Consider the following 72,089-nt stretch of genomic DNA (forward strand, 5'->3'; position numbering starts at 1 on the left):
ATAAAATCTTTAAAATATATGAATCTTAAAATATTTTATAATTTATAGGTTCCTTTATATTTTTTCCTAAAATTTTGTATGAAGAAATCAGATTATTTGTCCTCCAGGATTTTCTGAAGCCTAGACTTTACTGATTACCTAATCATGCAGGCTTTTGATACATTCTTCCGTCCTCGCATTTTCTGTAAATCTGTCAACACATCTAAAGGGAACTGCTTTGGAAAAGTGTTTCAAATGTAATATATAATACACAAAACAGGTACAGTTCACACATTTACACACTGCCTGAAGAATAAAATGCCCTTGTAACAGCCACACAAAATCTTAGACCCCCTTCGTAGCATCTCTTGACACCTTCACTGGACACAATCTCTATTTTGACCTTTTTTTTTTTTTTTTTAGATGTACTTATTTATTTGAAAGGCAAAACAATAGAGAGAGGAAGGGAAGGAGAAAGAAAAAGAGAGAAATCTTCCATTGTCCATTCGCTCCCTAAATGCCCACAATAGCCAAGGCTGGACCGGACTGAAGCCAGAAGCCGGGAACTCCATCCAGGTCTCCCATGTGGGTGGTAGGGACCCAAATCCTTGGGCCATCACCCGCTTGGAAACATGGGGTAATCGAGACTCCAACCAGGCACTCCAATATGGGATGCAGACATCCCAAGCAGCGGCTTAACCTGTTGCGCCACAATGCCTGCCCCGTCATTGCGCTACAATGTCTTCCCCCATCTTGATGTTTTGTAACCATCTTTTTTTCCATCTTCTTTATGCCTCTATCATACACATGTGCATTATACATATTATTTGGTTTTCAGCAACTTTTTAAGTTGTAAGTAACCATACCGTAGATATTCTTCTGTGACTCGTTTAGTTTGCTCAGTATTTTATATCTTTGAGACTCATTCATGTTTGTATGTGCAAATGTATAGGCAATCCATTTTCACTGATGTAAATCACAAACGTACTACAGTTTGCCTATCCATTCTGTTCCTGATGGGCATTTAGACTTCCCCCCAGTTTCTGGGTACCACACACAATACTCCAATCAACAATCTTGGACATGTCTTGTTGTGTCTTGTGCAAGAGTTTCTTTAGGTTTCAGATACAGAACTGAAAGTGCTGGAGCATAGACTATGGATAAGTCAGCCTTCCAAGAAAATGTCAAGCTGTTTTCTACAAGTTTCCTTTCAGTCCTTGTGTCCTGTTATTCCTCTCTTCTGTCCTCATTGCACCACTAAGGCTTTTAAAAACAATATAATACAAATGGTAAAAGTAATTATCCTTGTCTCCTGCTGGAGTCAAAGGGAGAGCTCTCCACATTACACAAGTAGGTAGCGCGTTCGGTGAAGGGATTCGTTTTTTGCTGTTTTACTTTTTGTCGGATTAAGAGAATTCCTCTCTCTGTCTCTTTTGCTCAGAGATTGTTGTTCCGTTGGTCATGAATCATTTTGAACTTTAGAAATACTCCTTCTGTGTCTTTTGAGACACAAAAGTGATTTTTTTATACTTTACTCTTTTGGTGTAGTAAATCCTATTGATTAATTTTTGAATTTTTACCTAACTCCTACATTTCTAGAATAATCCCAATCTAACCATGAGGATATAGTATCCTGTCTATACAGGATACTATTGGATTTGTTAGCTTATATTTTTAAATAATATCTCTACTTCTGTGTTGGCTTACATGTCATTCACAGTCTCACATCTGTGGTCATGACAGAAGCACTTCTGTAATTTTCCTTTACCATGATGTCCTTATCTCATTTTGGTAGCAAGGTTATACTATGCTCTTAAAATGAGCTGGGAAGTATTTGTTTATACTTGCCTTGAAAGATTGGTGTTGTTTCTTGGATGTTAAGTAGAATTCAGTGGTGAAGCCATATAGGGTCTTAAAGTTTTCTTTGTGGAAAACTTTTTAATTATGGATTTAATCTCTTTAAGAGATGTAGGTTCAAGGTTTTCTCTTTGATTTGTGTGTGTGAGTTTTTATAAGTTTTTTCTAGTCATTTACTCATTATATCTAAATTCTCAAATTTGCTTAAAGTTCCTCATAGTATTTTTTTTATTTTTAATGTATTTACCTTTGTAGTGATGTGCCTTTATCCTAATTTTTTTTCTTGGTCAGTTTAATGAGGAATTTATCAAATTCCCAGGAACTATCAAATTAGCTAGGAATTTATCAAATGCTTAGCTTTGTTTATCCTCTTTATTATATATTTGCTTTCTAGTTTATCAGTTTATGCACTTTATCATGTCCTTCCTTCTAGTTCCTTTGAGTCTAAATTGCTATTCTCTTCTAATGCTTTTTGATCCAGGTGCTTACATCATTGACTCTTGTAGCTTTTAGTCTTCTCTAATGCATGTAATTAAAGCTACAAATTTCTTTTTAAGCATGGTTTAGCTGTATTCCTTAGTTTTGATGAGTAATATTTTTAATATCATTCATTTCCAAATATTTTACAGTTTTCATTAGAAAAAGGTTGCTTAAGATGTATTCCTTAACTCCTAAGTATATGGAGGTCAGTTCTAGTTTTCTTATTAATTCCTATTTTAATTTGACTATGGTCAGAGAGCAAACTCTGTATGCTTTCATCCCTTGACATTTGGTGGGATTTTCTTAACCAGCACGTTGCTTAAAAAGAATGTGTATTATACATCTGTTGGATGTAGAGTTTTATATATGCAAGGCCAAATTTATTAATCATATTGTACAAGTTCTCTACTTTGAAACAATAGTCTTGATTCTTGTGTTGCTGTTCTCTTATTCTCTCCATAATAGAAATGTGCTAAAATCCTTAAGTAGTAGGAGGTTTATCTATTAGTCCCCTGAGCATCTTCATTTAGGAGTTCTTCAATATTTTTGTGCTACAGATCCTGTAAGTAGTCTCCTTAAATCTATGTTTTCTTTCATAGTATAAACTATATGTGTAGAAATATGAAAGAGTACTTAACATTATAAAGGAAACAGCTTTTACTGAAATACATTCACCAACAAATTTTTAAAAACAAATCATATGTACACTAATACATGTGCTTGTTATTCATGTATTAAAAATCTAGTAGTAGGTCGAGTATTACAGTAGTTTTTGAAGTGCTATAGGTATAGATGATATTTTTAAATACCTGTGACAGGTGTGATGTGATATAAAAATATCTGTGATTTCTATTGGTGATAAATTCACAGTACTGCTGAAATTACTATGGTTTATTGTCTACTTTCATAATTTAAAGTAATGATAATTTTATTAGCGTGTATACAGCTAAACTTATCGTTTTTCTTCCCATCTGAGGTTCACGGGCCGCTGTGTCATATCCAAGAGCGTAGGTTAAAAAACATCACCTGGGGCTGGCATTATGGCACAGCAGGTTATGCTGCTGCTTGCAATGTTGGCATCCCATACAGGTGCCAGTTCAAGTCCTGGTGGCTCTACTTCTGATCCAGGCCCCTGCTAATGTGCCTGAATAGGCAGCAGAAGATGGCCTAGTAGTTGAGGCCCTGCCACTCATGTGGGAGACCTGGATGGAGCTCCAGGCTCCTGACTTCAGCCTGGCCCAATTCCAGCATTTGCGGCCATTTAGGGAGTGAACCAGCAGATAGAAGATCTCTCTAGTTCTTGCTCTCTCTCTTTCTCTCTCTCTCTATCTCAACCTGTTATCCTGTTTATCAAGAAAACAAATACATCTTTTAAAAAAGAAAGAAAGAAAAGAAACACCACTTTAATCCGGTGAGAGAGCATGGGTTTCTGATCCTGTGAGAGATGTCTTGTCTCTCACTCTTCGACCTCATCTACAGGCGTTTAGGGACTAACTGAAAGACCAAGAACTGAATGGCCCTGAATCCCGAATGCTGTTCCAGTCTTGCGAATCTGCTCAAAGCTTTGCTCCCGGCCTTTCTACCACAGCCTTCATCTGGAAGAGAAAAACTCCAGCAGGTGCCTTCCTTTCTGCCCCCGACCTGAGCTCGCCAGATCACTGCCGCCTTCGTACACGTGTGTGGGCCTGTTGAGCTTTTCTATTGCTTCTCAACTGAAAGTCTATCTGCAAGAATTTAGACTGTGCATTACCTTTAAAAATCTTTCTTCAAATAGGGCACATGTACAGAAAAGTACAAAAATATACTCGTGACGCAGACACCTAGGTAGATGGGTTTCCAATCTTGTGTAGGTGAGATTGTCCTTCCATGCCTTCCCACTGCGGGTTTTGTTTGCTTGTTTGTTTGACAAATAGAGTTAGACAGTGAGAGAGAGAGACAGAGAGAAAGATCTTCCTTCCGTTGGCTCACCCCCCAAATGGCCGCTACAGCCGGAACTACGCCAATCTGGAGCCAGGAGCCAGGTGCTTCCTCCTGGTCTCCCATGCGGGCACCGGGGCCCAAGCACTTGGGCCATCCTCCACTGCCTTCCCAGGCCACAGCAGAGAGCTGGACTAGCGCAAGGACAAGAACCTGGCACCCACATGGGATGCTGGCGCCGCAGGTGGAGGATTAGCCAAGTGAGCCACAGTGCCGGCCCCCTGTGTTTTGAAGTAATATTTTAGACAGTTTTAGGAGCTGGGAGGCATAAGGGGAGTGCTACACAGCAGTAAAAAGTGCATCTCCCAGATGTACTGTTGAATAAAAGAAGCCAGATGTGAAAGAATATATAGTGCATTCTGTCTGAGTCTACTTATGTGAAATTCTAGAATAGGAAAAACAAATCTCTCATAATCGAATTCGGAATAGTGGGCCTGTGGGAGCGGGTGCTGACTTTGAGGGCCAAGAAGGAGGATTTTAGGCTGCTGATGGTATTATACATCCTCCCACGATGTGGTCGCACTGCTAACAGTTGAGTGAAGGCTTCAGATATGTGCAGGTGCTCATGTACATTAAACATCAATGACACGATTAAGAAAAGCACCAGAAGGCACTAGGAGATTTATTGCCATTCTCTCTTCTTCATCTGGAAAAGGGCTGGATTTGGAGAAAGGCAGAGATGCACAAGAGCGACTCAGCTATGGAGCCTGGAAGGCTGCTGGAGTGGATCGGGAGGCAGTTCTCAGCCACAGAGGCTTTGAAACTAGGCTGTGTCATGGCTTCCGGAAGCCCAGCAGTGTGGCCTGGCACTCACCAACATCACCATTAGAGGGAGAACAATCGTATCTCTAGAACCCATCTACCTGTGCCGGCTCCTCAGCTCACACTCTGTTAGAAACACATATAAGCGCACACAAACACGTGAATGGAGGTTTGGGGAGAATGGAATTTGAACAAGGGAAGTGACGATGATTTAAGCGTGTTAATGGCTGGTGTAATGGAGAAATCCGCCTCTTGGATTAATTTTATCATACATGTAAAGCAAGCCTATGCAACACTTACTGTCATGTATCAGGCCTGTGATAACTAAAAGCTCAGGTACTCTAACAGCCCTCAAAGGCAAGCATCGCACAGATGAGGCAGAGAGAGGAGGAACCCCTGGCGCAGTCAGTGGTAGAGTCAGTGTGCGGACTGTGGGTGTCTGGCTCGGGGGGTCTGTTCCATCACGCCTATTCTGCAGATAAACCTGCTGAGAAGGTGAAACGACCCGATCCGTGTCCCTGGAAGAGGAAGGCTTTGTGCTCCCCGGACAGTTCCGGAGATGTGCTGAAGGCATTAGATGTGGTCTCTGCTTTGGCCAGGCTCTGCCCGAGCTGCTCTGTGAGGAGTAATCCCAGAAAACCCTCATGAACACAGTGCATGTGCCTGCCGCTGAGCGAGCTGTCTCATCCTCGCGTGCCTGCCATTTCCTAGGAGAGCACCCTGGACATACCCCAGACTAGTTAGCAGCCCACTAATACTTATTTGCTAAGCAAATGTTGGATGACTCTAATCCCCACCACGTGGTGGGGCAGATATAATGATGGTTTCCCATTTTACTGGCGAGCAAACTGAGGCTCCAAGGAGTCAGTGGAGGGATCTGCCGACAGCAGCAATGTGAGAACATCCCAGCAGGTTCATGAGATCTGAGGGAGGAGAGACAGTAATGGGGCTTGTACTCATTCCTTACATCTTTCTTCTGCATCCCCATTTCATGGGGATTTTGTAATACACTCAGGGTTGCCGCAGTACTACACACGTACAGGCTGTGAACAGATGCGCACAGTGGCAGAGGCATGGGCTCAACATGTGTACTGCCAAAGTGAGTTTTCAAAAGAATTTAGAGATCATGGCTCTAAATCACTACTTGGTATTTTCTTTTCCAAGGGAATAGAACTGCTTCATTTATAGCTTTCTTAATTACCATCAGACCCGAAGACACATAACTGCCATCATCATAGGTATTTTCTGAGTATCCACGAGCAATATCCCTACTGTCTCCCAGAGTTAGAATTTAGAAACTATCTATTATCCTGGATTTCACGCTCAGAGAGCAAATCGGAAAGGGTGAAATAGAAAACACATTCTCTTTGTCCCATGAAGTTCACTAGCTGCTATTACAGACGCCGTAAGAATTAATTCTGTCCTATCACTGCCTGAGAATATTGTAGGATAAGGGCCGCCTATGCACTAAGGCCTCAGTTGATAAGTGGAGTGGACTAATGATAGACGAGGGAGCAATCGGACCCCGTGCTGGAGTTACGTTCTGTCATTTTGTAATTCTTAATAACTTAGCTGTCACTCTAGACGTTTCTGCATTTTTGTCTAGAGAATGGAAAGAAAGAAAATTCAGGCCGATATTACAGACAAAGTAAAAATCCCAGAATGTGGGTGGAAGGGAAGACTTCGTGCATGAAGATTCTTGAATTGGGCGATGAAGGGGGAGTTGACGTCCTCGGGGACGATAAGGAGAGAGACAGCAGAGAACTTCCCAGACAGAGGGAGCAAACTGGGCACAGGCACAGACCTGGAAGGGTCAGTTCACTGGGGAAGAGCAGTTTCTGTGACTTGGCTGGGACATTCAGAGATTGTGCATGAGAGAGAGCCCAGGAAGGGGAAGTCGAAGAGACAAGGTAGGAAGCCCACTTAACACAGACAGCAGGAATTAGGTAAGTCCACACCCGCCCCGCACCCCTGCTCCTCCTCTCGCTAGATCTGTGCCCTGATCAAGCAATTCTGCAAGCCTCATGTTCTCCTACAAATCTGCCATAATAACCATAGTAGCTACCTCCCTAGGATTATTTTAAGTTTGAAAGAGAATCCATTCGAAATGCTTAGGATGATAACGGATCGCGTGGTTAGGGCTCCGTAAACATTGTTACAGCTGTAAAGGAGTAGCTTAGGGAATGGCTGATAGGGCTATGTCCTGCTGAAGAGTTCCAGCTTTTTCCTTTAGGTCAGTGTTTCTAAAATGTGAACAGTTTGTTGGTAACACAGTCCTCACATAGTTCAACAGGCTCTGTAGCATAAACAATGGAAAAAATCAATTTGAAATGGAAGAAAACAGTTACCCAGTATTGTTACAGCCTTAATCATGGTTCAAGGGTGCAGGTGGCACAAATAGGTCCAACTCTAACCAGGGAGAGGTTAAAATTCTGCTACCGGGATGTGGTTTCTCTTAGAGGTTCATTTGCATATTATTGTTTATGTGGGTAAAATTTGCATTTCTTCTGTTACTATTCTGTTGTGCTATGGCTCTAATGAACAAAAATAGATAAATGACTAAAATGTGGTGGTTCACTGAAGTGTAAAAGCAGTGATATAAATAGTAGTACAAACACTGCCATTCAGAAGCATAATTAGCCAATAGGACTCGGGGACTGTCTGTAAGTGTGGTGATGTCACCCAAGCAGCTGAAACAGAGAAGTGCGAGTGGGAAGCGTGGCTGTGCATACCTGAATTATTGAACGAGAGGCTTCTCCTCTTGTCTCCCATGCGTATTCTCTGAGACAACTTTGTCAGGTAGCCTCCTGGGGCTGCCAGAGACTGTACGTCATTTTCCGTGTCCTCTGGTCAACCGGTAGTTTTTCCTGAACCAAGAACAAAATAATATTTCCTAGCATGAAAGTGATCCATTTTATTTACTAAATGCAGAGAGGCCAAAGCAACAAAGTGGATGCAAGTCATGATAAATTTTTTTAAAGAACTTTTGTTGACTTTTTTGGAAGGTTTATTTTTATTTTTTTTATTTGAAATGGAGCATTACCTAGAGAGAAGGGGGAGAAACAGAGAGAGAAAGAGAAAGCGAGAGAGAGAGAACTTCCATCTGCTGATTTGCTTCCAAAGTGGCCTCAACAGGCAGAAGCCAGGAGCCAGGAGCTTCATCCGGGTCTCCCACATGGATGCAAGGGCCCAAGGACTTGGGCCATCTTCCATTTGCTTTTCCAGGTGCGTTGGCAGGGAGCTGGATTGGAAGTGGAACAGCCACTCTAATCAGTGCCCATATGGGATGCTGGCATTACAGATGGTGGCTTAACCTGCTGAGCCACAATGGCAGCCCCAAGATTCATGGTATTTTTTTTTTTTTAGAGATTTATTTATTTATTTGCAAGTCAGAGTTACACAGAGAGAGGAGAAGCAGAGAGAGAGAGAGAGGTCTTCCATCCAATGGTTCACTCCCTAGTTGGCCACAATGGCCGGAGCTGTGCCGATCCGAAGCCAGGAGCCAGGAGCCAGGAGCTTCTTCCGGGTCTCCCACGTGAGTGCAGGGGCCCAAGGACTTGGGCCATCTTCCACTGCTTTCCCAGGCCACACCAGAGATCTGGTTCAGAAGTGGAGCAGCCGGGTCTTGAACCAGCGCCCATATGGGATGCCATCAGTTCAGGCCAGGGCATTAACCAACTGCGCCACAGCACCAGTCCTAAGTATAGTATTGTCAACATGCTTGTAATACTCGCCCCACATTTAGGACTAACAAAATGCTGGGAGAGAAGCAAAGCTAATCTTGAGCAAACCTAGTGGCAGGGTTGTGTGCTGCATAGTGCAAACAGGATGCAAGTATGAATGGAGTACTATTATTCTCACAATGCCAGCCAATGTTTTGTTTTACCATTGAGCAAAACCACTGGGGGAAAGAGTACGGCCCAATTCTTTGCATCTGCGTAACACATATATGAACGAGAAAATTGTAACGGTGACGTGGTCATGAAGCTAGCCCTGGTTGTGGGTCAAGTATGTAGCCCTTGGTTGGCTTTTCTCGAATGTCTGGGCATCATTTGGCTGTTGGCTAGTCTGGAATGGAGGTAGCGGTCACTCCGTGTGTAGCCCGTGGGTCACATCCTCCGGGCTAGCCACAACATGTGATGGTTCAAAGGAGCAAGAACACAGATGTGCAAACTCTCGGCCGTGTCACATTTCCTAGCGTTGCACCAGGCCACAGCGAGTCCCACAGCCAACTCAGATGAGTGGGAGGGTGCTGCCAGCTTATATGGCAGAGGGCATAGATGCAAGGAAGGGGGTGGAAAACCAGGGCCAGTTTTGCCATCTACCTCACTTAACTCCCCAGAAGTGGTTGTACCCGAGGGCTCCCTTGCTAAGGACCAAGGGTGTTCGACAGTACGCATCCTGATCTCCCGAGAAAGTCATGAAAACCGTGAGCACAATCAGGACCCAGCCGCTGAGCACACGTCTTGTCCCTGTGTTTTGTCAAGGGAGTGGGACGTACTGAAAACGTTTCTCCATGCTGAAGCGCACTAGCTGTCCGGGGGCAGAGGTGCTGAAGGAACTGATCAGAGGTCTTTAGAGCATGAATGATGCCACAGAAGACGAGAGCGTGAAGACGCGGTCCTTGTCGTTCTCAGTGCTGTGAAGACACGCTGTCTCTGGGATGTCGAGTGGTGTAGCAACACACCTCGGGCAGTAGCTTGCAAAGCTTGGACCTTTCTTTCCGGCCCAGTGCAATAAGGCAGCCCTGAGGATAAGGCATCAGGAAATTGAACTCTAAGGCAGGAAGCTCCATTGGCAGGCATTGACTCTCTCGGAACACCCCGTTTTCCTCGTTCTTTGGAGAAATAAATCAAGATGACATTATTGGGTATATTTAAAAACCGTACCTAATGCCAGGACACTTGAAGACATTCTTTTCAGAGCTAAACCCAATTAAAAAAAGGCATTAGAAATTCTCTTTCAGCCACTTACCAAGTTCAAACATTTAACCTACCAGCCTTTGAATGAGATTTTTTTTTTTTTTACTTACCAGACTGCTGAAAACAAGTCATTAATGAGAAATTCCATCATTGTTTCTAGGTATTTCAAAAAGTTCACGGGAAAATGACATTAAAAGTGTGAGTTTATTTTGATGCCAAAAAAGTTTGGTGCAAAAACAGCGAATTTTTTATAATATATAAGAAATATAGATTATGAAAAACAGGTTTTGCACCTAAATAAACTCAGATTTTTAATTCCATTTTCCTCCATGAATTCACTGAAGCACCCTTGTACCTGTTCCATCAAAACATACAAAACCAACTGTAAGAGCCACCAAGCATTTGCCTCCTTACCCAATAGCCCAGAATTCTTACTTAGTGCTTTCTAGTGTAGCAGGACAAAAACAACAAGACTCTGTCACTAATCCAGGGGCACACACATGCACACTTTCATGGTTGACTGCAGATAACCGTATCCCTCTTGCTGATCAGCTGTTTCTCACTTGCCTCCTTTGGCTATTTCCACTCTCTCCCCAAATCCAGGATGAGGACATTTTCCAAATATTTCTTGTTATAGATTTATTTATTTATTTGTTTGTTTACTTGAAAAAAGTGACAGAGACAGAGAGCACACAAGACCACCATCTTCCATCCGCTGGTTCAGTCCCCAGGTGGCCACAAGATGTTATGTCTTAGTTTTATATTTTAAAAATCTGTGAATAGGCCGGCGCCGTGGCTCAATAGGCTAATCCTCCACCTGCACCCCAGGTTCTAGTCCTGGTCAGGGTGCCGGATTCTGTCCCGGTTGCCCCTCTTCCAAGCCAGCTCTCTGCTATGGCCTGGGAAGGCAGTGGAGGATGGCCCAAGTCCTTGGGCCCTGCACCTGCATGGGAGACCAGGAGAAGCACCTGGCTCCTGCCTTCGGATCGTCGCGGTGCACCGGCCGCAGCGGCCGTTGGAGGGTGAACCAACGGCAAAAAGGAAGACCTTTCTCTCTGTCTCTCTCTCTCTCACTGTCCACTCTGCCTGTCCAAAAATAAAAAAATCTGTGAATAGAGTCTACTTAAGATTGGAGGTTGGTTTGTGCTCCAAACAACCTGAGAGTGATGACTGGAGACTGCTTGGCTTGTGGTGAGGGGGAGCCGGTGTTTTTCAAACCCTCCCCAGCTTGTGCAAAAGCCGCAGCAAGGCTTAAGAATCACAAATCTAGTGTTCAGTCTTGATTTTTATTTGTTTTTAAAAATGTTTCATTACAGAATACCATAAGTACAGAAATACAACCCAGGGGCAAAAGAACATAAAGTAAGCAAAGCTTAATAGTTTTAGATTGACAAACGGAATATTGCCAGCAACCCAAAAGCTGTCCAAATGACTTATCCCGATTTATATTAAATTTCCTAACACATATCTTCCTAGCAGTATCTAGACCTATCCTGCGTCTCCAGCCTCGCTTGGCACAGTTCAGACCACAGCACCCTGCCAAGACTTCCAAGCCTTCCCCTGCTCTAACTATGGTGTTGAAATCGGATGAAATTCCAGTTCCAGATTTAAAATTTTTTTCAAAATCTACACATTCGCATCTACATACAGCATGTATGTCTTACCAGTTTTTTTACACACTGTGCTTCTTTAAGATTTATTCATTGATTTATGGATATTTATTTATTTGAAAGGGAGAGCGACAGAGAGGGGAAGACAAGACGGAGAGCTTGCATCTGTTGGTTCACTTACCAAATGCGCACCACAGCCAGGCCTGGACCAGGCTGGAACTGCATCTGGGGCTCTCACGTGAGTGGCAGAAACCCAAGCACTTGGGCCATCATCCTCTGCCTCCTGGGTGCATTAGTAGGGAACTGGACCAGAAGTGCCAAGGTTTAACCTGCTGCACCACAGCGCTCTCCCCCAGACCTTATGCTTTGGTTATCCTGCAGAACTGGCCATGTTAGAAGCTGAAGTGTCTGTCCGAGGGAGAACCCCTGTTCTTGCTTCAGGAGCCAGTTCCTAGGATTGTCGGGGATGGAGGTAAATGCAAGGCCAGGCCAGGTAGCTGATGCTCTGGAGCGGGGGCTCCGCACCCCTCTTGGTAGCTACACATTATCCGGGACACAGTGGGTCTCCTGCAGCCCACTGTGGCCATTCCGAAGTTCCATCCTCAGAGAGCTACACGTGTGGCTGTGACCCCAGGCAAGAACCAATGACATCATTCCCCTTCTCCTTCCCACCTCAGCCCCCAGAGTTATGGAGGCCCTCCTAACAAGGCCAGCAGCCAAGTCCCTACGTAGGCCAGCAGCCAAGTCCTGAGGCTCCCCTGAGTATATTACATATCCCTTCGTTCAAAAAGTAGTTCTGGGGTCCTTATCTTGGATGCTGTCCCCTCCTGGAGGCAGCAGAGAGAAGGGCAGTGCCTGACCCAGGCAGGCCAAGTGGTCCCGTCATTAATGAGCTCGACCACTGTCCTGGGCGACCTCTCCTCTTCACACCCGGTTACGCCCATTTGGGGTTTCCTAGGGGTTTGCTCCGGAAGAACTGTCCTCCATCCAGCATCTTTAAAGTTTTTCTACCTCCTACTCCCCACCACCTTTTTTTTTTTTTTTTAAGATTTATGTATTTATTTGAAAGGCAGAGTCAGAGAGAGAGAGAGAGATGGAGAGCTCTTCCATCCTCTGGTTCACTCCCCAAATGGCTGCAATGGCCAGGGAAGATCTCCCACATAGGTGCAGGGACCCAGGCACTTGGGCCATCCTCTGCTGCTTTCCCAGGTGCATTAGCAGGGAGCTGGATTGAAAGTGGGGCAGCCAGGACTTGAACCAGACCTCGTATGGGATGCTAGTGTTGCAGGCAGCAGCTCGATTGGCTGCACCACAACACCAGCCCTCTACTCTGGTTTTGCCATTGATTACAACACTTACATCTTCTGTCTTACAGAAATCCTCATGATTTTTGATCTGGAGATAGTTCTGTTTGAAAAACAAAGTTTTTCAGCCATTATGGCTTTACACATATATAAGTCTAAGATACAGGTCTATTTTATGTCATTTTAGTGGGATTTTAGAGAACCATAGGAGGTAGACACACTCAGAAAATAAAATGGTACACCTGGTGTAAGAAGGCATTCACAGGGAACAGCTACACTTTTAGCACCTGAAGTTGGGCCTTAGTGCATAGAAAAGAATGTAGTTGATTCCGGCATTGTAGCGTAGCCAATTAAGCCTCCACATGCAATGTCAGCATCCCATATGGGCACTGGTTCAAGTCCCAGCCGCTCTGCTTATGATCCAGCTCCCTGCTAATGCTCCTGGAAAAGCAGCAGGAGATGACCCACATGCTTGGACCCCTGCCACCCATATGGGAGAGACTAGGATAGAGTTCCTGGCTCCTGGCTTCAGTTGGCCCATACCTGGCTGTTGTGACCATTTGGAGAGTGAACCAGCAGATAGAAAATACCTCTCTCTCTCTCTCTCTCTCTCGCCTCTGTCTTCCCCTGTAACCCATAATTCTGCCTTTCAAAAAATAAATAAACCTTAAAAAAGAAAAGAGTGCTGTTTCCCCTGCTCTCAGAGGGAGCTTGCTTCTGGAAACCCCAAGCATTCTAGAATGCATGGATACTCAGTTCACTGACATAACATGGTGTGGAATTTGCATCCAACGTGCTCACCAGCTCCTGTGTACTTTAAATCACCTCTACGTGACTGAAACACCAAACACAGTATAATGCTATGTAGCTAGTTGTTATACTCTATTGCTTAGGAAATTATAACAAGAACATGTTCAGTATAGATTAAAGATATTAAATAAAATTAAAGACATTTTGGGAGTACAGGGTCTAAGATGCCACTTGCCACGTCCTGTTTCTGCTCCCGATCCAGCTTCCTGTTAACGCACACCCCGGGGGGCAACTGGTGACGGCTCAAGTGCTTGAATGTCTTCCACCCTTGTGGGAGACCCAGATGGAGTTCGGGCTCCTGGCTCAGCCTGGCCCAGATCTGATGGTTGCAGCTAGATCCCGTAGATGGAAGATCTTTATGTCTCTTGCTCTCTCTCTCTCTCCCTTCCAAATAAATATAAAATAAGTTGAATTTTCAAATAAATAACTGTTTAATCCATGATTGGTTGAATTCATTGATGCAGAACCCGTAGATACAGAGGGTCAACTGCGTTCTTGGAGCTACCTGTGTTTAACTAACGCTCAGTTCACTGAAGTCGCGGTTCCGGAGCCTGTGTGCAGGGCAGCAGGTTAAGCCACCGCCTGTGACTCCAGCATCCCGTATCGGAGCACCTGCAGGTACACCTAGGAAAGCAGAAGATGGTTCTAATACCTGGGCCCCTGCTACCCACATGGGAGACCTGGATGGGATTCCTGGCTCCTGGCTTTGGTCTGGCCCAGCCCTATCTGTTGCGACCATTTGGGGAGTAAAACAATGGGTGGAAAGTCTCTCTCTCTCTCTCTCCCTGCCCCCCCCAAATAAACAAAATAAATCTTAAAAATAAAAAATACATAAATTTGTAAATCTAAAAATTTAGTTTTTCTTAGGCCTTCAATATAACTCACAATTTTATTTATAAATATTTATAATTTTATTATAATACTTATAAATATTTTATTTATAAATCTAGTCTATCTTGCCTAAATGGTTAATTTTTATTTGTTCCTGTATCAATGTTAAATTGGCTTATAAATTTGACATAGTAAATTCTCCTAAATATTTAATGTTATTTAAAAACTTCATAAATGTTTCCTTAGCTCTAGGAATATTTTAAATTACAATTAAAGTTTGAATCTCTTAAGTGCTTCAAATATCTGACAAGGTCAACTTATAAATTCACCAAATATGGGGCCGGCACCATGGCATAGTGAGTAAGGCTGATGCCTGCAATACCAGCATCCCATGTGGGCACCGGTTCGAATTTTGGCTGCTCCACTTCCAATCCAGCTTTCTGCTATGGCCTGGGAAAGCAGTAGAAGATGGTCCAAGTCCTTGGGCCCTTGCACCCGCATGGGAGACCTGGAAGAAGTTCCTGGCTCCTGGTTTCAGATTGGGCAGCTCTGGCACTGCAGCCGTCTGGGGAGTGAACCAGTGGATGGAAGACCTCTCTCTCTCTCTCTCTCTCTCTCTCTGCCTCTACCTCTCTGTAACTCTGCCTTTCAAATAAATAAATCTTAAAAAAAAATAAATAAATTCACCAAACAGAATTGCTAAGTGCTTAAACAGAATTTACAAACCTAATAAGTCTGAAGTTATTTACTAATCCAGAAGTTTCAAAACATTCAGTTTCAGTCTATATCAATCAAATTATTCTTGAATATTTTTAACTAAAGTCATAAATCTTCTTACGTCAATCAAACCCTCTTAACCCAACAGTCTGCCTGCTTCACCTGTCTGTACTCAGGCAACTGCAAGTAGCACCAGGCCAAGCGTGCACAACTGTACTTGTTGGCTTTGCTTTCAATTTGCACCCACAAATTGCCAGCAAGCCCCTAGGGCTGCCCTCCAATATTCTACTCCCCTAATAGAGTCACCTTCCCAGTACCCACCTGTTACTTTCCCAGATTACCTTCTACTTAGAGAGCAAGAAGAGGAAGACAATGATCCATTGGCCTTTTTGAAAACTTAGGATTACTTTTTTTTTTTTTTTGACAGGCAGAGTGGATAGTGAGAGAGAGAGAGAGAGAGAGAGAGAGAAAGGTCTTCCTTTTTGCCGTTGGTTCACCCTCCAATGGCCGCTGTGGCCAGTGCATCGCACTGATCTGAAGCTAGGAGCCAGGTACTTCTCCTGGTCTCCCATACGGGTGCAGGGCCCAAGCACTTAGGCCATCCTCCACTGCCTTCCCGGGCCATAGCAGAGAGCTGGCCTGGAAGAGGGGCAACCGGGATAGAATCTGGCGCCCCAACCGGGACTAGAACCCAGTGTTCCGGCGCCACAAGGCGGAGGATTAGCCTGTTAAGCCACGGCACCGGCCAGATTACTTTTTTTTTTTATAACCAATACCAAGATGACCACAAGGACCCTGCAGGGTATTTTAAAGTTGGCTTTCTTTTTTTATTTTTATTTTTTATTTAACAGGTAGAGATATAGATAGTGAGAGAGAGAGAGACAGAGAGAAAGGTCTTCCTTCCGTTGGTTCACCCCACAAATGGCCGCTACGGTGGTGCTGTGCTGATCCGAAGCCAGGAGCCAGGTGCTTCTTCCTGGTCTCCCATGCAGGTGCACTTGGGCCATCCTCCACTGCCCTCCTGGGCCACAGCAGAGAGCTGGACTGGAAGAGGAGCAACCGGGATTAAAACTCGGCGCCCATATGGGATGCCGGCACTGCAGGCAGAGGTTTAACCTAGTGAGCCACGGTGCCAGCCCCAAGGATTACTTTTTAAAGATTTATTTTATCTATTTGAAAAGCAGAGTGACCGAGAGCAAGGGGTAGAGAGAGATCTTCTGTCTGCTGGCTTAACCCCCCAAATGGGCACAATGGTGGAGACTGGGCCAGGCAGAAGCCAGGAGCTTGGAATTCCATCCAGGTCTTCTGTGTGGATGGCAGGGGCCCAAGCATTTGGACCATCTTCCAATGCCTTCCCAAGCACAGGGAGCTGGATCAGAAGCGTAGAAGCCAGGACTCAAACTGGTGCCCAAATTGGCTGCTGGTATTGCAGGCTGCGGCTTACCCAGCTGTACCTCAACCGGCTGTACCTCGACACTGGTCGCCCAAAATCATCTTTTAAATTACAGCAAAATGCACATGCCATAAAATTCATCATCGTAACCATTTTAAGTGGCTCAGTTACCTTTTCGTAAGTTTCCTCTCCCTACTTCTCATATTTAACTGTGAATATTACAGACATTGGGAAAACAATGATGGATTTTTCTTCCCGTCAGATCCATCAACCTACTGACTTCTGTGCCCCATCCATCCGCTTTCCCTCCCCTCACAGTGGAAGAACGGTCCATGACCTCACAGGCCAATCCCTACAGTCAAGTCTTGGGTCAGGCCCCACCCAACCTGCTCCAGAATTCTGCTCCTCATCAACTCTCCCATCTCCTGGATCATTTCCTTCAACACCCAGAGTGCTATCTTTAAAATCACAAGGCGGAGCCAGGCGCTTGGCACAGCAGTAAAGACAGCTGCTCCGGACGCCCGCCCGCATCCCATATTGGAATGCCTGCATCAGGTCCTGGCTCCTCTGCGTCTGATCCGGTCTCCCGCTAATGCGCACCGCGGGAGGCAGCGTGTGATGGCTCCAGTCGTTGGGTTCACGCCACCCACGTGGGAGACCCAGGCGAAGTTTCAGGATCCTGGCTTCTCCCTGGCCCAGCCAGTGCAGTTACAGGCAACTGACAAGTGAGCCACTGGGTGGAGAACTCTCTGTCTCTGTATTTCAAATAAGAAAGAAAGAGAGGAAAAGAAATAAAAATAAAACAAGAAAAATATGTATGTAAGTAACACAGAGCAAGGCTTTCTGTGTCTCTCGTTGCTCCAGGCACTACCCTGTGACAGGAACAATTCCTTTGAAGAGCTGTCTACATTGGTTTCTCCACCCCCTTCCCTTCAACATCTTTTTTTTTTTTTTTAAGATTTATTTATTTATTTGAAAGGCAGAGTTTCAGAGAGGCAGAGAGAGAGAAAGAGAGCGAGAGAGAGAGAGAGAGAGAGATCTTCCATCTGCTGGTTCACTCCCCCAGATGGCCGCAACGGCCAGAGCTGCGCCGATCCGAAGCCACAGCACTCACCCCAGGAAAGCATGAATACCACAGGTCTGACTTCTTTGTCCATCTCCTCTACACTGTGTTCGTACTTCCCCATATTTATCACATCACTTCCCTACTAAGAACAGAACAGAATCCTAACCTCAGGTGTGCGGCAGTTTACAAATACAGGAACCCCAGCTGGAAGGTGCAGACTGCGTGCAACAAAGGAGCCGCAGCGCTTTCCGGGGTGGGCTGTGTCGGCCCCCATTCTGACGACCTTGACCCTGGGTCGTGATCACGCAGCACCTGTCCATGGAAAATATCAAGCCCATATCTTTTGCTAGGACTTCATGCAAATTTTGAAAGAAAAAAAAACAACCTTTATTCTCTATATAGCTTTTTCTTTCCTAATTTATAATGCTGGGATTTTGTCAATGACACTAGATTGCTTTTCTTCTTCTTTGAGGATTTTTATGCCTTCTTAATATTTCACTTTCTCAATTGCCTTATTACCCATCACTCCATAAACATTGCACTAGCTAGCATTTGGGGAAATCTATTGCTCTTTGTGTATTTATTTCCTAAGCCTTCAAGCTCTCATATTATTTCTGATCATTTCAGGATGATTCTCTTAGGTTTCATGCAAGAAAAGATCATTTTGTCGTCTTGTTGCCAAACGCTAGATCTTTATATTTTGTCTCCATGGGTTTTTGTTTTGGTTTGGTTTGGTTTGCCTGAGCTTCCAGAAGAACCATCAGCTGGCAGTGGTAGTCCACATCCTGGTTTTATTTCTGATTTTAAAGAAACAATGCTGAGGTTTTATTGTTAGGGATGATATTGACTATTGATCTGAGATTCTTTCCTCATCCGTTCCTGAATTCATTACGTATTTATTGGTACCCGTCCAAGTGCGTTGGATTTGGCGATATGTAGGACACCAATGGCCTTGGGGGAAAGCAGTTGCGATGGCATGGTGCCAGCAAAAGGCAGCTTGCAGAGGTTTGTGGAGCCGTGTGTGACAGCAGCCTCCTTCGCTGCCTGCCAATGATTTCCATCAGGAATAGGCGCTGGATTCCTCTTCAGTGCCTTTTCACCATGCATTAGTAAAATGATGTCCGAGGTTTCTGTTTTTTTTTTTCTTATTTGGCCAATTGGGATGATTTAGATAGTCAGAAATTTTCATTCATTTCCCCCAAGAAATAAACAAGTGCCTAGTGTGAGCCATGCACTCTTCCACTATTGTAATGTTAAATTTGTGATTTTTTACAAAATGTGATGGGGCTTTGGGATCGTTTCAGTATTGATTTGTAAATATTGACCCGTTTCCCGCATACTAGGATACATTTTACTCCACTGTAACATGTTATCCTTTGTTTTTAATTAATCGATGGATGCCTATTGTTAAAAGCCCAAAAGATGTAAAAGCAGAGAAAGCCAGAAACCTCACGTCTGCTTTCCTGTCATCCTAGTAAGGATATTCCCTTTGAACAGACATGTTTAGACCTTTTCCTATTTTTAATTTTCATAAACTTTAAAAATTTTCGCAACGTTTTCTGTGGGATTTTCCCGTCAACATTTCTGTCTGTGGCATAGCTGTCACAGCAGCAGAGTGGCATCTGGTGTCACATTAGGCTGGCATCCCGTGCTAAGTGACAGTTTGTGGCAGTTCCTGACCCTCTGCTCTGTCTGAGCAACATCGCATTCCCGCCAGCCGTGGGCTCGCTGGGTGCCACGCAGAAGTGGCTCAGGTCCACGTGTTCAAAGAGCGTTTATTGAGCAGGTGTTGGATTCCATGGAAATTAGATTCTAGGCGAGGGACAAATAATAAACAAAGCAAACAAGATAAATGTTTAGCACACTAGGCAGACTGTCCTGCAAGCTAGGGTAAAAAGCAACGAACGTTCCTGGGAAGGAGTCCTGATTACTCTTAGGCGAGGCCGGTATTGTGGCACAGAGAGTTAAGTTGCCTCCTTTGATGTCGGCATCCCATACCAGAGCGCTGGTTTGAGTCTCAGCTGCTCTACTTCCGATCCAGCTCCCCACTGATGCGCCTGGGAAGACAGTAGAATATTGCCCAAGTCCTTGGGCCCCTGCATCCACTGTGAGAATCCAGATGAAGCTCCTGGCTCCAGGTGTTGGCCTGGTCCAGTCCTGACCGTTGCAGTCATCTGGAGAGTGAACCAGCAGATGGAAGATCCCTCTCTCTCTCTGTAACTCTGACTTTCAAATAAATAAAATAATAAAATCTTTAAAAAAAAAAATTCCTGTCGGTGGGGGAAGTCCCATGTGGGCAGAAGCCATTTCTTTTTTTTTCTTTTAAGATTTATTTATTTTTACTTGAAAGTCAGAGCTCCACAGAGAGAGAAAGAGAGGCAGAGAGAGAGGTCTTTCATGCAATGGTTCACTCTCCAATTGGCCGCAACAGCCAGAGCTGAGCCGATTCAAAGTCAGGAGCCAGGAGCTTCTTCCAGGTTTCCCACATAGGTGCAGGGGCCCAACAACTTGGGCCATCCTCTACTGCTTTCCCAGGCCATAGCAGAGAGCTGGATCGGAAGAGGAGCAGCCGGGACTAGAACCAGCGCCTATATGGGATGCCAACGCTGCAAGCGGTGGCTTTACCTGCTACACCACAGCAGCTCCTGCTCCTGCAGCTGGCGGAACGCACCTGACTGCGTGCGCTTTCTAGACGAATGCCACGTGTCGACAGTGGGTTTTTTATAAATTCATTATCAGCTGTCTTACTGATGGATGGGCTACACCTGAAACCTGCTATGGTGTCTTACTTACCTGTGCATCCTGGGCACCTGGCTCAGTGCCTGGCATACAGCAGAGGTGCACTGTGTGTGTCAGTGAAAAAGGAATGCTTGAGCAAGTGAATCTCTGTAGTCACCCTTATACTGATGTGTATATATATATATACACACAATATATCCCATATATTGTGTCCCCATATGTAGTCTATATACACAATATATATACACAATATATATCCCACATATTATGTCCCCATATATAGTCTATATACACTATATATACACACACTATATCCCATATATTGTGTCCCCATATACAGTCTATATATACAATATATATATACACAATATATATCCCACATATTGTGTCCCCATATATAGTCTATATACACTATATATACACACAATATAGCCCATATATTGTGTCCCCATATATAGTCTATATACACAATATATATACACAATATATATCCCACATATTATGTCCCCATATATAGTCTATATACACTATATATACACACACTATATCCCATATATTGTGTCCCCATATACAGTCTATATATACAATATATATACACAATATATATCCCACATATTGTGTCCCCATATATAGTCTATATACACTATATATACACACAATATATCCCATATATTGTGTCCCCATATATAGTCAATAGTCTCCTTTGTGCTTTGTCTCCTTTATACTGATCATTCTGGAAAAATGGAAGCAAAGGCTTTTATTTTTTACAATAAAAGATAACTTTATTTTGGTGCAAAAAATCTGGAAACCCATGCATAGTTTTCCATGAACTTTTCTTATTAATATAAACAGAACATTTTCATGTTTTTTTATAGGTACAATTCTTCTTTTGAGAAAGATTTATTGATTTTATTTGAAAGGCAGAGTTACAGAGAGAAAGGTCTTCCATCTGTTGGTTTACTCCCCAAATGGCTGCAATAGCCAGAGCTAGGCTGATGTGAAGCCAGGAGCTTCATCCATGTTTCCCACGTGGGTGGCAGGGGCCTAAGCCACCTTCTACTGGTTTCCCAGGTGCATTAGAGGGAGCTGGATCAGAAGTGGAGCAGCCAGGGATTGAATGGGCACCCATATGGGATGCCAATGCTACAGGCAGTGGGTTTACCTACTATGCCACAGCACCGGGCAATCATAGGTACAATTCTGAGACGGTAACAGTACTTCCCTCCCTCCCTTTCTCCTTCCTTCAATCTCTCTCCTTCTTGTTTTTTTCTTCAATTTTTGCAGCAATGGTTGTTTTTACTGTCACCTTTCTGTTTTAAACATTTATTTCTGTCCCCCCTCTGCTTGTGTAAGAATAAAAAATTCATTCAAGAGCATCCACATGCTTTGGAAGTCAGGAGATCAAGTAAAACAAAGATAGAGCCTTCGCCCCGTGAATTTGACAAACGTGCCGGGTCTCGATGTGCCGACAGAAGCCGCCTCGCTGGTTTGGAGGCAGCAGGCGCCAGATTGCAGAGATGTGAGAAGAAATGGAAATACTGAGTGCTGACAGGTTTCTCAAGGATCTTGATCCTGCTAGTTAAGAGAGGATGGACATAAAAGATGAGAAAGGGGGCAGTCATTTGGTACAAGGACACAAGGGAGGAAGCGCACACCCCTCATCACAGTCCTGGCTCTGCATCTGATTTCCCGCTAATGCACACCCTGGGAGGCAGCAGGTGTTGGCCACGCAGTTGGATCCCTGCCACCCACATGGGAGATCTGGATTTAGTTCTTGGTTCCCAGGCATTGGGGGAGTGAGCTGGTAAATAGAAACTCTATTTGTCTCTCTGCCTTTCAAATTAGTAGATTTAATTTTTTTTTTATTTGACAGGCAGAGTTAGACAGTGAGAGAGAGAGACAGAGCGAAAGGTCTTCCTTCCCTTGGTTCACCCCCCAAATGGCCGCCATGGCCGGCGCTGTACCGATCCAAAGCCCGGAGCCAGGTGCTTCTCCTGGTCTCCCATGAGGGTGCAGGGCCCAAGCACTTGGGCCCTCCTCCACTGCCTTTCCTGGCTACAGCAGAGAGCTGGACTGGAAGAGAAGCAACCGGGACAAAACCGGCGTCCCGACTTGGACTAGAACCTGGGTGCCGGCACCGCAGGTGGAGAATTAGCCTAGTGAGCCGCGGCGCTGGCCACTTTTATTAACTTATCTATTCAAGAAGCAGAGAGACACACAGAGAGAGGTCTCTTATCCACTAGTTCACTCCCCAAAATGCTTGCAACAGCTAGGGCTGGTCAAAGCCAGGAATCAGGATCTCTATCCAGGTCTCCCCCACGGAGCCATCACCCGCTGCCTCCCAGGGTGCCCGTAGGCTTCCTAGCTAGAACCGAGGGCAGAGCCAGGACCGCGCCCAGGCACTCCCATGTGGGAGGAGGGCATCCCAACCAGCCCCTTAACCACCAGGCCAAGGTCCAGCCCAGCCACGATTTTTGGCAGTGACAACAGAGCAGTGAACAAACCAGAGCTGGTCTCTGACCTCCTGCACCCTCAGTGGATCAGAGCAGAGGCATCGGACGCAGGTGACAAAAAGAGGGGCAGCTGAGTGGCAAGTGTTGCATCACAGTGCAAGAGGAGCGTGAGGGTGTGGGCATGGTCAAGCGGATTCTTTTTTACAGCGAAGGCAGTTCTTACAAAGGGATAGCAATGGAAAGTTCAGCATAGATGTTGTCGGGAGAAGCCGGGGTACAGCACAGAGGAACACCCCTCTTAAACAGGAGTGAGCAAACACAGCACGAGGTAGGGTGAAGCCAGGCAGGTGAGAGCAGGCTCAAGCCAGGTGGCTTCGCGGCAGTTCGATGCCCGGCAAGACCTCCGAGGTAGCCTAATTTCACAGCTATCAACCTTGCTTCGCAAAACAAGAAGCTGTGCAGGGTGACTTGTGGAAGCTGTAAATAAGACCACGCAGAGCTGGCGTGGAGGGCAAATCAGCCAGGAGTCAGTCACCCATGGAAACCACTCCGGACTCCGGACGCTGGAGGAAGCATGCTTCCCGCCAAGTTTTCCTCCAGCAGACCTGTGCGTTTGCTTCTTTAGCTGAATGCGAGGTGACAGGATTGGTTTGTAGTCAGGGGCTTTGTATAAAATGTGTCTTGGACTATGAGAATAGCTCTAAGCTTGGTGAGACCTCACAGGAAGAGACATTTTCAAGGACTAAAAGCAGCGGAGAATGAGCAGATCCACATTCCCCATCTCATGTTCATGCTCCATTAAAAGTATAGGTCTTTCTCTCTCTCTCTCTCTCTTTCTCTCCCTCTCTTGATTTTCTGAAGGTGGAAAAGTAGATGCTCGACAAGTATAACTGTATTGCAGTCAAAATACCAAATTTGAAGATTTTTTTAAAAAAAAGACTTTATGTATTTGAGAGGTAGAGTTACAGACAGAGAGGGAGAGACAGAGAGAGAGGTCTTCCATCTGCTGGTTCACTCCCCAGATGGCCGCAATGGCCAGAGCCAGGCTGATTCAAAGTCAGGAGCCAGGAGCTTCCTCCAGTTCTCCCATATCTCCCATATGGGTGCAGGGACCCAAGCGCTTAGGCCACCTTCCTGCTTTTCCTGGCCATTAGCAGGAAGTTGGATCGGAAGAGGAACAGCTGGGACATTCACCGGTGCCCATATGGGATGCCAGCACCACAGGTGGAAACCAAGCCTACTACACCACAGCACCAGCCCCAGATATTTTTTTTAAATAAATAAATAAAAATACACTTGAACTTTATCATGCCCTTTCATTCGGATAGACTTTCCCGAGTGGGAAACAAAGGGATGGAATTCAAGCGTGCACCCAAGGGTTGCCTATGAGCGTACGTAGGTCAGGATGAGCATGTATCACTGGTCATCCCTGGGAGGGGGAAAAAAAAGTGCAGAGTGGAGAATCACTAACCTGATGCAACCCATTCATTTCTCAGGTGTGAAAACTGAGCCCCACACAGAGGGGATGTGAATTGCCTAAAGTCATGCAACTAGTAGCAGAGCCAGGCCTAGAAGCCAGGTGCCCTGGCTCCCAAGACATTCCGCTGCCCGAGGAATGGAACAGGTAGTATCGCTCACGCCCGGGGGCTGTGGCTCAATCCTTTCAGCCCAGAGCTGCCAGAGTTTCCAACTAAGGAGACCAGAGGAAGCGTACTTTGAAAAGTTGAAGGGGTGGAAATCAAAGCTGGGCCGGAGAAAGAGGGTAAGATTTGGACCGCACGGTCCAAGACAGACTCAATGCGCCAGGACCCCATGGCGCGATCACCTTCTGCAGGTGGCCGTATCATGGCCACCTCCAGACCGTGTGGTGGTGATTCATCATCCGGGCATTCTGCTGCCCGTGCTCTCTCGGGGGTAATGTGCAGCGCTAGAGACAGCGACGGCCACTTGCAGAGGATGCGCCGGGAAGGCAGGGGTCTGAGGAACTAAGGAAGAGTTCAGAGGCTTGTGTCAATCCAGACGGAAGAGAGGCGAGCGATTAGTCTGGGTCAGTGATATCTCTGGGGTTCGTGGCTGCCAGCAAAGGTGTCAGCAGTGATGGTGGCAAAGGTAGACCAGGAATCCCCATCAGAATGGGGAAGGAGAGTTTCTCTGCTTCCATGTATGTTCACTTAGTATCTATAGTAAGGCTGTCCTTAAATCCAGTGTTGGTATGAAACAGTATTACCTGTGCTGCCATATTAAAGATATATTGATATGTTGCATGCAGGATGTAGGTAGGACTTTTTTCTCTTTTTAAATATTTTACTTATTTATTTATTTGGATGTCAGAATTACAGAAAGAGAGAGAGAGAGATCGAGCTTCCATCTGCTAGTTCACTCCCCCACATGACCACAATGACTAGGGCTGAGCCAAACTGAAGCCAGGAGCCAGGAGCTTCATCCAGGTCTCCCACGTGGGTGGCAGGGGCCCAAACACCTGGGCCGTCTTCTGCTGCTTTTCCTAGGCCGTTAACAGGGAGCTGGATCAGAGGTGGAACAGCTGGGGCTCAAACCAATGCCCATGTAGGATGCTGGCATCCCAAGCAGCGGTTTTACCCGCTGTGCCGCAACGCCAGGCCCAGAGTCTAGGTGTTGGTAATGACCTTTCTGAAGGGTCTCAGGTATTGTTTCCTTTTCAGTCGTTCAGTGGTTGAGGATCAATTGCTTCCTGTGTGCCAGGCACTGTTCGGGGCATTTGGAATGCATCAAGGTGAACTAAACTCACACTCTTGTCCTCCGGTAGGCTCAACCAGAGAAGAGTAAGCCAGAAAAGATGGCCTCTTGGGAAACACAATGGGAGAGAAAGCCGGGGAGAAATTTACTATATCTCAATGGTACTTTTTTTAAGATTTATTTTATTTATTTGAAAGACAGAGTTACAGAGAGAGGTAGTGACAGAGAGAGAGGTCTTCCAATCGCTGGTTCACTCCCCAGATGGCCACAACAGCCAGAGCTGTGCCGATCCAAAGCTGGGAACCAGGAGTTTCTTCCAGGTCTCCCACATGCATGCAGAGGCTCAAGGACTTGGGCAACCTTCCACTGCTTTCCCAGGCCATAGCAGGGAGCTGGATTGGAAGAAGAGCAGCCAGGACTGTAACTGGCACTCACATGGGATGCCAGCGCTTCAGGCCAGGGCGTTAACCCTCTGCACCACAGCGCCAACCCCTCTAAATGGTATTAATCGAAATAAAAGTTTGGAAAGAAATATATAGTGTTTAAATCTTTGTTTTTTTGAAAGGCAGAGATATAAAGAGAGACATGTAGATGGACAGGTAGTGAGCTCCCACCTGCTAGTCCCAAAATACCCACAACAACGAGGCCAGACCAGGCTAAAGCCAGGAGCCGGGAACTCCATGCGCATAGCTGGCGAGGACCCAAGTACTCAAGCCATCACTGCTGCCTCCCAGGGCAGACATTAGCAGGGAGCTGGTGTTGATGGTTCCAGAGTTCCAGAGAGTCCTTTCTCTTTAATGAATCCAGGCATCCACTCCAGAATGCAAAGCAAGGTTTTCTTAGGATTGAGGATTAGAGCAGGCACTGAGTCCTAACTTTTTGCATCTTAATCTTCTGCTTCATCTGGCTCCATTCAGCTCCCACCCCCATCCACCATTCACTCTTAGTTCAACTCTCTTATTACAGCTTGTTCTTCCCGCTATGCTCCGTTTGGTTTCTATCTCCCTGGTTCCCAACCTTGTTGCTTATCCTTGTGTTGGGAGACTCAGCATTATCTTCCTTGCACAGCCCCACCTCTGAAAGGAACATTCTGTTTGCTTCTCCTCTATCCATCCCACACAGCCCCATTAGCACAATTTGGGGGTTAAAACTAAAAGGTCTGGTCCACACACAGACACAGTGTTGAATTTGACTTCCAAATATTCTTTCTGTCTCTGCACTACTCATTCCAGAATCAAAGTCTCAGATCTCGGCCAGGCTGAAGCCAAGAGCCAGGAACTCCATCCTGGTCCCCCAGGAACATGACAGAGCCCAAATACTTGGGCCATCTTTGGCTTCTTTCCCAGGCAGATGAACAGGAAGCTGGATCCAAAGCAGAGCAGCCAGGACTTGAACCAGCACTCTAATAAGGGATGCCAGGGTTGCAAGCAATGGCTTAACCTGTTGCACCACAACACCGGCCCAAAGTCTCAAAACTAGTCGCTCAGGTTCCCAGCTAGCTCCCTGGATTTGACTCCTTCAATTTACATATTGGGAGTTGACAGAGGAGGCAAGTGCCTTTAATGACTTGCTTCTTCTCTCCCAACCTCAGTGGATATGGCTCCTCGAGGGAGAACTGTTGCAAATAAGGAAAGTGATTCTCGGCCAGGACTGCTGAGTGCAACCATAACACAAGCCACATACATAATTGTATTTGAAAATTTTTAATTGATATTATAATGGTATACACTCACGGGTACAGTGTGATATTTTGACTCATACGTAAAATATACAATGATCAAATCAAAGTGATTAGCATAGCTATCACTCAAACATTCATCATGGCTTTGTGTGGAAAACATTCAATATCTTCTCCATAGCCCCAACATATTATTGTTAACTAATACCATCCTACTGTGTTATAGAACACTAGAGCTGAATGCTCCTAACTGTGTATACACACGTAAGTTTAAACGCTCTAGCAGCCACACACACACACACACACACACAGGTAGGAAGAAACAGATGAGGGACGGTTGTTGTGGCACAGTGGATTAAACTGATGCTTGGGACATTTGCATCCCATACCGGAGTGCTGGGTCAAGTCTTGGCTCCCCTGCTTACAATCCAGATTCCTGCTAATGCTTCCTAGGAGGTAGCCCATGATGGCCCAAGTAAATGGGTCCCAGCCACCTATAGGGGAGACCCAGATAGAATGACTGGCTCCTGGCTTCAGCCTGGCATAGGCTTGGCCATTGCAGCCATTTGGAGGTAAACCAGCAGATGAGAGATCGCTCTCTCTCTGTGTCCTTCTCTCTCTCTCTTTCTGTGTGTGTGTGTGTGTCCTTCTCTCTCTCTCTCTCTCTCTCTCTCTTACTCTGCCTTTCAAATAATTTTTAAAAAGAGAAACTTATGAAATCTATTTTAATATTATATTTTACCTAACCCAACATTTCTAAATATCACCACACCAACATGTAATCAATATAAAAAATTCCTAATGAGATATGTTACTTATCCAGGGTGTATTTTGTAACTTACAGCACGGCTCAATTCAAATGTTAAATTTGTGGTAGAAACATTTGATCTGTGCTGTTCAGCCTCCCCTATCCAGAGGTCTAAATCTGTGGTTTCAACCAAGCATAGATTTAAAAGATTTGGGTAAGGAACCGCATTCGACACAGCACTTAAGTCCCAGCTCGGGACACCAGGCTTCTCTGATTCCAATCCACCTTTGTATAATGTGCGCCCTGAGAGGCAATGGGTGATGACCCAAGCAGTTATATCCCTGGCACCCATATGGGAGACCCAAATGGAGTTCTAGGCTCCTGGCTTCCACCTGGGTACAGTGTTCTAGAACCAATCCCCCGTGGATACTGAGGAATCCATTGTATTTGTATTTGTAGTTGAATAAATAGAATTCCATATTGAATTTGCTCTGAACATTCACAAACATCTTCAAGTTACTGAAGCTAGTACAGGTTGACTATCCCTTATCTGAAATACTTGAAACCAGATTTAGAATATTTTTGGATTTTGGAAAATTTGCATATTACATAATGAGATATTACTTAAGGATAAGACTGAAGTCTGCACATAAAATGTATTTATGTTTCATAAACACTTTATACAGATAGTCTGAACATAATTGTATACAATATTTTTAGTGTGCCTGTATTTTGGTGGCAACCTGTCACACGAGGTCAGGTGTGGGATTTGCCACTTGTGGCACTGTGTTGGCTCTCGAAAAGTTTCAGATTTCAGGGCAATTCAGATCTTGGGTTCTTGGATTAGGAAAACTCAGCCTGTTAGAAAAAATCATTTTCCTTTACTATGTACTTCACAGGGACTAAACTAGTTCATTTTTATTGGAAGAACTGCTTGACTTGAAGCAAAATCATACCAGTTTCTAAAGTAATCTGTTCAATTTATGTCAATTCACTGATTCTCCTTTCAAATCTGCATTATTAACACAGATCGTGAAAAGGTGTTAATTTCATAAATTGAAAAGTAACTCCAAGTTTCTCAATATCAACAATATGTTCTTGAAGTTTTTCTTGTAGATTATGCAGAAGCTTATATAATGCTGGCAACAATTTAAAATATTTTACATGTTGATTTGTGTTAGAACATATCTGAAATTATTTTTGTATATAACAATGTTGGATTTCAATGTAAGTACTGATACCTTTCTAGCTAGGTCACAAGTGAGTTATTCTTCCCGTGGAGCTTCGAATGTATCTCATTCATGTACAATTTGACACTGGTGAGAAAACATAGATCACACTGCCATTTCGTCTATTTTTTCTTTATTTACTTGTCCTGTTTGAAAGGCAAAGAGACAGATAACAGATACCTTCCACCTACTAGTTCACTGTTCAATTTCCCCTAACAGCCAGAGTTGGGCCAGGCCAAAGCCAGGAGCTGGGAACTTAATACAGGTCTCCCGTGTGGCTGTCAGGAACCCAGCCAGCTCAGCCATCATCTACTGGTCTCAGGATGAGCATCAACAGGAAGCTAGAATCAGGAGCAGGGCCAAGATTTGAACCCAGGCCTGCTGATACAGAAGGTGGGTCTCCCGACCAGCACCTTAACCCCTGTGACGATTGCCCTGCTTGTGCCCCTCAGCTAAATACTTGGCGAACATTCCTTTGGTTTCTAGAAAATCTTGAGTTGGAATTGATAGCATGGTAAATTTTCATGAAACTCTTCCACAACTCAACCAGTGAGCGCTGGCGAAGACTCAAGACCATCACGTTAATTGCCTTCTATTCCTTTCAAAACTCCCATGTGCTGGTGATGAGTCACACTGTTTGCACATATACACGGAACAAACTTAACAACTGTATCCTTGACACTTTCCGCGGAGTCTGCTTCTAAACGAGGCCCAAATATTTTCAATATAGAACGTATGGTGGAAGGAAGCTTGGAAACATCAGTCTCTTGTTTTGAAATTCCAATAGATCCAGACTTTTTACCAAACATAGCTGGAGCACCATCTGGCATGATAGAAACTAATTTTTTCATATTAAACTGAAACTCTTTGTCAGATGTAAAAAAATTCAAAAAAAAGCTATTCCACAGTTGGTTTTTTTAAGCCATGAATTGACAATGTTTCCTCATAAATTTGGAAGTTCTTGGAGGCTGACTGGACCCAAACTATTCATTGGGCAATATCCCGTGGCATGCATGACTCAGCTAAAATTTGTACTTTTCCAAAATTGAATTAATTTCTCTTTGAAATGTTCCTTTGTTCTGTGGGCAATTGTTCAGTGGCTTACTTGAAGACTGTGCTCTTGCTTCATAATCTGGAACAAAATATTCACAACTAAATTGATCTCATTTACCATATTTTCATTAAAAGTTGTGTATGTTTACATGGAAGACTCCAAGTCACTTTATAGCTGACCAAAATTGCACTCTATAATCCTGATAAAAATCTACTTAAAGTATTGGGTTCAACATTTCATTCAGATTTTTTTTAAATGATTTATTTCTTATTTTATTTGAAAGGCAGAGTTACAGAGAGGCAGAGGCAGAGAGAGAGGTCTTCCCTCCACTTGATCACTCTCCAAATGGCCACAATGGCCGGAGCTGTGCCAATCCAAAGCCAGGATCCAGGAGCTTCTCCCAGCTCTCCCATGCAGGTGCAAGGGCCCAAGCACTTGGGCCATCTTCCACTTTCCAAGGCCATCAGCAGAGAGCTGGATCAGAAGTGGAGCAGTCAGGACTCGAATGGCTGCTCATATGGGATGCCGGCACTGCAGGAGGCAGCCTTACCTGCTACACCACGGGGTTCGCCCACCTCATTCAGATTTTTTAACTTCATTAGTTCTTTATTTTAATGGTAGCAACATATACAAAGGATTATTATTTTTAAAGGTTTTCTGATTTAAATTTTTTAATTTATTTTTATTTGAAAGACAGACAAATAGAGATCTGCCATCCACTGGGTCACTCTCCAAATACCAGTTAACAGCTAGGGCTGGGCCAAGCTGAAGCCAGGAGCCCAGAACTCCATCTGGGTTTCCCAGGTGGATGGCAGAGACTCAACTACTTGAGCCATCACCTGCTGACACACGTTAGCGGGAAGCTGGAATTGAGAGCAGAGCTGGGATTCAAACCCAGGCGCTCTGACATGGTATCTAGGTATCCTGATTGGCATCATAACTGCTGTGCCAAACACGTGCCTGTCACATTTACCACTTGGACTTTATTTATTTATTTATTTAGACAGGTAGAGTTATAGACAGTGAAAGAGAGAGACAGAGAGAAAAGTCTTCCTTCGTTGGTTCACTCCCCACATGGCCGCTATGGCCTGCGCTGCGCCAATCTGAAGCCAGGAGCCAGGTGTTTCTTCCTGGTCTCCCATGCGGGTGCAGGGGCCCAAGCATTTGGGCCATCCTCCACTGCCTTCCCGGGCCACAGCAGAGAGCTGGAGTGGAAGAGGAGCAACCGGACTAGAACCCGGCGCCCATATGGAATGCCGGCGCTGCAGGCGGAGGATTAACCAAGTGAGCCACGGCGCCGGTCCCACTTGGACCATTTTTAAGTGTACAGTTCTGAGGCATTAAGTACATCACATTGTTGTACAACCATCACCAGCATCTGTATCCGGAACTTTTTATCTTCCTCAACCAAAACTCTGAGCCCCTTATTCCACACGCTCACAGCCACTGGAACAACCACTCTGTTTTCTGAGTTTGAATTGAACTACACTAGGAACTTCATGAACATGAAACCATAAAATATTCTTTTTTAAGATGTATTGATTGATTGGAAAGACACACAGAGAGAGGGGAGAGCCAGACAGAGAGAGAGAGAGATTCATCTCCATCTGCCGATCCCTCCCCAAATGGAGGCAACAACAAGGACTGGGCTAGGGCTAGGCCAAGGCCATGAGCCAAGAACTGCATCTGGGTCTCCCACACGGGTGACAGGGGCCCAAGTACTTGGGCCATCCTCTGCTGCCTTCCCAGGCACATTAGCAGGGTGCTAGGTGAGAAGCACAGTAACTGGGGCCCGAACCAGCACTCTGATATGGGATGCTAGGTCCAAGTGGCGGCTTAACCTAGGGTGCCAAAATGCCAGTCCCACAACATTCTTTTATGATGAGCATATTTCACTCGGCATAATGTCTTCAAGTTTCATCTGTGTTGTAGCCTGTGTCAGTTTCCTTCCCGGGGAACCGGTCTTTGATGTACTGGTTAAGACTCCCGCATGCTGTACCACAGTGTCTGGTGGTTCAAGACCAGCTCTTCTGCTTCCAATCCAGCATCCTGCACATGTGCACCCTGGGAGATGGCAGTGTCGGCTCAAATACCTAGGTCCCTGCCACCAATGTGCAAGTCTCAGGTTGAGTTCCCTGCTCCTGGCTCCTGGCTCCAGGCTGGCCCAGTCCTGGCTGTTGTGGGTATTTGGGAAGTGAACGAGGGATGGGAGGTCATTGCCCATCTATCTGTCTCTGTCTCTCTACCTTTCAAATAAATAAAATAAAAACTTTTACAAAAGAATTCCCTTCCTTGTGAAGGCTGCAGACAGTTCCTTGTAAGGGCAGACATCTTGTTGATTCACCATCTCTAGATGGACATTAGGTTATTTCCATTTTTGGCTATTGCGATAATGCTCCTGTGAACAGTATACAAACACCTGTTCACATCTCTGCCTTTGCTTCTTTTCGGTGTAGGCTGAGAAGTGGAATTGCTGTGTCATAGGTTATTTTTGTTTAGTTTTTTTTTTTTTTAAGGAATCCACATACCTTTATCCTTAACAATTGTACAATTTTACATTCCTGCTAGCAGTACATAGGGGTCAAGTGCTCTAGTTTGTCTACATCCTCAACAACATTTGTTTTATTATTTTGCCTTAATTTTTGGTAATAGCTTTCCTGATGGTTGTAAAGTGATAATTTATGGTTTTGATTTGCATTTTCCTAATGACCAGTGATGTTCAGAATGTTTTCATATGCTTCAATAGTTTTTTTTAATTTAATTTTTTATTTGAAAGGCAGAGAAACAGAAACACAGAGAGATCTTCTATCTGCTGGTTAACTCCCCAAATGCCCAAACACAGGACTAGGCTATAGGTGAATCCAGGAGCTAGGAGCTTTATCTGGGCCTCCCACATTGGTAGCAGGGAACCAACTACTCGGGACTTCACCCACTGCTTCCTAGGGTGCACGTTAGCAAAAAGCTGAATTAGAGGGCCGGCGCCGCAGCTCACTAGGCTAATCCTCCGCCTGCAGTGCCGGCACCCCGGGTTCTAGTCCCGGTCGGGGTGCCGGTTCTGTCCCGGTTGCTCCTCTTGCAGGCCAGCTCTCTGCTGTGGCCTGGGAGGGCAGTGGAGGATGGCCCAAGTGCTTGAGCCCTGCACCCCATGGGAGACCAGGAGGAAGCACCTGGCTCCTGGCTTCTGATTGGCACAGCACCAGCCACAAATGGCCATTTGTGGGGTGAACCAACGGAAGGAAGACCTTTCTCTCTGTCTCTCTCTCTCACTGTCTAACTCTGCCTGTCAAAAAAAAAAAAAAAAGCTGAATTAGAAATGGAAAGAATTGAATTCAAGCATTGAAATAATGAGATGCTGGCATCTAAAGCAGCATCTTACCTGCTGTGCCAAATGCCTTTTCAAATCAAATCTGTCTTTTTTTAAAAGATTTTATTTATTTGAAAGTCAGAGCTACACAGAGAGAGAGGGAGAGGCAGAGAGAGACAGAGAGAGAGGTCTTCCATCCACTGATTCACTCCCCAGTTGGCTGCAATGGCTGGAGCAGGCCAATCCAAAGCCAGGAACCAGAAGCTTCTTCCAGGTCTCCCATGAGGGTTCAGGGGCCCAAGGACTTGGGCCATCTTCTACTGCTTTCCCAGGCCACAGCAGAGAGCTGGATCAGAAGTGGAACAGGCGGGTCTAGAACCACCGCCCATATGGGATACCGGCACTGCAGGCAGCGGCTTTACCAGCTATGCCACAGCAGCCAGCCCCGCCAAATGCCTTTTCCATTAGTTATTTTTTAAATGTTGAGAGGAAACTTTTTCAAAAACAATGTATATTTATTTGAAAAGCGTAGAGACAGAGACAGAGGCAGAGAGAGAATTTTTCCATCCATTACTCCCCAGATGCCCACAACAGTCAGGGCTGGGCCAGGCAAGAGCCAGGAGCCTGGAACTCTATCTGAGTCTCCCTATGGGAGGCAGGGGCACACATCCTTCAGCCCAGGTTGCACATTAGCAGGAAGTTGGATTGGAAGCAGAGTAAGTAGCTGGGCCCCGGGCACTCTGATACGGGATGTAGGCGTCCCACCTGCTGTGTCACAGTGCCTGCCCTGAGAGACTTCTCAAAATCACTGTGCACTTACTAACTGATCTGTCTCCATATTTTTCACCTTACCATCTTCGGGTTTCTCTCACAACAAACACACAGCGCGTCCCATTGGCTCTGCCACAGCAAACTGCGTTTGGAACCCACTGTAAAATCTGTACTGTAGCTTCTCCCAGTCTGTTGGGATTTTTTCTTCCCTTTCTTCAATTGACAAGTAAAACGTGTGTATATTTTTGATGAACAACATGTTTTGGCATACATATATGATGTGGAATAGCTAAATCAAGCTATTTAATAGATGCATTCCCTCACATCCTTTACACAGCTTTGTGGCAAGAACACTTACAATAAACTGTCTCTCTTGGAACTGCACATCTACAATATATTGTGATTAACTATAGTCGCTGTGTTCTACAAGAGATTTTTGGAACTTCTTTCTCCTGCCCCACTGGAATGTTATGCCCTAATAACATCTCCCCGATCCCCACACCCCTCTCTCCAGCCTCTTTCTACATGTACTGTTCTTGTCATCATGCTAGCTTGTGCCTCCCCATTGGATTCTGCATCCATTGTATGCCTTCACTTAAAATTTAAATTTTTGCTCATACATAGAAAAATAATTGAGTCATGATTAACATAACATGCATTTGTTTACTTACCTATTGTAACAAAGGGTATCATGCAACTCACACTGTGTAAAATATCCAAGTAAACCCATTACAGTGTTCTATCAGTGCACAGAAAAAAGCAATTAATTTGTTGAGGTCAGTTGTGATATGTTCACCCTAGCAAACACACATGCCCAACATGTCTACTAACATGTAATACAACATGATACCCAGAATGACACTGAATCCTACCAAACAAAATTGAATTTCACATAAAAATATCTTATATTGATTCAGTTTGGGAAATTTAAAAGTTCAGCAGGGGTAGGAATTTGGCACAGTGGTTAAGATACAATGTGGGACACCCATATCCCATGTCAGAGTGCATGGGTTCAAGTCCGAGCTCCACTTCTAATCCAACTTCCTGCTGATATGCATACTGGAGGGCAGCAGGTGTTGGCCCAAGTACTTTTGTTCCTATCACCTACATAGCAGACCTGAACGGAATTCCAAAGTCCTCGCTTTGGCCTGGTCCACCCCTGGCTGTTGTGAGCATCTGGGGAGTGAGCCAGCAAGTGGAAGACTGATCGCTCTCTCCTCCTCCCTCCTCCAATAAATAAAAATAATTAAACAAAATTTCAGAAAATAATCAAAAATAAGCCAAATGAAACATTAATTCCCCCACCAACCACCAACACTAGCCAGCTTTCAAGTGCTTGGTAGCTATATATGACTGGGGGCCATCGTATTGGGCAATTCTGGTAATAGAAAACACAACGATAAGTTATCCAAGCAATTCTACCGCCGTATCTGCTCTAAAGAAACTCAGCACACGTGCACAAGAAGGTCCAAGTGCGTAGGAGGGTGCTTCCTGCAACACTCTTTACAAGAGCCGGTAATCACAGCCCACATAGCCATCAGCTAGGTACGGAGGGAGAGTGCAGTGCATCTATTCTAGGGAATTTTATGCTGCAGTTTAAAACAGACATATGGTTAGATCTCTTAAGACATATTACTATGTGGGAAGGAAAAAGCAAGCTGTACAATGTGATATCATTTTAAAATATTTTTTAAAAGTCCATCGTGGGACTGTTGTGGTTGTAGGTTAAGCAGGTGCCTGCAATGTCAGCATCCCATATGACCATCAGTTCGAGTCCTGGCTGCTCCACTTAAAATCCAGCTGCCTGCTAATGTGCCTGGGAAAGCAGCAGAAGATGTCCCCAGTGCTTGGGCCCCTGCACCCATGCGAGAGATCCTGATGAAGCTCCTGGCTCCTGGCTCCTGGCTCCTGGCTCCTGGCTTTGGCCTGACCTAGCTCCAGCCATTGTGGCCATTTAGGGAGCCATTCAAAACACACACACACACACACACATTTATTTATCTATTTGAAAGGCAGTTACAGAGAGGTAGAGGCAGAGAGAGAGAGAGAGAAGTCTTCCATTCACTGGTTCACTCCCCAAATGGCTGCAATGGCTGGAGCTGGGCCGATCTGAAGCCAGGAGCCAGGAGCCAGGAGCTTCTTCTAGGTTTCCCACACAGGTGTAGGGGCCCAAGGACTTGGGCCATCTTCTTCTTTTTTTTTTAAATTTATTTACTTATTTGAAAGAGAGTTACAGAGAGGCAGAGCCAGAGAGAGAGGGATCTTCTATCAGCTGGTTCATTCCCCAAATGGCCACAATGGCCAGACCTGGGCTGATCTGAAGCCAGGAGCTTCTTCCAGGTCTCCCACATGGGTGCAAGGGCCCAAGGATTTGGGCCATTTCTACTGCTTTCCCAGGCCATAGTGGAGAGTGAGATCAGAAGTGGAGCAGCTGAGACTCGAACTGGCACCTATATGGGATGCTGGCACTGCAGGCAGTGGCTTTACCTGCTATGCCACAGCACTGGTGCTGAAACAAATATTTTTTTAAAAAAGTTGATGATAGGTAGATCAAAAGAAAGACACCAGAGAGTGGCTACCCCTGGGCCACTGTGGAGCAAGAGAGGGAACTTAGATTAAGTTATTTTAATAAGAAAAACCCATTTACGTATTACTCATTAATTAAAATTAATTTAGAAAAAGAGAACTTAAGAGAAAGAAGTCTTGAGACAAGTAGAAAGAGGAGCAAAGAAACCAATTAAATAGAATTAATTGCAGTACAGAGTATACAGTGGTTAAATAAACAGTATTGCCTGGCATACTATTCAATACATATGTCAGACGTAATTCTTCAGAAAGAAAATGAACAAATTATGGGATGGCCTGTCTGTAAACTGAAAACAAGAAATGTCAAATGGTGGTCAAAGCTAAGTCACAAGAGTTTACTACATGAGTAGTAAATGCCCAGGGGACGTGTCCCTAGCTGCTGTGGCATTAAAAGTACCAACTGGCTTCTACACACTGACCTCAGCATTTTCCAGTGCACCAAGTATTCTTACTTTCATACCCACTGCCCTTTATCTTTGGCCTTCTTTGCCATAGGTAGATAGATAAATAGATGATAGATACATAAGTAGATGAGTAGATGAATAGATAAATAATGAATAGATAAATAAGTAGGTAAATAAATAGATGATGGATAGACACATAAATAGATACCTAGATAGAGCGATAATTTGATAACTGGATGCAAACAACAGAGCCCTTCTCAGGAAAGCAGGAATACAGTAAAAAAAATGTGTTAGAGATCCTCAAATTGCCTTTCCTGGCATTAGAGAAACCCAGCTACGAGTTCATAGACACTGCTAGCTCTCTACCTCCCTGTAGATCACCTTGACTCCAGGGCCTGCAAGTACACAGGTTGATACATTTCATCTTTCTCCCACACTCAAAATTACCCTTGTCCTACCTGACATCTACAGAGTAAATAGATTCGTCAAGGAAGACAATTAAGTCAGAGGACAGGCCTGAGCCTCTCCTTGAACTTGGGTTGCGAGCATCCTGAAACGGGAGCTCCCTGGGAGCATTTGTTTCAGACAATTTCCTAAATTGAATTCGCATTCCATCTCCCAGGGAGCGCAGCCTCGTACTGAGACAGGACTGTAGGAACTCTGAACCATCTAAGCCAAAGGTGTGTGTCTGCAAACAAAGCAGAAATGAACAAATGTATAGCAAATAGAATAACGCCGACAAAGACAGCATGATTCATGTTGCAAATGATGGGCAGAAAAATAAGCAAGGGAGCATGAACGTCAGAAAGTACAAAGCACGATGACAATGATGAGACCTAATAACAGCAGGAACGGAAAGACTTGGCCAACCCCACTGAAAACAAAGCCCTCCAGAGCAGATATTTTAAATGTAGCTGTACCCTGTTTCCAAAAGGCAAGCCCAGTGCAAAACAAGAGTGTTCAGGAGAGGGGCCAGTGCTGTGGTGTAGCAGGTAAACCCGCTGCCTGCAGTGCCGGCATCCCATATGGACACCAGTTCTAGTCCCGGCTGCTCCACTTCCGATCCAGCTCTCTGCTACGGCCTGGGAAAGCAGAAGATGGCTCAAGTCCTTTGGCCCCTGCACCCACATGGGAGACCTGGAAGAAGCTCCTGGCTGCTGGCTTTGGAACAGCTCCAGCCGTTGTGGCCAACTGGGGAGTGAACCATCGGATGGAAGACCTCTCTCTCTCCTCTCCTTCTCTTTTTTTTTTTTTTTTAAAGATTTATTCATTTTTTTACTTGAGAGTCAGAGTTACACAGAGAGAGAAGAGGCAGAGAGAGAGAGAGAGAGAGGTCTTCCATCCGATGGTTTACTCCCCAGTTGGCCGCAACGGCCGGAACTTCTGGGTCTCCCACGCGGGTGCAGGGGCCCAAGAACTTGGGCCATCTTCCACTGCTATCCCAGGCCACAGCAGAGAGCTGGGTCAGAAGTGGAGCAGCTGGGACTCGAACTGGCGCCCATATGGGATGCCAGGGTTTCAGGCCAGGGCGTTAGCCTGCTGAGCCACAGAGCCGGCCCCTCCTCTCCTCTCTCTCTGTGTAACTCTTTCAAATAAATAAATAAATCTTAAAAAAAAGAAAAAAAGAGTATTCAGGAAAAAGGGGAAGGTGATGTAGAATATGTCACAAATATAAGCACAGAGGGAAAAAAAACAGTAATTTTCATTTTTATTTATTTATTTGAAAGGCAGAGAAATAGACAGAGATGGCTCAGCTGCGTCTCCCTCTCCAAATGCCTACAACAGCCAAGGCCAAGGTTGAAGCCTCCCACATGGGGGGTGGGGACCCAAGTACGTGGACTATCACCTCCTGTCTCCCACAGGTGCATTATCAGCAGGAAGCTGGAGTCAGAAGCCAGAGCTGGAGCTGGGCATCAAACCCAGGCTCTCCAATAATATTAATTTTAGAAGAAAGAAACATACAACTAAGAGAATTTGGGGCAGAATGTATTTCATGGTAGGAGATACACTTCCCCCAAATGATAACATTTGTGAAAATCCATGAGCTGAAAAGCAAATCAGTAAAAGAAAAAAGTTATACTATTAGGGGGCCGGTGCCATGGCTCACTTGGTTAATCCTCCACCTGCGGTGCCGGCATCCCATATGGGCACCTGGTTCTAGTCCCAGCTGCTCCTCTTGCAGTCCATCTCTCTGCTATGGCGCGGGAGTGCAGTGGAGGATGGCCCAAGTGCTTGGGCCCTGCACCTGCATGGGAGACCAGGAGAAGCACCTGGCTCCTGGTTTCGTATCGGCACAGCTCCGGCCAAAGCAGCCGTTTAGGGGGTGAACCAACGGAAAAAGGAAAACTTTTCTCTCTGTCTCTCTCTCTCACTGTCCAACTCTGTCAAAAACATTTTAAAAAAAAAGAAAAGAAAAGAAAAGAAGCATCTTCCATGACGAAACGTAGCTTACAGCATCAAAGAAACAAGCAAAATTCTCTGAACAAAAACTCACAAATGTCATTTGCTGTATCAAACACTTAGAGTTTGAAGCTTGGTACGATTAAACCAGTCTGAGTTTAAGAAAAAGTTCCTCGCCTTTCTTAGTTGTCAGACTTAGACCAGAAATCTAATTTTCTGATGACAGGAATGCATAAAAGTGTGTATTTCACTTATTTTTATAACAGCTATTATGTAAATATTTTAAATATTTTTTAAAAAGAAATATGTTTAAAACCCATATTTTGCATTCTTGAAAGACATGTCAGGACCAACAATGCTTTTCTTTTCAACAGTTATTTAATTATATTTTATTATTTATTTTATTTAATTGAAAGGCAGAGTTACAGAAAGAGAGAGAGAAATCTGGTTTACTCCCACAAAAAGTCACAATGGCCAGGGCTGGGCCAGGCGGAAGTCAGGAGCCAGGAGCTTCATCTGGGTTGCCCACATGGGTGCAGGGACCCCAAGCACTTGGGCCGTCCTCTGCTGCTTTCCCAGGTGCATTAGCAGGGAGCTGGATCAGAAGCGGAGCAGCCAGGACTTGAACTGACGCCCCTATAGGATACCAACATCGTTGTTGGTGGCTTAACCTGTAATGTCACAATGCTGGCCCCAGAAATCACCTACATCATTGAGTTTTAAATTCAATTGCATAAACTTTTGCAAGGTATTAAGTCTTTTCATTCCCTCTGTGTATAGCTGTAATTTTGCCTCCATATTTCTAATGTGTTTTTTAAGCTGCCTCCCTCTGTTCCTGATTAGTCACTTCCATAGTTTATCTGTCTTAAAACTCTAACCAACCTCACTCCAAAGTCAGTGTTAATTAAATCTACCTTTGGATTTGTATTATTTTCTAATTCACTAATGCATTATGTTCTTCCTCCTTGTTTCTTAGGATACTTTATTGTTTTTCTGAATTCTTTGGTTCAGTACAAAATTATTTTTCAGACTCATGCCTTTTTGAGAGCTATGTATTTCCCTTTTAGAACCCAGCTTATGGCCGGCGCCGTGGCTCAATAGGCTAATCCTCCGCCTGCGGCGCCGGCACACCGGGTTCTAGTCCCGGTCGGGGCGCCGGATTCTGTCCTGGTTGCCCCTCTTCCAGGCCAGCTCTCTGCTGTGGCCCGGGAGTGCAGTGGAGGATGGCCCAAGTCCTTGGGCCCTGCACCCACATGGGAGACCAGGAGAAGCACTTGGCTCCTGGCTTCGGATCAGTGCGATGCACCGGCTGAACCAACAGCAAAAAGGAAGACCTTTCTCTCTGTCTCTCTCTCTCACTGTCCACTATGCCTGTCAAAAATAAAAAAAATATATATATAAAAAAAGAACCCAGCTTAGCCATATGACAGGGGTTCTGATGCGTACTCAGTTCGCTTCATTTTTCAAGATATTGAAGGTTTTGGTTTAAATTTTTTCCTTGGTGTCTTTTTTTTTTTTTTTAAAACAGGTAGAGTGGATAGTGAGAGAGAGAGACAGAGAGAAAGGTCTTCCTTTTAGCCGTTGGTTCACCCTCCAATGGCCACTGCGGCCGGCGCATCGCGCTGATCCGAAGCCAGGAGCCAGGTGCCCCATCCTGGTCTCCCACGCAGGTGCAGGGCCCAAGCACTTGGGCCATCCTCCACTGCCTTCCTGGGCCATAGCAGAGAGCTGGCCTGGAAGAGGGGAAACCAGGATAGAATCCAGCGCCCCGACCGGGACTAGAACCCGGTATGCCGGCGCCGCAAGGCGGAGGATTAGCCTGTTAAGCCACGGCGCCGGCCCCCTTGGTGTCTTTCTATCTCTGACTCTGTCTCTCTCCTTGACACCCCTTACAGGAGGGTGGTAGGTTTCTTCCCTCTCTAATTTTGTTGCTAATTTCTAGTTTTCTTGTGTTGTTTTTAGAAAGTAGTCTGTACGGTTTACACTTTTTGAATCTGGTTAAGATTTTCTTTTCGACCTGATATATTGTCCGTTACTGTGAAAAACTCTAGGGTGTGGCCGGTACGGTGGCATGGCACGTAAAGCTGCCACCTGCCACACAGACATCCCAAATGGGCACAGGTTCAAGTTCCATATGTTCCACTTCCAATCCATCTCCCTACGAATGGCCTGGGAAAAGTAGAGGAAGATGGCCCAAGTGCCTGGGCCTTGCCACCCATGTTTGAGACCAGAGGAAGCTCCTGGCTGCTGGCTTCCACCTGGTCCTGCCCTGGCTATTGTGGCCATTTGAAGAGTGAACCAGCAGATGGAAGATTTCTCTCTCTCTCTCTCTCTCTCTCTCTCTCTCTCCCCCTCTCTTTAACATTCCTTTTCAAATAAATAAATAAATCTTTAAAATATTCTGGGGTGAGTTTTTGGCATCGTGGTTGTAATGCTCCCTGGGACACCTGTGTTCCATATCGGAGTTCCTGGGTTGAGTCCCAGCTCCTTTGCATCTGATTCCAGCTTCCTGCTAACACACACCCTGGGAGGCAGCATTGGTGGCTCAGGTACTCAGGTCCCTGCCTCCCACATGGGAGACCCGGATTGACTTCAACCTGATTCAGCCCTGGCTATTGCAAGTATTAGGGGAATGAACCAACAGTGGGAAGATCTCTCTCTCTCTCTCTCTCTCTCTCCCCACTTCTCCCTCCTTTTCAAATAAAAAGTGAAAATAACTTTTCAAAATAATTTTCAAATTCCACAAGCCCATAAAGACTGCATCCTTGAATATCAGTGTACAACATTTGATAGAAAGTTACAAAGTTGCATCTTTAAATATGCATTCAGATCTTCTAAATCCTTCTTTTTAATTTCCTTGTCTCCCAGGGGCTGCAGAGGTGAGCTGCGGTCATGTGCTAGTCCTTGGTGTCCGTCAGAAGTCGAAGCTCTGATGGCTGTGATGCTGTCCCCTGCTGTGCGCTCACATCACTAACCAGTCCAAGCGCAGAGCGCACACACCTTTGTTATTATAAAATGTTCCTGTGGGTCCCTTGTTTAACCTTGGATTCATCCCTAATATCAGGAGCATGAGGCCAGCTTTTTTTTATTATTATTATTATTTTTATCTGATATGTCTTCGTTCAGATATTAATTTTAGTCTTTCTGAGAAAACTTGTTTAGCATATACTTCTGTTTGCAACCAAAAGTCAGGCTTTGCCTGACCCCTTCTGAAAGTCTTCTTTATGCTGCTTCTTTTTTTAAAAAAAATTCTACCTATAGGTGCCCAGCGTTGGAGTGGTCAAGCTGCTGTCTGGATTACAATGGCTCCCCCCTCCCACTCACACCCCTCCCATCTCCCGCTCCCTCTCCCGTTCCATTCACATCAAGATTCATTTTCAATTATCTTTATATACAGAAGATCGATTTAGTATATATTAAGTAAAGATTTCATCAGTTTGCACCCACACAGAAACACAAAGTGTAAGTCGGCGCCACTTTTGACCCAGCTCTCTGCTAGCGCACCTGGGAAAGAGCAGAGGATAGCCCAAGTGCTTGGGCCCCTGTACTCATGTGGGAGACATGGAAGAAGCTCCTGGCTCCTCGCTTTGGGTCAGCCAGCTCTGGCCATTACAGACATTTGGGGAGTGAACCAGCGGATGGAAGACGTTTCTCTCTGTCTCTCTCTCTCTCCCTCCTTCTCTCTAACTCTGCCTTTCAAATAAATCCTTTTTTTTAAACTCCATATATATTTAGTGAAATAACACATGATTGGTCTTAGCTCTCTTACATTTTCTGTTTCTAATATATCTTGTGTTTCCTGGATTTAACACAGAGCCATGCTTATTTGCTTTCTCTTACTCTATATTTATGTATTTCTGGTCAACTTTCACATTATACTTTTAGGGCATCTTTATTCTTTTTTAAAATTTCTATTTATTGGAAAGGCAAAGAGACAGAGATCTCCTACCCACTGGGCCAAGGCCTGGAACAGCCAGGGCTGGACCAGGCTGAAGCCAGGAGCCTGGAGCTCTATCCCGGTCTCCTATGTGAGTGGCAGTCCTTGAGCTATCACCTGCTGCTTCCCCAGGTGCACGGTAGCAGGAAGCTGGCATTGGACATGGAGCTGGGAATCGAACCCAGGCACTCGGATGTGGGATGCAGGCATCCCAACTTGCCTTTTAACTGATGCACCGAACACCCAGCTCTGCCTGCATTCCCTCAGGGCCAGGGAATCTTTGTTCCACCCAGGGCCATATGGGTATTTATAACATCATTTTGCAGGCCACACAAAATTATCCAATTAAAAATTAGCCTGCTATAGATGCAGTGAATTTCCGCTCCCTCGTGCGGAAATTGGCACGGGCCAGACCAAGTGGTTTCACGAGTCTTATACAAGCCCGCAAGCCGGGCATTTCCCACCGATGCAACATGGCAAGCCTTTGTTTCAAGATTCGTCAACTTTAGAAAATGTCTACTGACCTTCCACCACCAAAGCAAAGCGGTTCACTTGCCGGGATTCTCCTTTGGCCATTTTGCAATGAGGACAGAGTCGAGCAGTGGTAAAGGGTGAAGGAACTCAGCCAGGCCATGTACAGCTGCTGAGTGCTCGCCCACAGGGTTCCCTCACCTAACTCTCCCAGGCTGTTCTAAGCTCACTCCCTCTCGGACAGAAGGAGTGGGGGAAGAATACAGGTGTTGCGGGCCCCCGCCTGCCACGCACACCCTCGCATGCCCTCGACAGACTTCGTACCTGGTTGACTCTCTTTGCTGTAGCCGCTCTGTCTGCTTCCTTTGGTGGCAGGAGACCCAGCTATGGCTATGTGACCCTCTGGGGACCACAGTGCCCGGCCCTGGCTATCTTCCCAGATCTCTGGTAGAAGAAGACGTTGGCAAGGGGCCATTCCTCCAGGGTCCAAGCTGCCAGCTCAGCCCCTCAGCCCCTCCCTTTAAATTAGAGGATGCTGCTGGATTTTCAGAATCTGTGCCCTCCCCTTCCACCCAGCCCTTACTCCCCTCTGTGCTCCTTGGGGCACAAGGCAAAAGCTCCCTGCAGATTGCTTGAAGCTCCCGTGTTGCATTCCTGCTGTTGACACATGGGGTCGCAAACATTCCTGGCAGTTGTTGGTTTTTTAATCTAAATTCCATTCATTTATTCATTCATTCACACATCTCATTGTACTGGGGTAGGAAAAAATCTGTCCTTTTGCTTCTCTTTGCCTTTTTTTTTTTTTAACAAAAAGATTTACTTATTTGTCTGAAAGGCAGAATTACAGAGAGAGAGAGAGAGAAAGAGAGAGGAGAGAGAGACTGAGAGAGATAGATCTTCCATTTGCTCGTTCACCCCCAAATTTCCAGGGCTGAGCAGACCCGAAGCCAGGAGCCAGGAGCTTCTTCTGGGTCTCCCACGTGGGTGCAGGGCCCAAGCACTTGGGCCATCCTCCACTGCTTTCCCAGACACATTAGCAGAGAACTGGCTGGGAAGTGGAGCAGCCGGGACTTGAACCAGTGCCCCTATGGGATGTTGGCGCCACAGGCAGCTGCTTTACCCACTGTGCCACAGTACCAGCCCCTCTCTCTGTCTTTATAGTCTAGAATTTTCCTTTATTCTTCACAACATAATCTTCTTTAGTATAAATACATCATAATGTATCTCTTATTGATGGAGTCATTAATTAATTAATTAATTAATGGAGCAAGTAATTGATGCCCAATGTGCCATGGAATCAGAGAAAGAATTGTGTTTGTACAGAACTGGTGGAATTTCTAATTGGTACAATCCCCAAAAGGTATAATCTATCAAAGATCTTAAAAACATTTGTACCCTTTAATTTAGAAACTCTGTGTGTAGAAATCTATCTCAAGATAATAATTATAGAAAAGCCTGATGATTACTCTGCAGGAATCATTATTGGTGCTTTATTTGGAAGAGCAAAAAAGTTGGAAACAGCCCAAGTATCCCATCATAGAGAACTGGTTGAGAAAATTACGCTACATTCACACGATAGATTCTTGTGGGCCATTAGCAGCGTGAGAGTGGCTATGGGGCCTTATTTGCAGGGGCCAAGCATGGGTAAGCTGCCAGTCACAGTTTTCTTCTGCTTTCATTGGCTCTGTCGTGTGTGCAAAATATTCCTGGACTCGCCAGCCTTGTAGCACAGCAGGTTAAGCTGCTGCTTGCGATACCCACATCCCATATCGGAGCCCAGGTTCAAGTTCCAGCTGCTCCTGCAGTTCCCTGCTAATGCACCTGGAAAGGTAGCATAAGATGGCCTAGGTGCTTGGGCCCCCTGTCACCCATGTGGGAGACCCAGACAGAGCCCCAGGCTCCTTACTTCCAGCCATTTGGGGAGTGAACCAGCATGTGGAAGATCTGTTTCTCTGTCTCCCCCTCTTTCTCTGCCAGTCTGCCTTTAATATAAATAAGTGACAACAAACAAACAGAGCCGGCACCATGGCTCACTTGGTTGGTCCTCCACCTTTGGTGCCGGCATCCCATAGGGGCGCCGGGTTCTAGTCCCAGTTGCTCCTCTTCCAGGCCAGCTCTCTGCTATGGCCCGGGAGGGCAGTGGAGGATGGCCCAAGTGCTTGGGCCCTGCACCCGCATGGGAGACCAGGAGGAAGCACCTGGCTCCTGGCTTCGGATCAGCACAGCGCCAGCCATGGTGGCCATTTTGGGGGTGAACCAATGGAGGGAAGACCTTTCTCTCTGTCTCTCTCACTAACTCTACCTGTCAAATAAAAAATAAATAACTACAAACAAACAAAAACAAACCATCCTCTGCCCACTACAGGTCAACACCACTTCTCACACCTCTTGTCCAAACATTACCCACGTGCCCTAGGGGGCCAGCATCGCCTCTGGTTGGCAACCATTGCATTAAAAGAGTTATTGCAGGTGCTGCTTATGGACAGGACTTTCCCCGCCTCCCTTGTGTCAAGGCTCTGCTTCTGCATCTACCAAATCCTCCTGAGGGGCCGTGGCAGGCGGCTGATGCGGGACTGTCCTTTAACCGGAAGTTCCGTCCGAGAAATTAACAAGAAATGCAGCACCCCGACAGGAACCGGCACCCGTCTGAGTGTTGCTAAGGAATGGTGGGCAAGACAGCAGCTTGTGGGGGTGGGAATGCAGTGAATGCCCACACCAATGTTCACTTGGCTTTTCAGTTAGGTGTTCCTAACCGGAGCCACTCCAAAGCTTCAGGGCTTAAAGTAACCCCACACTCGGTCACTCGTGGGTCTAGGGCCCAGCAGGGTGGTTTTCCTGCCCTCCTCTGGGCCTACTCGTGTCTGTGGTCAGCTGCAAGCCGGAGACGTGGCTCTGCTGATCTTGGCCAGCCTCTGCCACGTGCTGGAGCTTCAGCCAGGACTGGACTGTGCCCTGCCTGCAGACGCCGCCTTGGCCTTGAGCACAGGGCAGCGACAGGGTTCCATAAAGCCGTGGAAACACGCGGAGCCTCTTGGAACCAGTCCATCCTCCCTTCTCCTGCACTCTTTAGATCACAAGGCCTGTGAGTGACACAGAACACGCCTCTCTCCTGGGAGGGACTTGCAGGTCACTCTCCAGCCCGACCTCACAGTGACAGGCGTGGCTGTCAGCCTGCCAGCTTTGAGTAAGTGCCTGGGCCTCCTTAAGCCTCAGTTTTCTCATCTGTAAAACAGGTATACTATTCCCCGGCTCAGACTTGTGAGTGAATTGCTCGTGTTTCTGACTGATAGCCGTGATCACCGTCTGCTCATTCCACTCTAAGATATTCCAATCTTCACTCCGCAAATGAAATCAGAATTTCTTGGTGCAGCTAATCAAGGCTTCGTGACCTGGACCTTGTCAGCCTTCTCCCACCCTTCCCCGGGCTTCAGCAACTGAACTACTATCTCATCAAAGATTTTATTTAGTTGTTTGAAAGGCAGAGTAAGAGAGATGGAGAGAGAAAGAGAGAGATCTTCCATCTGCTGGTTCACTCCCCAAATGGCTGCAACAGCCAAGGCTGGGTGAGCGAGGCTGAAGCCAGGAGCCAGGAACTCTAGCCAGGTGTCCCACACGGGTGGCAGGGACCCAAGTCCTTGAGCCACCACCTGCTGCCTCCCAGGGTGTGCATTAGCAGGGAGCTGGAGTCAAGAGTGGAGCTGGGACTCGAACCTTGGCACTCCAATATGGAACGTGAGTGTCCCAACTAACATCTTAACCTCTGGGTCAAACACCCACCCCATAAACTTATTTTTATTACATTCCATGTCCCACTGACTTTGAAATGTCCTCGTACTTCTGATTACACGGGCACTCGTGCATCTTCAGCGCCTCCCCGGGACTTGCCAACCTCCCTTTCCAGCAGAGCCTCAGAACTGTCAACAGGAAGAAAATATCCGCTAGAATTCAACGACGCAGAAGTGATCCCATCACTTTTATTTATAGCTGCTTTCATGGCGAGGGATGCTACTTCCACATTTTTCATAGTGCTATCTGGTTCTCTCCAAAAACCGTACTTATTTGACCAATAGAAAGGGAATCAAGGTAAAAAATTTTTAATTTAATTTTTATTTTTTGATAGTTTTTTAAAGTTTATTTATTTGAAAGAGTTACAGAGAAAGAAGGAGAGACAGAGAGAGAGAGACAGATACAGAGACAGATAGACAGACAGAGATCTTCTATCTGCTGGTTCACTCCCCAAATAGCTACAACAGCCAGGGTTGGGTGGGCTGGAGCCAGGAGTTTCATCTAGGTCTCCCATGTGGGTGCAGGAACCTAAGCACTTGGGCTTTCCCAGGCACACTAACAGGGAACTGGGTCAGAAGTGGAGCATCCGGAACTTGCACAGGCACCCATATGAGATGTCGCTGCCACAGGCGGCAGCTTTATCCACTTTGCCACCCAACCCAGATAGAGAGAGAGAGAGATCTTAAGCCTGATGGTTCACTCCCCAAATGCCCACTACAGCTGGAGTTGGGCTGAGGCTGAAGCCAGAAGCCAGGAATTCAATCCAGGTCTCCCACGTGGGTGGCATGAACCCAACTACTTGAGCCATCACCTGCTGCCTCCCAGGGTGTGCATTTGTAGGGAGCTGGAATGAGGAGCAGAGCCAGGGCTTGAACCCAGGCCCTCCAATATGAGACAGAGGCATCGCAACTGCCCCTCCTGCCCCTGGCAACCAATTTAAAGGTGCAGTGGTGGGGGGTTACTTAAATGCTGATGTGAGTGGTACACAGGACAAAAATACAGACGTAGTCCTGGAGTGATCAGTTTGGCAAAGCTCTTCTCATCATGACCTCACCGCTCTTATAGGCTTCCCCAGGTGTTGGTGGAGCCGTGCCTTGGTCTAGCACTAGGTTAGGTGTGACCCCAGCTCCTCACAGACACGCTGGCAGAGTCAGGCGTTCTGTTACCATTCGTGGGAGAGGATCGAGCCACCAGTGACTCATGCTCCTGCACTTGCCGAGTGGGGTTGATCCCTATCGTGCTAGCAGGGAGACGAGGAGGAGGTGGAGTTAGAGTAGCAGTTGTAGCCGAGGAGGAGTAGCGGTAGTGGCAGCAGCGCGGCAGGAGGGGTTGCTGTTGGAGGAAGGATAGAAATGCGCTCAGTAGCCGTAACAGCACCTAATGGAAGCCAAGGATCGGACTTCCCTCTGTGTGCCTCTCCCCACTGACTTCTTAGACCCTTACCAGGCAGCGGCTGGGGCTGTCATTGCCTCCATGTTACAGGTGAGGATGCCGGTGCTTAAGGAGGTAAAACAGTTGGCCCCAAAGCCGCCGCACAGCTGGGAGGCGGCAGAGCTGGGACCCTAGGGTCAGCCTGACTCCCAGGTTCATGTCCCTGATGAGCAGAGAGATGACCCCTCCCACCAGGGTGTCTGGAGTGCAGAGCTTTGTACCTTTGCAAAGGCAGAGAAAAGAGAGGAGAGAGAGAGAGAGAGAGAGAGAGAGAGAGAGAGAGAGAGAGAGAGAACGCTGCTTCAGCAACTCATGTGTAATGTCAAGGAATTCTGAAGCAGTTTGAATATTTAAATGATGTCTTAGCCATGTAAAAAAATCTGTGTGTCTTCCATCAGTACAGACCAGCAATTCAGTAGAGTTATCTGAAAGCCCTCCTGTCTCCACTCCCTCTCCAAACACCAACCTCTACCCAGGCCCCACCCACACCATCTCCAGCCTCTCTGGTCTTTCTCATTTCACTGAAGAAATGAGATTCAGATGGAAAAATACTGGCACAAGCTTGACCGAGGTTCTCTAATAAAGACACTGCGCATCACGCATCAGCTGCTACTGTTGCTATGGTGACAGCCACAATTTCTCCCAGACAGCTTGGGTCTGAAGGGAGGGTGGACCCTAGGGGAACACGTGGATCTCTCCAACCTGTCAGTCCTTCTCACCTTTCCCGTTCCCTCACCTCCCCCACTCTCCCAGCACCCACACTTCCTTGATGATGCTGACAGGGGGTATTAGCACCCCTTGGCCGTAGTAATTAGCATCTGGCTGTGAGCCCAGGCTTCTGGCAGCACATTCCTCACCTCCCTTCCAGCCAATCTCCTTTCCCCAGGATCCCTCCACAGGCACTGCAGCAGCTGCTGTACCACCAGCCTCAGCCCCAAGGTCACCAGCAGCGCCAGCAATGACGAAGCACTCCCTCCCTCCCCGGGTGGACATCACACCAGTGAGTGCCTCGCTCTTGTCCAAACCACGTCGGGTACTGCAGGGCTAATTCCGGCAAAAAGAACCAGGTTGTCCTTAGATGCATGGGTAAGGCTAAAGCCCAGTTCCTGGAGGAGCAGAGAGATTCCTTTGGCTGAGGATTCATCAGTGAAGTTCTCCAGGACAGACAGAACAAAACAAGATGGGCGCAAGATATCCCAGAAGTCCCTGCGTCAATGCGGCTTGGAGCCTAGCGTACCAAAGATGGTGCTGGCGATGAGGAAGCTGATGATGATGATGGCAGGGCTGTCAGTGTGTACCAGGCACTGCCCTAACACCCGGCAGGCGTTATTGGGTGGAATCCAACCACAGACTATGTAGCAGTATGTAGTGACCACTGTCCCTCCACCCATTGCACAGATGGGCATAGAAGGCTTAGAAAAGTTAAGTAGCACACCCTGGGAAAGCAATCACACAAATTCAAAATGTGAGACATTCTACAAGACTGCACTCCGCAACACTGGCAGCGTCATTTGCAAACAGGTGGGGAATTTTCTAGGAAAAGGGAGAAAGGAAAGAGAAAAATTGAAGGCAATGTGTGAGCCTAGAATGTATTCTGATCAGAAAAATGAAAACAGCCACAAAAAGGAATGTAGGGAGTGAACTAGCAGATGCAAGTGCTCTCTCTCTCTCTTTCTCTCTCTCTCAAATAAATTAATTAATAAATAGACATTGTTTAAAAAGATATTTGAGGGACACTTGGTGGAATGTATGAGCTGCATATGAGAGAGCTTTTAGGCAGCCATTGCTGATTTTCTTGAAGGTGATCGTGCTGTGTTGTTTATGTAGAATAGTCTTTTGTAGGTGGTGCTTACAGAAGAGTTGTGCTGTCTGTAACTTACCTGGACAAAGATGTACCCATCTATGTGTGCAAGTGGACTTTAACAAGTTCAAAGCAGAATTAAAAGATAAATTTATTTGGTGACCCCTCAAAAATGCTAAAATCCATGTATACCAGAAGTCTTCAAAAATTCATGAAAAAATATGTATTATGAAAAAACAATGTGTTTGTGTGTGGATTTCAACATTTGAGGCCACCAAAACAAGCTTATCTTTTAATTCCATTTTTTAAAGACTTTTTATTTATTTATTTGAGAGGTTGAATTACAGACAGAGAGAAGGAGAGACAGAAAGAGAGGTCTTCCATCCACTGGTTCACTTCCCAAATGGCCTAAAGGGCTGGAGCTGGGCTGATCTGAAGCCAGGAACCAGGAGCTTCTTCCAGGTCTCCCACATGGGTACAGGACTTGGGCCATCTTCCACTGCCTTCCCAGGCTATAGCAGAGAGCTGGATTGGAAGAGAAGCAGCTGAGATACGAACCGGTGCCCATGCGGGATGCTGGCGCCACAGGCGGAAGCTTAGCCCACTATGCCACCTGCACCGGCCCCTTAATTCCATTTTTCAAAAATGTTTGAGGTGCCCTCTCGCATGCCCACACAGAGCAGAATCTCAGCAGTGGTCGATCCAGGTGGTCAGCAGTGGGTCAATAACAACGCATCCTGTGGGCATCGGGGCGGTGCTCTCTCCACTTTCCTGCATGTGGAAGCGTTCATGGTGAGAGCCATGCGGGAGAAGTAGAGAAGAAAACTTAACTCAGCTGCCCACGGCTCAAGTTTGCGCAGGTATTGAGTTTCCAAAGTGAACTCGGATCTGGGCCATCTGCCTTCAAAGTTGTGCTCTGGAGCCTGTCCGGAGAGAGGGAGCTTTGCTCACCTAGCAATGCCACACAGGGTCCCCCTCGCAGGAGGCCACATCCCAGGCAGTGATAAGCAAACAGATTCCGGCACAGTGGGGGAATCCTTCCAGCTCATTTAGGGAGTGAAAGGGTGTGTGTGTGTGTCTGCCTTTCAAATAAATAAAAAAATAAAGAAATAAAAGAAAGATTTTTAAACATGTCAGCAACAACTACATCAGTATTGGCAACAATTAAGCGTAGTTCTCCACTTTAAAAAGATGTATTTATTTATTTATTTGAAAGGCAGAGTGACAGAAACAGAGGGAGAGATAGAGAAAGAAATCTTCCATCCACTGGTTCACTCCTCAAATAGCCATGATGTCCAGGACTGGACCAAGCCAAAGCCAGACTCCACCCGGGTCTCCCACATGGGTGGTAGGGGCCCAAGTACTTGGGCCATCATCTGTTGCATTCCCAGGCACATCAGCATGGAGCTGGATCAGAAGTAGAACAGCTGGGATTCGAACAGGTGCCCATATGGGATGCCGGGGTCACAGGCAATATCTTAACCCACGAGCCACAATGCTCAAAAGGCTCTGGCTGAGATCAATCATTTTCTCATGTTAAGAAAATAAAAATCTAATAGACTAGAACTTAACAAATGTCTTTGTTTTATCTGTGTTTTGCTCAAAATTCAGTGCTTTGTGGGTGCTGTTAGCTTCCAGTTGAGCTGTAACAAGGCAGGTGGTTAGCAATGGCTCTAACCCTGCTTGCACATCAGTCACCCAAGAAACTCTGACAAGTGTGACACCCACGTGCAACCTTTTAGTGGCTCTTATGAAGTGAGGCAAGGTCTAGTGTGAAATACGCTGGAGAGAGAGGGCTAGGGACCTGCACAGGGCACCTTCCACCTTCCCGCTGCAAATACAGATTTAAGCATCTCCTTAGCCTTAAAGACCTCCCGGCAATGCAGTTGTAGATTAACCCCTTAAACTAGCAGATTATCAATTAATACACAAAACCATGGGACTTACCAAAAATATGCAATAGCGTGAGATGAATCATAAAGATGAAAAAGCACAGAAGAAAATGTTTCTTCTTGAACACCGAGAAGGCAGCTTGTTTGAGAAACTTTCTATGCTCCAATGAGATCAAAGGACAACTAATAGGCCAAGAGAGAAATTTTAAAAACCAGATACAAAGGAAATCATCGTTAACTATAAAAATCTCATTGGAAGCAGAAATAATCTAAATAGAATGTTAGTAGAAAAAATAAATCTTAAAGTATTCTTCATAAGAATTTCATTGTGGGGACCAGCACTGTGGTGTAGCAGGTAAAGCTGCCACCTGCAGTGCCGGCATCCCATATGGGCGCTGGTTTGAGTCCCGGCGGCTCCACTTCTGATCCAGCTCTCTGCTATGGCCTGGAAAAGCAACAGGGGATGGCCCAAGTACTTGGGCCCCTGTACCCACGAGAGAGACCCAGAAGAAACTCCTGGCTCCTGGCTTCAGATCAGCTCAGCTCCAGCCATTACAGCCATCCGGGGAGTGAACCAGCAGGTGGAAGACCTCTCTCTCTCTCTCTCTCTCTCTCTCTCTCTCTCTCTCTCTCTGCTTCTGCATAGCTCTGCCTTTCAAATAAATAAGTCTTTAAAATAATAATTTCATTGTGGGGCAGGCATTTGACCTTGCAGTTAGGACGCTAGTCAGGGTGCCCCTGCCAAGACTGAAGCACCTGGTTTTGAGTTCTGGCTCCAGCACCTGACTTCAGCTTCCTGCTAGTGGAGACCCTGGGAGGCAATGGTTATGGCTCAAGTAGTTGGATTCCTGACACCCATGTGGGTGCTGTGGATTGAGGTCCTGGCTCCCATATTTGACCTGGTTCAGCCCAGTGAATCAGTGGATGGAAGTGCTCTCGTGTGTTTCTCTCTCTCTCTCTCTCTATATATATATATATGTGTGTGTGTGTGTGTGTGTGTATCATCCCCACCTCCTGTCTCTCAAAAAATAAATATCTCATTGGAAAAGCAGAGATGACGCAGGAGGAAGTTGTAACGACACAACAAAGGAAGAATTTGGGAAATCTAGAAGAAATAAATCAAGAAGTAAAAATAATATATAGAAAACGGCCTTGGAGCTTCTGAGTTCAGTGCCATTGGAAAGAACTGGCAGTGACTCTTGAAGCTGAAGGCAATGATAGAGAGCAGCAATCTTCCCCCTGAACCAGTCATTTTGCAGAGATTCGAGGGGTACACAAACGCTCTAGGGGGCGCACAGGTGTAGATAGTAACGTCTGGCTGGGAGAACATCATGCCATACCTGTAGCCCTTTAATGAATACTCCTTTGGAACAAGGAGGCTTAACCCTAGCAGGAGTCTGCCCCCAAGGAGCAGGGTCTACAGAATATTCTCATTGGTAGCGACATTTTGTAAGCTTACCTGTGTTTTAACCGTAAATGCAAGTCAACCTGTGGACACGTTGGGGGGAAATACGGGTCTGATCTAAAATAAAAGCGAGGCAGCTGTTTGGATGTGACTATTTGGAAGGTATGTAAAAAATGTAAATACCAATGGCAAATTAGTTTAAAATGTTCTCAGCCCTGGGGGTACCTCTTCTTTCGATGCTTACTCCCCAATAGAAGGCCAAATAGGAGGTCAAATGCTAATGCTTATGAACATCTGCATTTGATTTCCAGCTTGAGATTCAAAATTAAATGATGTGGAGTTGCACAACGAGTTACACTTGTCTGGGTGCCCTGAATCCTCTGGGGCTAACTGAAAAGGGGTTTGGCAAACCCTAGAGCCTGGAGTTCAGGTGAAAATAGGACACCTTTCCTCTGCCTTCTGCAGAGCCACACAGAAAAGCAGGTACATTCTTCCGGGCGCTGTCACAGAAGCTGAGGCTCGGTAATCTTTTTAAGCATTATTCATTATCCTGAAACTCCTCCCTACACACACACACACACACACACATACACACACACTTAGTCCAAAGCTGCTCATACAAAGTGAACTCTTAACAAAAGGATCACAAGTAAGACCGTGAGAGGCTGCTAAAGTCACCATCCCAATCAAGTCACCCAAATTCTCAAACCAACACCAACAATTTCACACAACTTCTGATCCCCGGTGTGTGTGTGAGGTAGGGGGAATCAAAGAAGAAAAGTCTTGTAGTAGACGAAGAGAAAATACATGAACTGCTACAAAAAGATATTTTGCAGGGAGAAGATCCAGGATTCTTCCTACTTGGATATTTCTTTAAATATTTAATTTTTATTTATGTGTGTGTGTGTGTGAGAGAGAGAGAGAGAGAGAGAGAGAGAGAGAGAGAGAGAGATCTCCCATTTGGTTCACTGGTTAACTCACCGAATGACTGCAACAACCAGCCCAAGCCAAAGCCAAGAGCCTGAAATTCAAACTAGGGCCTCCCCCATGGGTGACAGGGACCTGGATACTTGAATCATCACTACTGCCTCCCAGGGGAGCACAGGAGCAAACAGCTGGAAGGAAGTGGAGATGGGACTGGAACCCGGGTGCTCTGAAATGGATCCAGGCATCCCAAGCCACGTAGTAACCCCAGCCCCAAGCACCTGCACCCCTACTTGGGTAGAAATGCCTGAATTTCCCAAGATTCCAGGTGACTGAAAGGGTACAGATGTGTTTTAGCTTTAAAGGAGAAGGTGCCTGTCTCTGTCTTGTTGGAGTGCTGCTGTCACAGAATACCCGAGTCTGGGTAACCCATAAAGTCAAAAGCTGTGTAGGGCTTGTGATTCTGGGTGCTGGAGGGTTCAGGCCGTATGGGTATCCCCCCCCCCCCCGACTACATCACAGCATGGCCTGGAAGCAGGAAAAGAACCCATTGTGTGCAGAAGGGGCACGTGGGCATGGAAGTAAGACAGCAGGGAGAGGCCACGCCCATTCCTTCTATAATAACCCAATCCGGTGCGAGCTAATCCACTCTCACCAAACCTGACCCACTCCTGCAAAACTGTTGCAAGCTTCTTGCACATGAACTTCAGGGGGAAAACCACAGACAAACTATAGCATCCCATGACTGAGAGAGGAAGTTTTACATATAAGACACTGAGTACTCACTTGGCATCTAAGAATTCCCCCCTTTGCACTCCTGGGGCCGCACAACTTCGCAATCACCTTGTCCTTGAGCATACTCCCCCTCCCCCACTCGGCTTTGCTTCCTACTCTATTCCCTCTTGTCCCAAGCAATCCTGTTCATCTTGCCTAATGGAACTTATTCCTGACCACTGCGTCAGGACCGAGTGAGAAGGGGAAGGGCTGGCAGCCTCCCAGATACTACAAGGACTTCAAGGATGGATGTTTAATCCAGATAATGCCCCAGAGTCCTTCTATGGGCCATCGCACAGACAGTCAAGAACAATTTACCCCCCCCCCATCCATATGTCCTCACCTCCCAATCCCCGCCCACCCTGCTTCCCTTCCACTCTCCATCTCTGGCATTGGCCTCGTCAAGGTCACCTAAGACCTCTTTTTGCACCAATGGAGGCGTCCTGGTTTCCTGGCTATGTTTGATGTGGCCAGTCGCTCTTTTCCCTTCCACTTCTCCTCTGAAGAATCTGTAACATCTCCCTCCCGTCTCTGTTCCTCTATCTTCTCTTTCCTTTTTCCCACCTTTAGAAGTTCATCTTCTTTGGTGTCCCACTAAGCCCCCTTTTTCCCGGGCCATCACTGCTGTGGCCTTAAATATTAACACCATCCACTGATTTTTCTTTTTAAGATTTATTTTATTTATTTGAAAGACAGAGTTACAGAGAGAGGTAGAGACAGAGAGAGAGGTCTCCATCTGCTGGTTCACTCTCCAGATGGCTGAAATGGCTGAAGCTGCACCAATCTGAAGCCAGGAGCCAGGAGTTTCTTCCGGGTCTCCTACATGGATGCAGGGGCCCAAGCACTTGGGCCGTCTTCTACTGCTTTCCAAGGCCATGGCAGAGAGCTGGATTGGAAAAGGAGCAGCCAGGACTTAAACTGGCACCCAAATGGGATGCCGGCACTTCAGGCCAGGGCTTTATTTTATTTTATTTTATTTTTGGACAGGCAGAGTTAGACAGTGAGAGAGAGAGACAGAGAGAAAGGTCTTCCTTCCATTGGTTCACCCCCCAAATGGCCACTGTGGCCGGCGCACCGCACTGATCCGAAGCCAGGAGCCAGGTATTTCCTCCTGATCTCCCAGGCGGGTGCAGGCCCCAAGCCCTTGGGCCATCCTCCACTGCACTCCCGGGCCATAGCAGAGAGGTGGACTGGAAGAGCAGCAGCTGGGACAGAACTGGCACCCCAACCAGGACTAGAACCCAGAGTGCCGGCACTGTAGGCCAGGGCTTGAACCCACTGTGCCACAGTGCTGGCCCCCATGCACTAACTTCTTAGAGTCTCTACAGTTCAGGCATCAGTTGTCAGCTCCTTCCAGAACATCACCTGCTTGTCTCAGAGATTCCTTAAATTCACACATCCAACACGAGGCTCATTATCCTTCCTGGAATCCATTCCAACCCCCAGCATCCTTTCACTAAGGGAAAGACACCTGTCGCCCAAGCATGCAACTCAGGGGTTCATCCTCAGCTCCTCCTCCCTGGCTACTCACTACATCCCATCAGTCACAGACCAAGGCGAGGCAACCCATTGGACAGCTCATGGACTGTAGGACCCCTGTCTTGGTTCTTTCTCTCGCTCTTCTCCAGTGGCCTTGTCTCTGCCATACTCTAGATTCCACCAGGACTTGAGCTTTCTCTGTTGCGTTCACCATTTTATCTCCAGTGCTCAGTGGGCACAGAGCATCAATGCTCAATACACATTTGTTACATTAATGAATAATTCTTCTAGCATCTTGCCTTGAACTGCTCGTACTTCTCTTGCCTTGCTTCATACCCATGTTCACGTGGCTACTGGATTATCTTCCTGTGGTGAGTATCCTCCTAGGGTGACCCCCAGTGCTTCCCGCTGATATTCACGCCCTCGTATAATCTCCTCCCCCTTGAGTGTGCTCTAGGTATAGCAAATCACTTCCAATAAATAGAATGAACCAAAGGACGGGCTATCACTTCCAAGGTTGGGTGGAGAGATGACCATGGCTTCCGTCTCGTGCGCCCTCTCTTGGTTGCTGTCTCTGAGAGATCAGCTGCTCTGCGGCGAGCTGCCCTCTGCAAGGGTCTGAGGGAGATCCGGCAGCCCACAGCCAGCAAGGAGGTCTGCCCGCAGCCGTAGGAGTGGATTCTCAGGGCCGGGGTTGTGGCACAGAGAGCTGAGCATCCTCCTGCAACCCTCGCATCCCGGCTGCTCTGTTGCTTTCTTTATTTATTTATTATAAGATGTATTTATTTATTTGAAAGGCAGAGTTACAGAGAGGCAGAGGCAGAGAGAGAGAGAGGTCTTCACTCCCCAAATGGCCAGAGCAGCCAGAGCTTAGCCGATCTGAAGCCAGGAGACAGGAGCTTCTTCTGTGTCTCCCACGTGAGTGCAGGGGCCCAAGGACTTGGGCCATCTTCCCCTGTTTTCCCAGACCACAGCAGAGAGCTGGATCGGAAGAGGAGCAGCCGGGACTCGAACCGGCACCCATACAGGATGCCGGCACCGCAGGCATCGGTTTTACCCACTACACTGCAGCGCTGGCCCCAGTGAGAACATTTTATACATATTGAAACTCCCGGCAGGAGAAGATGGCCCCACGGCTCCTGTGCAGTGGGAGGTGGAAGTTGAGGCTCAGTGGAGGAGTTCCCAGCTCCCAACCCCACCAACCCCAGCCACCCCAATGGCGGGCATAAGGCACAAGTGTTGAAAGCACAGATTCTGCAGGCAAACCGTCTAAGTTCAAACCCTGGCTGTGTCACTGTGACCTGTGACCCTAGACACGTCGCTTCTCTTTCGTCTGTCCTCGGCTTCCTTGTTTATAAAGCAAGGGTGATGGCAGTGTCACCTCAGAAGGACTGGCCTGAGGACAGCATGACAGTAGGTGGAGGGCCTGGGTTATTGGCATCATTAACACAAACACACAGGAACTGCCGCTTCCTGGCCTCACTTCCCCCCCTCAGAGGGCTCCACACACAACCTTTCCCTAAGGAGACGCTGCATCCGGATGCCAGGAGCATCCGTGTTCAGGTCCAGACAGGACACTTCCCGTGGACCACACATCTCTAACTCCGCCCACAGCTGTAGCACCAGGAGCAGCCATAGCCGGTCCCTAAACCAACGGGTGAGGACATGTGTCAATACAACTCCACATAGACATCGAAATCTGAATTTCACAGTTTTCACAATCATAGCATAGTATTCTTTTTCTGATTCTTTTCCAACGATTTAAAAATGTAAAACCAGGGTCAGGCTTTCTGCGTAGCAATTAAGGTGTTACTTGGGACACTTGCATATCCGTACCAGAGCGCGTAGGCTCCAGTCCCAGCTCTGCCTCCCATCTGGTTTCCTGCCAGTGTGTACTCTAGGAGGCAGCAGGTGATGGCTCAAGTCCTTGCCACACACCAGGGAGACCCAGATGGAGTTCCCAGCTAGTGTGAGCATTTGGGGAGTAAACCAGCGGATGGAAGACCTTTCTCTGCCTCTCCGTCTGTCTCTCTCTCCTCTTTCTCTGCCTTCCAAATACAGGTTTAAATGTAAAACCATTCTTAGTTCACAGCCACACACAAATAGGTGATAGCCCAGATGTAACTCTTCCCTGTTTCTGGCCAACCTCAGCCTAGGGGGCCTGGAGGCAGGCAGGATGCCCCACCCACTCACACACACCCCCAACAATGCAAGGAAACTTGGCTTGCTTCTAGGCCCTGCTCTGAGTCAGGCCTGGAAACAAACCCCACCCCTTCCAAGCAGAGACAGATCTCACTCCTCCCCCACCCCCACCCCCATACCGCCTCCCCAGGTCCCTGTGTGATCCAGCGCCTGTTTCCTCCATGCTCCTGGAAACTTCAGCCGCCCTGGCTTCCTTCCACTTCTTCCCAAGATCCAACTCCTCAGTGCTTCCAAAGGGGCCCCTTGCTCTGGCCTTAAAGCGCCTGCCTGTGCCCCAGGCTGCGTGATCCTGAGCTTGGTGAAATCCTGTTTCCCATTGTACGTTGAGGGCCCAGGGGAGAGCCTAGCACACAGTAAGTGTTCAAGAAATGAGCATGGCACCCAGCGTTGGTGCCCAGAGGATTAGGCCGCCACCTGTGATGCCAGCATCCCACATGAACATGTGAGTTCAAGTCCCAGCTGCTCTGCTTCCACTCAAACTTCCTGTCTATGCTCCTGGAAAAGCAGAGGAAGGTGGCCCGAGTACTTGGGCCCCTGCCATTCACATGGGCTCCTGGTTTTGGCCATGACCAGCCCTGGCCATTGTAGCCTTTTGGGGAGTAAACCAGTGGATGGAAGATATCTCTCTCCTTCTCTTTCTCTCTCTCTCCTTTTCTCTCTCTCTCTCTCTATCAAATAAATAAATAAATCTCAAAGAAAAAAAAAATGTGCATGCAATTTAACCCCATCGTAATCTTTCATGATAATGGCTTATATACCAGAATGGAAACTGAGGCTAGTGTGTAGTCATATTGCACTTTCTTTTTTCAAACATTTATTTTATTCATTTGAAAGGCAGAGTGAGAACAAAAGACACACACACACACACACACACAGAGAGAGAGAGAGAGAGAGAGAGAGATCCGATTCACTCCCTGAGTACCTACAATGGCCGGGGCTACACCAGCCTGAAGCCAAGAGCCTGGAACTCCATTCAGGTCTCCATCATGGGTGCAGGGGCCCAAGCACTTGGACCGTCTTCTGCTGCTTTCCCAGGTGCATTAGCAGGGAGCTGGATCAGAAGCAGAGCAGCTGGGATTTGAACCAGTATATTGCACTCTTGTGCAATGATCTGTTGCCCAAATACTCCCTTAAATTCTGGTGCCACCATCAACTATCCAGTGAGCTTAGGGGAGTCACCTCATCGCTCTGTGCCTCCATTTCCCCATCAGTAAAATGGGTATGATAATAGTAATGTCTTCCCATGGGGCTGTCATGAGGCTGGAATGAGTTAACAGATAGGATGTGTGTGCAAATGTGCCTTGGTATGCAGCAAGCGTCATATAAATGCTGGGCTGATTGATGCGGGTTGGCACCGGGCCCTGTGCTCTGAAGGAGCTGAGTAGGTCTCAAGTTGGGGCACAAGATGGCTTCTTTCTTCAGCCCTGGGTTGACATTCCCCCATCTCCCCCCACTCAACCCCGGAACTGTGTGGCCTGGAGTAGTCGCTCAGCGGCCCCGGGTGCCGAGGTCCTTGGAGCAGAGACCACTGGCCGTTTGGAGTCAGAACCAGCACCTCTCAGACCAGGAGGTGAGGCCACGCTGGCTCGGTGGGGGTTAAATCCAACCAGAACGTGTTTATTTTCCCCTGTGTCTGGAAGGGCCTCTCTGGTCTCCATGGCAACGCGATTTCCTGTCCTGGTTTTCCCTTGGATGAGATACCTGCTGCTGGGCGCGGGAGGCCAGCCTTGGGGCAGCTCACTGGAAATGCCTCCCCCTCGCGGCTGCCCGCCTGGCCAGGGGCCATGTCACAAGGGCTTTGTTTACTGGTCCAGACATCCAGCTCGGGGTGACGTCAGGGAATCCAGCCCGCACTCCCTGTTACTCCCATTTTCTCTCTTCCCTCCCTTTCAAGGGTTTAGTTGCTTACTGGGGCTAGGGAGACAGGGGCTTGGCCACATCCCCAGGTGGCTAGAAGGTTTCTAAACCCTCCTGATCGCAGGCCATGGCTGTGTCTGGGCACCCGTTGGATGGTGATTCATCCAACCGTCCATCCGTTGTTGGATTCATTCAACAAACATCTGCATAATAGACGAAATGCCAAGATGGTGCCGGAGCTGAAGACACAGAGGGGGAATAGCTCAGGTCTTTTCTTACAAAGAGTAGACCAGTCTACTCGGGGAATGGAGATGGGTGCCTGCATAATCAAACACTACACAAGCAGTGTGCTCAGTGCCTTGGCGGAGGCCTCTCCGTGGGCTCATCTCTACTATCTGCCTGCTCACAGATTCTACCCCTAAACTTTACTGACCCTGAGCCTCAGTTTTCTTATCTGTAAAATGGGCCCACTTGGCAGTGAGGAACCTGCGTTCTGGAGTGGAATGGACCGGTTCAGGTCTCCGCTATACCACTTCCCAATTCCGTGTCCTTGACCAACGTCCCTATCCTGTGTTAAATGGGGACTGTGCTAGCGACCTCGTGGAGTTGTCTGAGGTTTAAATAAGCAAATGCACGTACCTGGAACAGTGCTCTTAGATCTGTCTGTATGGGACCTCGCAAGCCAGAGATACGGGATCTCCTTGGAGAACTGGGGAATCGGCAGAGAGGGACGCCAGAGTGAAGGCGGTACCGGTGAGATAAGGAGCTATCTGTCTACTTGTCCATTCATTTCTGTATCTCTCCCTGCAATCCTGGATGTCAGCGCCCGGCCCGCTCTCCACCTCCTGGCCATGGAGGTAGAGACCAAGGGTCATTTGATTGACTGAATGATGAAAAGATGGAGATCCGCCGTGAAGGGGTAGCGGCATCTCCTCAACCCTTTTCCCACCTCTTCCGCACCATACTGGGACCACTTGAGGCACTGATCCCCAGTGAGGCAGGAAAAGAACGGAGTTAGATTGATAACAAAAAAAAAAATAAATTATAACTCATTCTCTTTGTGTCTGGGTTGGTCAGAGCATGGTAGACTCCCAGAGACAAAGACTGGCAGTGACTGAGCCCGGTTCAGAGAGACCCCCAGGGAAATCAGATACAGGCTCAGGACCCTTTAGAGTCTCAAGGCACATTGGTCTCCTGTTCTGGGCATGGTGGAGCAAAGGCATGAAGCCAGGGTTATAGGTGCTTCCTCTCTATGAGTCCGTGAGTGAAATCTATGTGGGACAGAGCCCTAGCAATTGGATCAAGGGCACTGGGGCAAAACAGACTGCAAGTCCACCCTGCATCTGGATTCTTCATGAGATTCAGTGAATTTCGACCTCAGTGAAGCCATTTCGAGGTATGTGTTCTGGTTGGAAAGGACATTGTCAGCAGCAACCGTCACTGGAATAAACATGTCACCCGGGAGTCTGAGCTGGCCGGAGGGTTGGCAGCCAACCAAGTCTGAGAGCTGTCAGTTCTCAGGAGGCAACGTGGATTCTCCCAGGGACAGTGACGTGGCCAGATCGAGCGCTTTACAAAGAGCCCTCTGGTGGCAGAGAGGAGGGCGATGTCTCCTGTGGATGTGCATCAAGGACAAATGATTGTAGGGGACACCTAGGACTAAAATACGCAACAGAGAAGGGTTCTTCCCCGACACCAACTGTTCTTAGAATGTGGGACCATACGACAGGCCAGGAGAAAGTCCAGGAATGTTCAAATTTGTTCCTCCATTCAACACATTTGTTACCTTTAATCGACATGACATTTATGCATATACACAGGGTGCAGTGCGATCATTTGATATATGTGTACAAGCTACAGTGATCAAATCAGGACCGTGAGCATTGCCGTCTCTTCCTGCCTTTACTATTTCGATGTGTTAGGGGCCTTTGAATACACTCCCAGTTATTTTGCAATTTAGCATCCATTGCTGTAGACGAGAGGTATCAGCTTGTGCTGCAGAGTAGCAGAACTAATCCTTCCATTGAACTGTCTTCTGGTGCCCGATGTCGGCCCTGGTCTACTCCCTCTCCCCCTCCCCCTTCCCAGTCTCAGTGTCTTCTCTTCTACTCTACTTGGATGAGATCCATGATTTTAGCTTCCATAAATGAGTGAGAATACGTTGTATTTATCTTCCTGTGCCTGGATTATTGCACTTAGCATGCGGTCTCAAGTTCCATCGAAGTTGCCACAGCTGACAGCATTCCATTCTTTTTATGGCTGAATAGTATTCCACTGTGTCTGTAGACCACATTTCCATCCTCCATGCGTCCGCTGATGGCCCCCTTAGTGGCTTTTGTGTCTGGGTCATTGTGAAGACTGCTGTGATTTCTTTTTTCTGAGCTCTTGTGTCCCTGCCCTGTGTCAGCTGCTGGGGGTACAGCGATAAATAAGACAGACACGACTTGCTGCCCTGCAGAGCTTCCGTTTTAGTGGAGAGACAGACAATACACAAAATGAATCAGCACATGTATATAATCAGTTATATGGTAATAGAAGCTATGAAAAAGATTATAAAGAGAACACGGAGAAGGAGCATCAGAGAAGGGGAAACTGTTTAGCCATGGCCTTAAAGGTGAGTTTGTTTGTTTTTTTTTTTTTTTCTCCAACAAAAATCTTTCAGGAATGGTAACTTTCTGGATCCTATGGCTGACCGGGTACCCAGAAACAATTACTATGATGATAAAACAGCTGGTATTCATTTGGCAGCTACACCATGGAACCCAAAACGTTGTTCCTACCTGATCATAGGTGTTCTTTAATGCACGCTTCATGTGCTAGATAAGGGAAGCAGAAGTCCGTGGTGGGAAGGGAGCCACCCTCGACGGCACAGCACCAGTGACGTGCAGCCTGCGTCTCTTCAAACCCTTATCCTTTGCTTTGCATGCATAACAAGTAGGGTAACTCCTCTTAATTCCAAATTCCAGTTCTCAGCTACTATGATCAGTAACTTCGGATAAGACAACCAAAGAGAAAAGGGTGGCTTGTTTGATTAGATAAATGAATTTTTTCAAGTGTGTCTATCAGAGGTGATATAAAATATTTGCAGGGTAAGAGTGAAGTGTCCACTCAAGACTTGGTCAGACTTTTCATCAATGCACCCCCCCTTTTTTTTTTTTTTTGCATTTCAAAGAAAAAAAGGCGGGGGAGAGAGAGATCTATCTCCCATCTGTTGGTTCACTCCCCAAAAGTCCACAATAAGAAGAGTTAGGGCGGGCCAAAGCCAGGAGCTAGGAGCTCCATCTAGGCCTCCCACATGCATGGCAGGGACCCAATTACTTAAGCCATTACCTGTGCCTCCCAGGATGTCCGTTAGCAGGAAGCTGGAGTCAGACTAGAACCAGGATTTGAACTCTGACACTGGTATAAGATGCACGTGTCCCAAGCATTGTCTTAACTGCTGTGCCAAAGATCTGTCCCCAATATCCTTGTTGATTAGTATTCACGATTACACTTCTTTAAAAAAAAAATTTATTTATTTTATTTGAAAAGTAGAGTTACAGAGAGGCTGTGGCAGAGAGACAGAGAAAAAGGTCTTCCATCCGCTGGTTCACTCCCCAGTTGGCTGCAATGGCCAGAGCTGCGCCGATCCGAAGCGAGAAAGCCAGGAGCTTCTTCCGAGTCTCCCACACGAGTGCAGAGGCCCAAGCACTAGGGCCATTGTCTACTGCTTTCCCAGGCCATAACAGAGAGCTGGATTGGAAGTGGAGCAGCCAGGACTTGATCTGGCGCCTATATGGGATGCCAGCACTACAGGCAGAGGCTTAACCTATTATTCCACAGCTCTAGCCCCAGTTCTCTACATTAAAAAAACTAAAATATAGGCCGGCGCCATGGCTTAACAGGCTAATCCTCCGCCTTGAGGGGCCGGCACACCGGGTTCTAGTCCCGGTTGGGGCGCCGGATTCTATCCCGGTTGCCCCTCTTCCAGGCCAGCTCTCTGCTATGGCCCAGGAAGGCAGTGGAGGATGGCCCAAGTCCTTGGGCCCTGCACCCGCGTGGGAGACCAGGAGAAGCACCTGGCTCCTGGCTTCGGATCAGCGAGATGCGCTGTCCGCAGCGGCCATTGGAGGGTGAACCAACGGCAAAGGAAGACCTTTCTCTCTGTCTCTCTCTCACTATCCACTCTGCCTGTCAAAAAAAAAAAAAAAATTAAAATATAACACATAAGGCTAAAGTCCCATTTAACTGCTACTATTGATCCTGAGCCACCCTTCCCAGCCCTATTTGGTGGATCTTTCCAGATGTTTTAATAAATGTTTCCTTTTGTCTATAAAATCTACATAATATTGCTGTGTATGTGCTTGAAGCTTTTCATATTTTTACATAAATAGTGTCACAAAGGGTAAAATTTAGAAATTACACTTTTTGTTTAAGAGGCAGTAAACCTGAGATATCTAACACCTCACCAGGAGCTAATCTTTTTTTTTTTTTAATAAGATCTTTTTATTCAAAAGGCAGAGTTGGAGAGAGAGAGAAAAGAGACAGAGAGAGATAGATCTTCCATCCATTTGTTCACTCCCCAAATGGCTGCAATTACCAGGCTGGGTTGATCTGAAGCCAGGAGCCAGGAGCTTCCTCTGGGTCTCCCATGTGGGTGGTCGGGGCCCAAGGACTTGGGCCGTCTTCTACTGCTTTCCCAGGGCATTAGCAGGAAGCTGGATCAGAAGTGGAGCAGCTGGGACTTGAACCAGTGTCCATATGGGATGCTGGGGCCACAGACCATGGTTTTAATCCACTGAGCCACAGTGCTGGTCTGACAAGCCATTTTTAAGGACAAACCAAGGAGTAAAATTAATGTCTACCACAGCCCCAGCAGGTACCAGACACTGCACCAGAACATTTATCAAAAAATCTTAGAGGTCTTAGGGCCGGCGCTGTGGCATAGCAGGTAAAGTGGAAGAAGCTCCTGGCTTTGGATCAGCACAGCTCCAGCCATTGCAGCCAATTGGGGAGTGAACCAGCGGATGGAAGACCTTTCTCTCTCTCTCTCTCTCTGCCTCTCTGTGTAACTCTAACTTTCAAATAAATAAATAAATCTTTTAAAAAAAATCTTAGAGGTCTCAGATTTGAGTCAAAGATGTATGTTCCCAAGGGTGAATGTGTAACACAGTTTCCACAGCATTATGTTCAAACTCAAAATTTAATAATAATAGCAATACTGTGAAACTAATAATGACAATGATGACAGTCATGCTAATGCTATAGCAAGATATGAATTCCTATTTTGTTCCCAGAGGATTTTTCCCTCCCTTGCACCAAGAAAGAAACCAGATGTTGTGTTCTGACTGTAGGAGGGGATTGGTTGGCATGGAAAAAGGCCAAAGTAACACCTAAGGACCCTCCATTCCTGCCTTTGTTGTTTGAAACGTTGTTTCTGTGGGCCCTGTGTTGCATCACTTCTGAGGGCAGGGGGAAAAGGCAAGGATGTGTGATGGAAGAGTCGCCAGAGCTGGAAACGAGCCGAGACTTGCAGGTCCTAACTCTTCGAATGCCCAGGCAAGGCTACAGTGTGTCAGAGGGAAATGACCTCCCAGTGGACATCTGGACTATGGCCTGGGAGTCCCCGCTTAGCCAAAGTCCTTGTGCCCGAGCAGGACAGAGCAGCAGCCAAGTCACCACCCAGCTCCAAAAATCCAGTGCGTGGGGTGGACATTGGGTCAGCAGTTAAGCCAGGGAGGGAACATCCACATCTCTTATCTCAGGGCCCAGCTTTGAGTCTCAGCTCCGCTGAACAATTCCAGCTTTAGGCCAGGGCTGTGGCGTAGTGGGCTTATCCTCTGCCTCTGGTGCCGGCATCCCACATAGGCGCTGGTTCCAGACCCGGCTGCTCCTCTTCCAATCCAGCTCTCTGCTATGGCCTGGGAAAACAGTGGAAGATGGCCCAAGTCCTTGGGCCCCTGCATCCGCGTGGGAGACCCGAAAGTTCCTGGCTGCTGTCTTTGCATTGGTCCAGCTCCAGCCACTGTGGCCATTTGGAGAGTGAACCAGCAGATGGAAGACCTTTCTCTCTGTCTCTCCCTCTCTTTATCTTTACCTCTAACTCTTTCAAGTAAATAAATACATCTTTAAAAAAAATAAAAATAAAACAAATTCCAATTTCCTGCTAATGTGTATCCTGGGAGGCAGCAGGTGATGGCCCAAGTAGTTGGTTCCCTGCCATCCACATAGGAGGTCCGGATCAAGTTCCAGGCTGGCTTTGGCCTGGCCCAGTCTCAACTATTGCAGACATTTGGGGAGTGGACCAACAGAAGAGGTCTCTCTTTTTTTTCTCTCTCTGTGTGCGTGCACATGCACACACGTGTTTTTTGACCTTTCAAATAAATAAAAATAAATAAATAAATAAAACCTTAAAAACAAAAGCTGGGGCCAGTGCTGTGACATAGTGGGTTAAGCCACCGTGCTAACATCCCATATGGGTGTCCATTCAAGTCCTGGCTGCTCCACTTCCAATCCAGGTCCATGTCAAGGCACCTGGGAAAGCAGCTGACCATGCACCCATGAAGGAGACCCAGAAGAAGCTCCTGGTTCCTGGCTTCAGATTGGCACAGCTCTGGCCATGGTGGTCACTTGGGGAGTGAACCAATGGATTGATGATTTCTCCCTGTCTTGCGCTCTCTCTCTCTCTCTCTCTCTGACTTTCAAATAAATAAATATTTAAAATAATAATAAAAACCCAAGGCAGGGCCTTGGGCCATGATCTGAATGGCACTGATCCAGGCTTTCCAGGACCACTGCCCACCAGAGGCTGAGCCAAATCTTCCATCAGGTCCAGTGAGCTATGGGAGCCTCTGTGGCTTTGATTTAGGGGGGAAAAATCCCACAAAATTATGTGACCTTCCTGGTACCCAAGCGTGCTGGGCCCTGCACCAGGGACTTCACGTGCACCATCTCCTTCAGTCCCGTCACAGAGAGAGTTCGGTTCCCCTTTTCTTAGTTGAAGACAGGAAGGCTCTTGGAAGTGAGGGCTTCAGCCTGGAGGGTACCTGATGCAGCATCCCACCACGCCTATGTCTTACCAAGTTACAAGTTCTACCTACATCAGCCATAGGGTGGCACTTGTGAGTGGCAAGCCACAGAAGCCCAATACAAACTGGGAATTTACTGTCACAAAACTAAAACGACCAAGTGTGGTTTATGGAGGTCACTCTTGTGGCCCTTCCTATTCCCCATTTTAAAAATGTATTTATTTATTCGAGAGAGAGAGAAAGACCTTCCATCTGCTGGTTCACTCCCCCAATGCTGGCAGCAGCCTGAGTTGGGCCAGACTGAAGCGGCCGAGCAGCCTGGAACTCAATCAGGGTCGCCTGTACGGGCAGCAGGGACCCAGGCACTGTGCCATCACTGCCGCCTCCCAGGGAGGAGGATGGATTTGTAAGAGGAGCCAGAACCTGAATCCACGCGCTCTGGTACAAGATACAGGTGTCCAAAACAGCACCTTAAGCACTCTGCCAAACACCCACTTCATCTTTCTCCACTTCTCCACTCCATCTTCTATAGCTGGCTGTGTTTTGAGTTAAGCCCATCTCTTTCTGATTTCAAGGGGGCCTCCGGAAGCCTCTGCAGTGGTGGCCGTCTCTTTTGTGCAGCACTGAAAAGTGAGTCTGCTTCTTCAGTATCCCAGATACAATTCTGTACCTCCCTGATGGCTGATTGGACCATAAGCTCTTCCTTGAACCAATCACTAATTGCCTAGAGAGAAGGAGTGCACTGATTGGCTCAGCTTCAGTCACTGGCTCCCCCCTCTTTGAGCCAGAAGTTCATCATTTTTGCCCTAACCTTTGACTGTCTACAAGGCAGTATCGCTGTGCTGTAGCTTCCAAAGGGGAACAGCTCACTGCAGGGCCAAAGGAGAGAATTCTGCCCATTCTCTATGTATGTGAGATTAACAAGCATCTTGGGGCTGGGCAGGGTGGGGTGGGGTGTTGGGGGTGATGCTTACTAACGGTGCTTGGTCAGCTCAGAAGTCAGAGGTGAGGAGTGACACTGAGAGCAGCCTCAGTTTATTCTCTGCCCATCCCCCATGGACACAGACCTAAGCACTTAGGAGACACTATTTTCCTAACCACATTGACGCTTTGAGAGTGACGTGATTGGGCAGCAGCACAGACAGGCTAATATTTTTTTTAAAGAAGCACTTTTTAAAATTGTATTTATTTACTTGAAAGAGTTACACGGAGAGAGGAGAGGCAGAGAGAGAGGCCCTCCATCTGATGGTTTGCTCCCCAATTGGCCGCAACGGCTGGAGCTGCGCCGATCCGAAGCCAGGAGCCAGGAGCTTCTTCCGGGTCTCCCATGTAGGTGCAGCGGCCCAAGGACTTGGGCCATCTTCTACTGCTTTCCCAGGCCATAGCAGAGAGCTGGATTGGAGGTGGAGCAGCCAGGACTAGAACCCGCGCCCATATGAGATGCTGGTGCCTCAGGCCAGGGCGTTAACCCACTGTACCACAGCACTGCCCCCCAGACAGGCTAAGATTAACAGTTGCTAATCTCACATCGGTTCCTCATTCTTCCTCATTTTTTGGAGCAGGCGGCTATAGGACCATTGCTCAGTTCAACACTCACCTTTTGTTCTTTCTTGAAGCCAGTGGTGGCCGTGTAGAAGCGTTCTTGCCAGTGAGATGTGAATAGAACTTTGTTAGAAGAATGCAGATAGCTTTTGCTTCTGAACTAGCTCTCTCCTTCGTCCATTCTTGTTTATTCTCTCTCCTTTGCCTTCCTTTCTGCCTTGATCATGGACTGGATGGCTAGAGCCAAAGCAGACCTTTTGTGGCCATGAGCCTCACAGAGACATAGGCCCTAATAGAATCAAAATGGTGGAACCATGGCAGAAACACGTCTGGGTATCTCTTGATTTTTTTCTTTCAAATCCTCAGTAGAATTCTTGTTTGTATGCTTGTCTCTCGTTTAGCCTCGCTTGGCAGATTTATGAGAAAAGCAAATCTTTCTTGTTTAGATACTAGTTAAGTAAGGTGTCGTGCATGCACCTTGAACATTAGCATCGTGGGAGCTCGTTAGAAATTCATCTCAAGTATCACTATGCTCCCAAATCGGGGTATAGTAAATACTTGAAATTCCTTCACCTATACATTTTCAAAAAGATTATAAAAAATGCCCTCAGACATGAAACCTTTTGAGTGTGACAAAGGAAGGAAGGAAGGAAGGAAGGAAGGAAGGAAGGAAGGAAGGAAGGAAGGAAGGAAGGAAGGGAGAGAATTCAGAATCTCAGGCCAGCCGTAGACCCCACATAGGCTACAGGATCCTCTGTTGATTTGGGGCTGCAGGAAAGCATGAGAAGCGGTGGTTCTGGTAGCTTAGGAGTGTAGGGTGCAGTGGAAACAGCGCACAGAGATTGCCTGGACCCCACCCGATGGGAGCAAATGCGTTGGCCGTCATCACAGACAGCTGGAGCAGGATGGAAGGGACATGGCAGGGCAGCCAAGACAAAAGCTATTTGGGGCATTTGTGAGATGTTATGAAGGTAGAGAGGTTGTGGAAGGGGTAGGCCTGGTTCGAGTCCTGGCTCCTCCACTTCTGATTCAGCGTCCCATGAGGGCACTGGGAGGCAGCAAGTGATAACTCAAGTTCTTACGTCCGTGCCAGCCATATGGGAGACCCAGACTGAGTTTCCAGATGCCGGCTTCAGCCTGGCCCACCCCCAGTTGTTGTAGGCATTTGGGGAGTGAACCAGCAGATGGAAGACTTCTCTCTGTCTCTGTGTCTATGCCTTTCAGATAAAATGAAAAAGAAAAAAGTGTAGGGGAAATTGAAATAAAAGGTAACTATTTGGGTGCAAACATTTCAAAATCTATTCATAATTTTCCCAACATATATCTATGCATTTTTCAATGAATTTTTCTTTTAATTTCTGTGTACTTACCTATTTGAAAGACAGAGATAAACAGAGATCTCCCACCCTCCCCACATGCCCACCCCTGGCCAAAACCAGGAGCTTGGAGCTCCATCTGAGTCTCCCCCATGGATGGCAGGGACCCAGCTTCTTAAACCTCCCAGGGTGTGCATCAGCAGGAAGTTGGGATGGAGGGCAGAGCCTGGACTAGAACCCAGGCACTCTGACATGAGATGTGCTGTCTTAAACTCTTGGCCCACCCCTCTGTGACCTTTTTGAGGACCTCACATATCTTGCCCCTTCAGAACCAGGGACCCAGGGTGGGTGTTTGGTATAGCAGATAAGATGCCACTTGGGATGCCTGTATCCCGAATTGTAGTGCATAGGTTTGAGTCCCGGCTCAGCTTCTGATCCCAGCTTCCTGCTGATGTGCACACTGGGATGACAGCTCC

Source organism: Lepus europaeus, chromosome 21 (genome assembly GCF_033115175.1).
Source record: "Lepus europaeus isolate LE1 chromosome 21, mLepTim1.pri, whole genome shotgun sequence".
In the NCBI taxonomy this organism is placed as follows: domain Eukaryota; kingdom Metazoa; phylum Chordata; class Mammalia; order Lagomorpha; family Leporidae; genus Lepus; species Lepus europaeus.